This window comes from Anopheles coustani, chromosome 2 (assembly GCF_943734705.1).
Source record: "Anopheles coustani chromosome 2, idAnoCousDA_361_x.2, whole genome shotgun sequence".
NCBI classification, from domain to species: domain Eukaryota; kingdom Metazoa; phylum Arthropoda; class Insecta; order Diptera; family Culicidae; genus Anopheles; species Anopheles coustani.
In genome coordinates this window covers 22,342,860-22,414,948 of record NC_071289.1, presented here as the reverse complement: position 1 = coordinate 22,414,948, position 72,089 = coordinate 22,342,860, and the positions used below count along the sequence as shown (strand labels likewise).

At 45.7% G+C, this 72,089-nt stretch overlaps 3 protein-coding genes across 3 annotated transcripts; all 3 read right to left on the bottom strand.

Moving 5' to 3' along the window:
* Positions 1–44,925: 44,925 nt before the first annotated feature.
* On the bottom strand, positions 44,926–46,689 carry LOC131264095 (probable 4-coumarate--CoA ligase 3). Its single transcript, XM_058266384.1, has 2 exons — positions 46,148–46,689; positions 44,926–46,024 (listed from the first exon to the last, which is right to left on the bottom strand). Exons 1-2 carry the CDS (start codon positions 46,687–46,689, stop codon positions 44,926–44,928), a joined length of 1,641 nt encoding a protein of 546 aa, XP_058122367.1.
* Positions 46,690–47,368: 679 nt separating this feature from the next.
* On the bottom strand, positions 47,369–49,286 carry LOC131265645 (uncharacterized). The gene is made up of 2 exons (XM_058267928.1): positions 48,739–49,286; positions 47,369–48,663 (listed from the first exon to the last, which is right to left on the bottom strand). Exons 1-2 carry the CDS (start codon positions 49,284–49,286, stop codon positions 47,571–47,573), a joined length of 1,641 nt encoding a protein of 546 aa, XP_058123911.1. The 3' UTR covers positions 47,369–47,570.
* Positions 49,287–49,997: 711 nt separating this feature from the next.
* On the bottom strand, positions 49,998–51,714 carry LOC131264094 (uncharacterized). Its single transcript, XM_058266383.1, has 2 exons — positions 51,167–51,714; positions 49,998–51,090 (listed from the first exon to the last, which is right to left on the bottom strand). The coding sequence occupies exons 1-2, from the start codon at positions 51,712–51,714 to the stop codon at positions 49,998–50,000; spliced, it is 1,641 nt and encodes a 546-aa protein (XP_058122366.1).
* Positions 51,715–72,089: the final 20,375 nt, after the last annotated feature.

Sequence of the window (72,089 nt, the reverse complement as noted above, 5' to 3'; positions counted from 1 at the left end):
TCAAATCCCCTTTCGAGAACCATATTCTGCGGTCAAAAACCGACCGATGCACGGTCGGTAGCGTCGTCACCTGCCCGAACGAAAGCAGGAGATATGGTTTGATGATTTTTGATGCGAGGCAAAGAATGCGAAGCGTAGATAATCATTTTCCAAGGGAATAATTCATGCCAATCGGCCAGCCGACCGAAGCAGCAGCGCCCGGAAGATTGCGCTTTTGCCTCGGCGGAGTCCACCGACGTAGCCATTCTTATTCTTCTGCTTGGCTTTACAGTGCTTTTAACTATTCTGCTCTATCCCTTTCCATTGACTATTTGCCCGGGTGTGCGCTTCATCTTTTTTCATCTTTGCTCCGTAATTAGCACCGCTCCAGAGGCACGGAACGGAAGCTGATGTGGCGAGTAGCAAGGGTAGGTGAGAAAAGAATAGAAAAAATGGCTCAAAATGAAGAGAAAAGCGACCGTGGGGGATGAAGCTTGTAATTATTCCACCGAGCAATATGTCGATCGTGTCCGGTGCGCTGGAAGCTAGAGTCGAGTAGTACAGCAGCAAGAATGGCGAGCAAAAACAAAAGAGCTACCATGCAAGAGTAACAAACCATAAGGAGCTTTCTGTCGATGCGCTAAAGTAATGCAAGTGGAGCAAGTACTTTTACCCTACCACAGTCGAGGTTCGGGGGTAAAAACAGCTCGGCTAAAAATAGCATAAGTTATTACCACGCATCGCCGCATCAACGTCCCGAGAGATAGAGAGAGAGTTTTCATCGAAGCATAATTGCTCGAAGAATATCTTCACGATCGCGGACCAATATGGACGTTTATGTTGATGAGAGCAAGTCGTGACTTTTTACCTATAGTTGCTGGGTAGAACTTTTAGAAGAAGACACACCCTCAATAGATTCTATGAAATGATGTAGATCAAAGGATTAAGTACACTTAAATACAGCTTAGTGCTTCATTGACTGTTTTACGATTGTTGATTAAAAACGTAAGGTACCTGGAAAACCTCAATGAACATAGTGCTTAACAAAATAAGATGATCAAGTTCTCTTAAATATTACTGTAATAATAGTTGATCCTAAATCATTTCCATACAAACTGAAATCTGGTCGCAACCTGTTTTGATGTATCTTCTGTTGTTTCTGTTAACATGTTGCTGGTTTTATACTTGCGACGTTTCATACAAAAAGTCACACACCTCTTATAAGCATATTCGTTGATGTTGTATGATTATGATATGAATTTTTTTCTATAAAATCTATTGTCTTCAATCGCAAGTCTAAATATATTTTGTAACATTAAAAACTAAGTTCTGTTGAAACATAAAAAAACACAAATTAAAAGTGATTAACAGGCAAATAAAAGCTGAACGTAAATAAGTATCATAAAGACAGGGAGACAAGCAAAACACAAGCAGAAGAATGAATATCGAATAAGTAGATAAGAGACAATGCGCGGTAGTAGCAGACGAGATGCAAAGATAGAAATCAAACAAAAAATGGAAATGAAAATACTTTAATTTAAATCGCGTAATTAAAGGTTATAAATTTGATTTAAAGTGAAACCCCGTGCTGAAAAAACTAAATTTAAGAAGATAATAAAATCGTTCTGTAAGTCTGTTTGAAAACGAATACAAAGGTACACAATCAGTTAAGCTCTTCGTAAAAATAAGAAGTTTGGCCAGAGACATCGGGGCTTTATATTTCACAGCGAAATTTGTTTCTTTGCATCGAGATGAAGATTTTGCTAATCTCCTTTGGATACCTTTGATTCAATCGAGACAGTACTCTAGGTTCTAGAAAAAGCGTTTTTTGTGGTGGTATGCTTTAGACTGTAATGATGCCACTTGATTGATCCTCTTCTGATCCACAGCTACAAAGTTGTCTCAACTAGCCGCAGTTTAAACCTCTTCACCGTTCCACTTTTATTCCACGCTTATCATTAGCAATTTTACAGCGCAGTGTTGCACGTTCAGCAAACACACGGAAAAAGCCAGAACTCACCCCATTTTCTCCCTGACTTGCCTCACGATCGTTTCGTAATGGTCGCACGTTACATAGTCATAGCGACTACAGGCAGTTGGAGTTTGGCATAGGACTATTTTTTCATTACCACCCACCAAACTTATCCGTTCGGTTTTCCCTTTGGTGAAAGGAAGGAGAGAAGGGAACCAAGCCGGCTTTGATTGGCCAGTTCACGCAGATTACTATTTTTGCAGCCACGAATGGGTCGGTTAATGGTTTCGGGAACTCTTCGCAGAAGAACGGTGGTGGTGGCACGAAGAAGACCGTAGATTTTCTCATCATCGTGATGGCACGGTGGAAAACGCCTGAGCAAACAAACCGACGAGCAAAACAAACAGCATAATATACCTCGGAGTCGGTGGTGTCGGTGAGGTATAAGAATGAAAATGAATCAGATACGAAACGGATCTAGCAGTAATACCGGCTAATGCTATAGGTGAGAAGTGGGTGGATTGGGGGGAGGAGGGATAAATAATCCACCACACAGCCCCCGTTTGGGTCCTGCGGAAGGAAAATCACCGGACCGACGCCCCAGAATTCAGCATGGAAACAATCAGCCCGCGCGCACCCTCAAACGGAGCCCCTCTCGGTGTGGAGAATGTGTTTCGTTGCGTTCGGAAATAAAAATAGACTGGGAATGGCTGGCGTGCTTGGGAAAGGCAAAAAAAAAACAATAAAGAAAACACAACCCACCGAGGAGAGTTTTCTCGGACGCGTGGGATTCCGGCGTCGGATCGGAAGGAAACCAATGGTCGTCCAATGATCCATTCCCATCCATTCCGTTGCCACCCAAATTGCCATACCGGGATCGTAAGGAAGGAAGGGAGAATGGAGGGCTCGTGTGGGGACGATCCTAGAATCGATCCGTAATCCAAAGAAGCCGAACCGGAGCTGAAATGGCCGAGCTTGATTCAGTGATTATTGATCGAGCGTATTGTTTGTGTGTCTTTTTCCTGACTCGCCTATCCCAGGAGGAAAACCATGGAAATGGGAATATTTTCATTCGAATAACGATCCTCAATCATAGGTTACCGTTCGGGACACGTATCACTTTTTATTCCACGTCTACAAGATGCCATTTCCTTCCCAACTTCATACACCCGGAAGAAGGCTATGAGATGGAAACGAGTTAAATGAACGATAAAACTCTAGAAAAGTACTGTTTTTGACAGAATTTTTGATCTTCTGATCACTTCAAGGCACATTATCAGCAGAACTCAAAATCATCAGACACATCTTTGCATCTTCCGGCTGTACCTATACTATTTTACTTATTTACCACCTTCAAAAGTATACAACAATCCGGTATGGTAAAGCTAAAATTGGCCGGCAGATCGAAACAGCAAAGCGATGTGCCACTTTAATCGAAATGGAAGGAAGATAAACTCGAAAAACCAGTTCTGGCGTTCGATTCGAGGTGAAATGGTGGCAGAACAGTACGTGGAGTCATAAGAAAACACGAATTGAAAGGAAGTATGAACGATGATCGAACTTCATTGAGATGATCCATTTATTGCTACCGTTCCTGCTACCGATTCGGGATCGGAAATATGTTTCTTGTTTTTCAATTTCGTGAAAGCCATAACGAAAAGGATCATACATCGACAACCCTAGGGCGATAATGGAAAACTTTCATAGTCAATATCAGTTGCAATTTATGTTTTAAACATACAAACGAAGTTTGTTATATTTCTATTCCTTTCAGCTTCATCTCTTTTCCATTTACTTGAACATAGTTTCTGCCGAAAAGGTTTACAAACTTGTTCAATACTTTTCTTCTCTTCCATTTTCCATCTGCTACCAATAAAGCGCACCACCACCAACACCCCTTTGGCAATATGTTTTATCCGGCAGGCACAATTTGGGCGGGTTTCCGAGCCGCCGTACGGATCGTCGGAAACTCGGCATCCAGGAAGAAATTACCGAACGAAGTGATTACTACCGCCACTCAATAAGACTCCACCGGCGACGACGCATCATCTCATCCCGTCATAACATTATCGCATCCGACCATCCATCCATCCATCGGGGGCTTTTGCGTTTTTCCAACCGCTTTCCTAGCCGCGCGTCTCGAAGCCGGTGCCGAGACCCCGAAATCCTGAGCCGCCCTTCACCCGGGCCTCCCGTTCAATATCTCGCAGTATTTTGCCCGGTAATGATAAATAATTTTCATCCTCTGATAATTAATATTTTACCGGAAGTTTTTTCACTTCTTCTCGCTTGCTTGCCTGTTGCGTTGCGTCTTTGCTTGAATCGGTGCGGGTTTCTGTAACTTCACCGAGATTGGGATAGGTTTTGCCAGTTTTCCGGGCCCCTTTGGGTCAGGAAACACCTTTGAGCCCATTTAGCGCTGGAGGGATGATCGAACGAAAACGGGCTACCGATTGACCAGTTCCGTACCCTTATGTACTATTTACCTTTTTTTCAAAACCAAACATAAATTCACAGCTGGTTTTCTATAGCTTTATGCGAAAGAGAAAAAAAAGTTTATAAATGTTGTTTGAATAACTAAATTCATGAGCTCTTAGAGAATCTTGTTCTCTTGTAAAGTTTAAAACAGTGAAAACATGTTCTCACAATCGCTTCTAAAGGGTAGAGTGTTATTTATTGGTGTTCCGCGGAAAGCACATAGATAATTCCCGCAAGCTACACGGAAGCTACGCTGCGGTATGTTTACGAACACCCAGCCTTATGTTTCGGTGGTTGTTATAATTTAAAGCCTTCCAGTGAACTTTGCTCCAGATTCCGGTGCCTCTGCCTTGACAGCTTGTTGTTTTAATGTTTCAAACATGAACAACGCCGGAGTGCGAACGAACTGGACGAACGGCAACCGACGGGCGTTTTCCTTGAATCTGCACAGATTATGGGAACTTTCCGCTCGCCTGGGAACGCAGGCGTTCTTGAGTGAAATGACAAACCCGCTCGCTCCGTTCCCGTCAACCCCGGAAAATGACCCGGGAGAAAAGCCCGACAGCACGTCAGGCGCTCTGGGAGGATTGCACTGGAAACACGCACCAGACGTGCCGGGCGTGTCTTCTGTCGCACATTAGCAATGAATGCAGGGAATGGTGACTGTGATGCCCAGCCTCGATGACCCCAAACCCCCGACCCTCCGTTGCGTTCGCGTAGCCAAAAGACTGAAGCTAATTAGATTTCTCGAGCGCCCGAGCACTTCCCATGGGAGGCTACCGGTGGTTGAGGTGCGGCAAAGATAAATTTCCTCCAAACACCGCTCAAGAAGTAGTTCCAGAAATGGTACGAAAAAATCTTTCAGCGCCAGCCGCAAAAATAAAGGGAAAAACATGAATCACGCCCAATGAGCATAAAGCCACACAGCCCTACCGGGAGTGGAACTAACCGTCACAGCCAGGAGCATGACAGTGTCCTCCAGTTCGTTGGTCGTATGATTTATCGCTCGTTTGTGGCGTTCGGTGAAAGAGTTTCTCATGGCTCCCGGCTTCTCGGGCTGTCCCCTGCGGCATGCCTGTTGCCAGTTTGAAGCGGCATGACACCTTGCTGGAAACCCTGGCTACCTTTCTAGATGCGGAGTGACACAAGGGTTCGTTTTTGGTGTGTGGTAATGTTTTCGTGTTTTGTCGGGGTTAACTACTCCCGGTTGAACCCATGTAACGGAGGTCAAAGGTTACAGCGCAGCGTGAAAGCTTGTCGAATTGTTTATTATCAAATAGTTCTTTGATGATGTACTCACATAACGCGTGTTAGTGCTTCATTTTTAGGATGAAATTTTGTTAAAAAAAAATAAGTTTCATAATTTTCAAACTGACCATTATAAATCACTTTTAGTAATACTCATTGAAGGATGAAGACCTTTTGCCGAAATAATGGACTGTTATTATCGCAAGCACCGAAAGTACATGCCATTACATTCCGTAATAATGAACGCCCTGAATACACTTACAATAATTCGGCGATAAAACGCATTAAAAATGCAATAAAATACAGTTTCCCTTTAATTTGACCCAAACCGCCGTCAAATCAATCTAAACGGTCGATGAAGAACCATGCGTTTCCCGCGTGTCCGTTGTGTTTTTCCCTTGTTTCCTCCTCCGGGAATCGACACTTTTCAACGCTTTCGGTAATTAAAATTCTTACCCAACATAGCTTAACCTATCCCTTCCGCTGCCAGCTGCCGGGACAGGTTGCCCTCCACCGTCGCAACGGTTCCGGTAGGATGGATGAGAAATTGATCATTACGCCGGCTGAAAAAAAAACGTGGTCCGGCCGGGAACGGAATTAAGGTACGGAATGGTTCCACCACCAATGGCTTCAGCTGTTATTCTTATCTCAAGCCGGCGAGAGGAGCGTTCCGACGATGAATTGGGCTTTAAAGTGGCTGACCCTATGCGAAGCGGCTGATTGAGAAGCATAATCTTTTCCGATGGACATCTTGCGCCCTCGAAAGCCGTTCACCACTTGTGGATTTGAATGATTTACGCTTATTCGGGAGGTTGTGTACAGACCAAACATTGTTCGGTTTAGCCTGAGTGAGGGTGAGAATCGAAAGGGTTTGAGTTTTTCAAACACCTGTTGCGAGATGATCGATACCTTCAGTGGGAGCATATGGGAAATTGTACTGCCAAAACCGTTATCTATCGATCTAGCTACGGATGGTGTTTATAACGATTTACGTATTTTGATTGCTGAGCTATGAAAACATTCCAGGGAAAGTAATTAACCTCATGCAAAATATTAACGGATGTATATAAATGTTAATTAAACATTTTACTAAAAAACAAGTTTGATTAAGAATAACCACGATTAAATAAATACTTTTTTGTACATCGTAATTTTTGTAATTCTATGCGATCGAAATGCTTTTCGTTTACTAAAAAGAAAAAAAAAAGTGTTTACTTTTAACAAGCCTTAATACGTTGCACGTCTGAAAAAGAGCATCTATAGACAAACAACATAAACACCAACCGTAACATAAATACGAAAGACTTCGACGGTGACGAACCCCCCAAGTTCTTCTTTGAGCGAGTTGAACTCATACACGGTTGCATACTGCACGCGTTTTGCTTCGCGTAACAGTTGCTGCAACCGGGCATCCGTTGGAAAAAAACGTTTGCTTCCATGCCCTGGAAAACCACGGTTCGTAGAAAACTCTGGCCCGACAAAATGTCGTTATTCTAATTAACCGGGCTCCGATTAACATCACGAGCGGCGGAGGACGGTGTGTGGCCACCGGCGAAGAGGCCAGCTTTTCCATCCACCATCCATCACCGTTGGCGTAAAAAATCACTCATTCGTCACTACCAAAGTCTTATAAAATCATCCTTCTTTTTCCATTCACCTGCGAGTATGTACCAGTTTGCTTCTTTTACTCAGCCTTCTTCCGCTTCGCTCCGTTCGCTAGTCACCGTTCCGCCATTGTAAGTTTCTCCCGATCTGGTTTTGATGGCTTATAATATTAAATTTTTAATTACACACCATGGAGTCGACACAATCATAACAAAACTTTTCTCCCCCCAACTGCTGCGGATCGTTTCCTTTACCGGTCGCGCAAACGGACAACGAAGAGTTAAAAAAAACGTCACGGAAAAAATAAATACGAAACTCGTGCCTTCAAGCCGCACTAGCGGGCATGATGGTGGCGGTATGCACGCACGCGGAAGGGTGATGAATTTAATTGGAAAAGAGCACCATAAACCACGTCGGGCCATGAAAATACGAAAATCATCGTCCAGCCGACCTGAACGCAGAAATCTGCGCCAAAAGGCGCGACGTTTCGGTGCACGATTCGGGCACGAGTTTCAATGCAAACAGAAGAGGAGTAAAAAAAACCCAACATCCAAAATGGAATCATTTGTTGCTGTTTTTTCTCCCCAGTCGCCGAGAGTGCGGACTCATTTCCATTTTTCCACCTGTTAATCGGTGTTTGTGGCGTTTCGAATTTCCTCGTCCATCCGGCACGCCAATATCGATGGAAAGTGAGGCAAAAGTTTCGATTCAAGCGGGAATTAGCATTCGGATGCCATCGTGCAGTTGTCTTCCCGAGTCCTCAACATTGGCAACTTTGAAGTCAGCTTTAGGAAATCAACTGTGGAAAAATCTTTACATGGATGTTAACGACGCTCGCGCGGTCCTTTTATCCAGATAGTTTGAGAAAGAAATAGAAATCGTATCAAATGGCGAAGTTCGTTGGATGTTAATTCACCTTAGATGTAGGATAGTGATTGCTTTGGTTGGCCATTTTAGGAATGTTATAAAACCAACTATTTATAGAAAATCAGTTTTCCGAAATGATCTATTCGTTAATACCCACCATATCTTGTACTATCATTACTTTCTCCTTGTTTTCAATATTGATCTCATTTTACATTGTTGGTAGCGTAACAAAAATGGTGTGTAACACGATGCACAGTCTCGTTTACTGCTGAACATAACACAACATTTTCCACAGCAAAGCATCATCCATCGTAGGGAAGATGTGTTGTTCTAGTCGACTACGATACTGATACTATACATAACCTTGAAACAAATGGGCTTCGATGTTTCTTTCCATGTTAAAGTTGTTTTACTTATTAATGCATTTCATCAGACAACGCATAAAACACGATAAAAGTTACAACGAATCCTTGTTCATGTTAAGTTAGTGTTTCGAGACCAGTGGGGGATTAGACCAGAAACACTTAACACGCGTGTGTGTAATCAAATACTTTGGTGAATTCTAAATTGGAAATCAAAATAAACGAATATGTATGACTTGTTTTTGTCCAAATAGTCAAAACCAGTTGCACCTGATCAACTATCAATCTTAATCATTAATGACTGTCAAAAAGGTCTGTCGTGATCTCCACGAATCATTACTCTTTTCCAATATATTTCAACTTCCAAATTCGACAATTTTTCCTCTCTTAATTCTTACAATCTCCAACCACTCTCGTCAAAATCAATCACAAGACTGATGGTTCAATCCATTTCGTTTTCCAATGTCTACTTTGTTCCATCTTTTTCAATATGCAGATCCATCTCGGTTCAGTAGTAGGCCATCGCTCTTCCAATTTTCATTGCCAACTATATAGCGAATGATTTCATTTTTAATTTTTTTTCGTTTCCTCGCATTCGAAATTCGCTCGTTTATAATTTCGATTAATTCGTTCACTATTATTATACAATATATTCATCTAGCTCGGCTCAATCCCTACATCCTCCACTACCTCTACTCTTAATCGAAAACGTGATACATAACTGTATCCTGGTATCTATTCGGTATCTTACATTTTCTTCGGGGTCTTGTTTGTAGATTACCGCTGATATGCTCGTTATCTTCTGCAGGGTCAACTGCTTTTCCATTGATCTCTAAGCCGCTTCCTTGGTTTGACTCCTGAACATTCTCTCGATCCGGGGCGCGTTTCACGTCTCTTACATTTCTGGTTATTTTAGCTCCTGATTCGCTTATTATGACCACTTTTGCCCCATCTCTTGTCAATACCGTATATCTCTCGCTGGAAAATGTTGGATCGGTTTTTGTTCTTTGCGGAATAGCAAGCACCACTGTATCTCCGACTGTTATATCGGATTCTCTTGCTCCGCGATGTTTGTCTGCGAATTGTTTACTTATTAGTTTAGAAACGGCATCAGTCTCCTTAATATCTGAACGATCGAGTGGCTCCTTACTCTCCCATAGGCAAGGAAAAGTTCCGCGGAATCGCCATCCGACTAGAAGCTCGAAAGGCGTAACTCCCAGACGCGAATGGTGTTTCTGGGTATTATGAATGTATATATACTCCTCTAATGCGTCTCTCCAATTCCTATCTTCCTCTTTTGCAGCTGCCATTGCTTTAATAATACCTTGATTTTGTCGTTCTACTGCTCCGTTCGATTGTGCGCTCAGAGGAATGGATTTCCGGATTCTTACTCCTTTGTCTTCCCAGTATTCTTTAAACTCCGAGCTCTGGAATGGTGGACCATTGTCACTCTGTATTATAAGAGGCAGGCCCCAAATTGTAAAAACCTTGCAAAGCGCAGCGTTGGTACTTTGGGTATCCGTTTTCCTCATCTCCGAAATATGCAAATAGCGAGAATAAATATCGACGGTTATCAGGAATTCTCCTGATCCGTATCCTTGCAAAGACAAAAAATCTACTTGCAGAATTTCCCATGGCCCGTTTGGCATATGTCTACTGGAAAGCGGGATGGGTGGGTTTCTTTTCGAAATAACGATGCACGTCTCGCAATTATTCACAAAGTTTGCAGCCTCTTTTGACATGTTTGGCCACCAAAAAAATTCTCGAAGGATTCGTTTTGTTGCTCCACAATCGACGTGCCCACGATGTGCCGCTTCCAATGCTGTAGAACGCAGCTTTGATGGTAAAACTATTAAGTCATCCTTGAATACGATGGGATCCAAACTTCTAAGATTCTTTGCTTCCGACTCAAAACGACGCAGACTTTTAGGCCACTTTCCGGACTGGATTCCTGCCCTTACAGCAACTAGTTCTTCGTCTGCTTCGGATGCAATCTGAATTTCCATCCAAGAGATACTCATGTTGCCGCCGTTTAAAGAATATAGCAGGTGCTTTTCGTTGTCTTCGTCAAACTCGTCATCTTCTTGTGATTTGCTAATCAATCTTGACAAAGCATCCGCAACATTTAGGTGACCTGGAACTCTTTTAACATTGAAATGATAAGGAAGTAACCTAAGGGCCCATGCTTCTGCACGTGTCACCGCTCGTCTGCCCATACGATGTGTTCCATTAAATATAAATTCGTTAGCTTCGGAGTCGGTTCGAATAACGAAATATTTGTTCAATAAGTAATAAGTAAATCGTTCTACGCTCCAAACAATTGCCAGCGCCTCCTTCTGCGTTTGAGGATATCTCTGTTCAGAGGGTGTAAGTGTCTTTGATGCGCATGCTATTATCCTTGGGCTACCTTCTTCGTTGAATTGTATTAATACGGCTCCAAGCCCTGTAGGAGATGCATCAACGTATAATTCAGTTTCGTCTTTTAGATCAAAATAGCCGAGTTTGGTTATATAGTTTAGTGCTTCGTTTTTCAAAAATTGAAATTCTCGCTCCTCCTCGTCTGTCCAGTAGAAGTTATTAGAACTGGTGAGCAATCGGAGTTTTTCGGTTTTATCAGCCCGTTTAGGTATGAAGCGTTCTACGAAAGTCATCAGCCCTAAAAAGCTCTTAACCTCCGATAAATTCTCAGGTCTTCGAAAATTCTTGATGGCTCTTTTTTTGTCCTCTTCGATCCTCCAACCGTCACCAGACAAATTAAAACCTAAAAACTTGACGGTTCTAGCTCCGAATACGCATTTTTTCTGGTTTAGTCGGACGTTATGGTCCTTCAATCGTTGAAGTGCTAACTTCAAATGATTATCGTGCTCTTCTTTCGAACCACCAAAAATTAAAATATCATCCAAGTAATTCAATACACCTGGGCATTCTTCCAGGACTACTGTTTGCAACAGTTCTTGAAAAATATCCGGTGAGTTGCAAAGTCCGAAGGGTAATCTTTTAAACCGATATGTTCCCGTTCCGGCGAAAAAATTCGTTAGATGTCTGCAATCCTCGTGAAGTTCAACGTGAAAAAACGCGCTTGTTAAATCTATCGTCGAAAACCACGAAGCGCCGTTCAATTTCGATAATATTGCTTCGAAGGTTGGCATCCTGAATGGGGTTCTGATTATGTTCTTGTTAGGACCTCTTAGGTCTACGACGAGACGAATGTCATTTTTTCCTTTAGGAACAACCAACAACGAAGAACAAAACGATTTCTCCATGTCTTTGGTAACTCGCTCTATGATTCCCGTAGAAAGTAGATCATCTAAACGTTTCTCCGTTTCGAGCTTAAATGCTGGAGGGATACTGGTGAATATGTTTCGAGACGGTGGTAAGCTCTTGTCGTAGTGCAACATTACTGGAGCTATGTTAAATTTGGGAAACTCATGCTCGACAGCGATGGCAAAAATCTCTCCCGGGAGTAAGCGATATTCATCATGATAACCTATCACTGGAATATTCATTCCGAGTTGTAGGACGCTGTACCTTAGTGCTGTATCCCGGCTCAATAGTGCTCGTCCCCCTGGAATGACGTAAAATTTCTCCAGCAATCGTGGTCGATCTTCGGAAATGAATAGTTCGGCCACGAAGGAGGCTTGCACTTGGATCTCTTCCTTTACACCGTACGCTTTCAGCTGTCGGTCCGTACCTTCCTTCAAGTTGAAAATATCATTGTTCTTTAAGCATTCAAATGTATTTCCGTCTACTGTATTGACATCTGCTCCGGAATCTATTAAAAAGCTTACGGAAAAACCTGCTATTTTTCCAACTATAATCTCCTCATTCGTACTGTTGCGGTTAACCATGTTAACTAGGATATTTTCCTTAACTTCCTCCACCGGAGTGTGTAGAGAATTAGTAACTTGTTGGCTCTCCTCCGTGTACACCATTCTAGGTAAAATAGACTGCTTAGTTTCAATCAGTTCCTCCTCTCCTTGGCCAGAATCGTCAGTAACCGCCGCGATTTTTCGTGGCTCCATATTCTGAGACGGGTTATTCCCATCTGTGTCGTTGCGCTTCCGAAAAGATTCTTTGCACGCGCGTTCAATGTGACCGATGACATGACAATTACGGCATCTTTTGTCAATAACCTTACATTGTTCCGGTAAGTGATAATGGCTCAAGCATCGCCAACACGGTTTATGTTGAGTCCCAGGGTAGTGATACGGCATATTCCGGATGGATTGTCTTCTATTCATTCCTCTACCACGCTGTACATCTCCAAATCTTTTACCATAATTTGATTGACTGTAACGATCTCCGAATGCTTCACGGCCAGCGATTTCCTTGTGAAAACCGGTTCTTGATTTTTGTGTAATTGCGGCCACTTCGGCTACAACTCCCCTCTGGGAATGATTTTTAAGGAACATTTCCTCACTAATGGTATCGATTTCACATGCGCGTATCATATCTAAAAGCTGGGTAATAGACCCGTTCTTTCTCAATAGTTTCCTGCCCGCCAATCGCACTTTGATGTTTGAAGCGTGGGCTTGAATGATGTCTACGACCGTTTCTACCAGCTGTTCTCCTTTGTAGTTACATAGTTTTGCAGTACTCACAACTCGTTTTACGTAGGTTAGGTCAGATTCACCGTGTTTTTGGACCATTGTTCGAAGCTTCTGCTTTTGTAGGCAAATGTAGTCGCGAGAATTAAACAAACAATCCAACCTTTCCATTGCATTTGTATACGGAAATAAAATGGGGTCCGAAGATGTATTGGTTGGAGCGTTTTCCAACATCTCGAGGAGTAATTGACCAGCCTTCATCTTGAAGGCATTCAATTTCATATGTTCGTTTGAGATGCCGGCGAATTCCATTGCAGCCCGAAATTGTTCCTTCCATCCATCAAAAGTACTCTTATCTAACTCGTCCTGACCTTCCTTGGGCTTACATTCAACAATTTGCAAAGTAGCGAATGACATAGACATCGTACTAGAGTTAATGCCAAGAGTGTCAAATGACGACTGAAGAATAGTGGATGAACCGCGTGGGGTATCCTTAAACAAATGATCCTCTACTGTTTCTTCAGTCCATGTGGAACCGTTAGTGCTCCTTTGGCGTAATCCTTTTAACTTAGCTTTCAGAACCGCGCTTCGCCTCTTCTCAGCCTTAAGGGCTTTCTTTAAAGTGGATAATCCGAACAAATTCTTGCCTCTGCTACGATAAAATGTATAAACAGATAACGAAAAATAAGTCATAATTTAGAAACGATGTATAACAACTGTATTCCTAGGGTTGTCTCCCATTCAGCAATACATGAGAAATGTGAACTTTTCCTTCCTGAGAATTACCTCAAACATTAATGATCTCACTCAGAAAAGAACGTATATGTCTTGTTGGGAATCTCTCTGCATATTGATTCTTCATCTTAGAACATTTATTTACAAATGTACCTCCTACCCGTACGTATCTCATCCCCTCGGAGAATCTTTTATTTAAAGTTACATACTATTCTTCCTCTCAGGAAATCTCATCTAATCTGTACCGATTCTTTAAAAAAAAATTCTTCAACTCGAAGATAAAAAGTCTTCCACTCGGAGAAGATCTTAGTAACGAATGATTTTTATCTACATAACATACGTACATTTATGTATTATAAACTTGGAGAAGATCCTAGTAACGTACGCCTTTTACTAGGAGAAAAACTTTAAAAACGAATGTGTTCCTTTCTATATCAGAATCTATATTTAACATTGTTATTCTTTCCTCTTTTCTTTTATATACATATACTCAAAAACCAACAACCAAGTAATCGATCCATTCCTCAGGTCTTCCACCTCATTGTATCTGTGCCGTTCCTCTCAGGGAATTTCATCGAGGATTCCACTCAGATAAGAAGCTAGTAAAGGAGGTCTTCCACCTCATTGTATCTGTGCTGTTCCTCTCAGGGAATTTCATCGAGGATTCCACTCGGAGAAGCATTTAGTAAAGGAGGTCTTCCGCCTCATAGTATCTGTGCCGTTCCTCTCAGGGAATTTCATCGAGGATTCCACTCAGATAAGCAGCTAGTAAAGGAGGTCTTCCACCTCATTGTATCTGTGCTGTTCCTCTCAGGGAATTTCATCGAGGATTCCACTCGGAGAAGCATTTAGTAAAGGAGGTCTTCCGCCTCATTGTAACTGTGCCGTTCCTTTCAGAAAACTTCATCGAGGATTCCACTCAGATAAGTACTAAGTAAAGGAGGTCTTCCACCTCATTGTAACTGTGCCGTTCCTCTCAGGGAACTTCGTCGAGGATTCCACTCAGATAAGTACTAAGTAAAGGAGGTCTTTCACCTCATTGCATCTGTGCTGTTCCCTTACAGGGAACTTCATCGAGGATTCCACTCAGAAAAGCACTTTGTAAAGGAGGTCTTCCACCTCATTGCATTTGTGCCGTTCCTCTCAGGGAACTTCATCGAGGATTCCACTCAGACAAACACTTAGAAAAAAATGCCTTCCACTCGGGGAATCTTTTCATTTCCATAGAATTTCCTTAATACTAAGTCTTCCATTATGAGAAAATCTTACGAATTGTGTGACGCTATTTTTACCGCATTCAACCTTTTGGAACCAATTGGCAACCTTCTCAAAATTATCTCAATACCACAATTTAGAAAAATAACTTTAAAAATTCATCATATTTCGTTATAAAAGCCAATTACAACGAATCACAAAAATAGGTAATCTTCTGATTAAGTAGCCATGATTTGCTAACCAAATTAAATCCTGAATTTATTAGTTCCTAAACTACGAACGGGAATCACCATTCTTATTAACCTACTCCATATTCTTTTAAGGCCAATCCGGTGCCATCTTTAGGTCAAACCGAAATTATGAACGTTTGTCATCATTTTTCATGTATATTTCACTATTTTATCTTACCGACTTGCGCCATTGTCGTGATCTCCACGAATCATTACTCTTTTCCAATATATTTCAACTTCCAAATTCGACAATTTTTCCTCTCTTAATTCTTACAATCTCCAACCACTCTCGTCAAAATCAATCACAAGACTGATGGTTCAATCCATTTCGTTTTCCAATGTCTACTTTGTTCCATCTTTTTCAATATGCAGATCCATCTCGGTTCAGTAGTAGGCCATCGCTCTTCCAATTTTCATTGCCAACTATATAGCGAATGATTTCATTTTTAATTTTTTTTCGTTTCCTCGCATTCGAAATTCGCTCGTTTATAATTTCGATTAATTCGTTCACTATTATTATACAATATATTCATCTAGCTCGGCTCAATCCCTACAAGGTCCTTAAGCGAATACCATAAAAGGCGAAAGAAAACTGTCACAGAAATGAACCGTTTGTGAACGCACCTCAAGCTGCGCCGGCTGTTGTGTTGCAGCAGCATGCAGTTGCAAACCACGTGCAAGATGCTCGCAAGCGCAACCACGTGCTCGGGCAAAGGTTGCTCCGTACGGATCCTCGCATCCGGTATCGAATGATCGAGCATCGTGGCCCCCGTTAATGGAATCGGATCGAAAACATCTTTCGACTTTTTTCCCCTCATTATCGGCCGGAACACTGCTATAGCAGCAGACCAGAACGGCCGGCAACTGACGTCAAGCTGAGCCGCGTTGGTATTGTGACTGCGGTCGCAGGTGTAGTGCGGACGCTGCCAGGTGTGCGTGTGCACCACCAAAAGGGACGCGGGTCCTTTTGCTCTCTTTCGATTCGTTTCTTCCTCGCGTTTCGGTGTACGTTCGGTTGCGTTCCCGTCGGCGGCCACCACAGGTGCAATGAACGCATTTTGCCGCTGAGAAACAAACGGTTGCATCGAGAAACACTTTCCAAGGAGGAGGATCGGAATCGGATCCGATCGCTAAGCCGCTCTCTCGAGTGCGTATGCTGCGTGCGGGCGCGTGGTCCTGCTCGAAGTCCGCCGGACTTATAGCACCGCTTACTTTAGCAGGTGAAAATAAAAAAGATCGAGCGTCCCTTCGCCGATCGATCAGCCACACAGCACAACAGCAGGCGAACGAACCCTACGCAGGTAGCAATTATGCAAAGTACTCGGTTCCGCGGATCGCTCTCTCACGCTTCCATGACGCTTCCCTCGCACTCCAGCCCTTGTATCGGTGTATCGCACCATCTCGTTGGACTCGCGCGCGCCGCTAGGGCTTCACGCATCGGATCACGAGATCCAGGCCGAGGGAGAGCTTCTCCAAACGAAGGCAGCGCGAAAGAGAGAACATTGTACGCGGGTCGATTCTCTAGAACCGCGAGTTTGGGACGCTCGTGGAGCCGCTCGCGCCGATATACACTGAGGCCGGGCACACTCTGCGCCGGAGTACGACGAAAGCTTTTGAACAGTGAGGATCGAGTCCTAGTAGGGATCAGTCTTACCGACTTTAGTACCTGTGTGCACAGTGTGAACGATGTGGACTTCTTGGCAGCTTAACCTCTTGAAAACATCTTTTACTTTACACCCATATATGAGCATGTGTCGAAATAAGTGAACGCAGGAAACGTGTGATCGAACAATGTGCGTAAAATACTCGCCACCGTGTTGCAACGCTAAAATGATGATCTGTCAAACACACACTCGAGAACGCTTCAACAAAAAGATCAGTAGCCGCTACTTCCTAGAAAGTGTCCGGTATTAGTTCAGCGGTTGTTTGCCAGCTCAGACAGAGTGTACGTTTGAGTTGAACGCGATTTTGCCCCGCTGGCTCTCTCCCCAACTGTCATCCCGCATCCCGTGTACTGCTGTGTCATTCTAATGGCAGCGCGTTGAAGCGGATGCAAGTGTGTTTGTCACTTAAAGCGAGCACAAATAAGATGGGAAAAATAAGTAGCAGGACCTAAACGAAATGAGGTGAAACTCGACTCGCGAACTGCGCCACACTGGTGCTGTTAACCTGACGCTCGACGGAACCCGACGATGACGATGATGGCACCGCGTGCAGCTGTTTGCTCAACCAACACCGCCGCCACAACTGGCCACCGCCACCGAAAGGTAATTATACTTTTTCGCAGCAAATGCACCTTCTAACCTCCATCACCCGCGGGGCGCCGTTAGAATGTTGTGCCAGGAAGTGGACCGATGTGCGACGGCCAAAGCCGTCGAGCCATTTCCTCCGATGGCGGGACGTTGCAGGGAGCAATTTCGACACATCGGCGCTCGTGTAGAGGACGTCATTGGGCGCGCCATTTTGCAAGGCCCGTCGCACGTAAAAACAAGCTTTTGTAAAGGTACTAACGTGAGAATCGACCGTCTGAAACCGGTTCAGACCAATGCGTGTGTTAGGCGGGGAAGCGAAAAATTAGAGAACGAGGCATACGAACATACAGCGTGCGTATTGAGTCATTTTGCCCGGAATTATAAGGTTATTGATCGTGTTATCAATGTTTTTTCGAAGAACAAACAATCTTGTAAATGATACTGAAAATCAAACAAACGAACGCATGTTTTCTAACTGCAAAAAAAAAACGAAAAAACGAAAACTAACAGGATTAACTTCACTCAAATTACTAAAACGAAACTAACCAATGCTTACTAAAATCATGGCTACTTTTAATAACTAAAAATCCATGATCATGCATGAACGACAAAGAAGAAGAAAACTAAAACTAACCAGGAACAGAAAAAAGTGATCTAGAAAATACGAAAATCACCTCAAACTCAACGAAACGGAAACGTGCCGCAAAAACAATCCGGCCCCACAATCTTACGTTTGGTCAAAAGCCAAGCGTGACCAGGTAGCTAATGTTTGTTAGTGCAATGACACTATCGCCATTTTGCGATCGACGTGATAGGGCACACGCGTTCTTCCCTTCCTGGCACGTGTTTTTTGGCTGCCATTTTGCGGGGGAATCACATCCGCTATCGATAAGACTAGGAAAATTAACATGCATGTGTCTGTGTGTCTACTCACTTACTACCCCCGTGTGTGTTACTACTCACTAGCATGTTTACTTACTCACGCCAATAACTAATATAACTAAATAAGCCATAATGAAGTTAATCAAACCGATCGATTAATGTTAAGTAAGCGTATTTTGCATGACACACAATTACAAACGAAACAGCAAGGGATAAAAAAACGTGGAGAGGACACTAACGTAAGAAGTAAAAAATCCATATCGTTACTATTAATCATGTTAGAGAAAAAGGGTTTTGAGCCTCTCGAAATTATCTCGGTATCGTCAAAAGGGTGTGAACAGAGCGCGCGAATATTGATCGACGATATTTGTCATGCGCGGCAGTTGGGGTGAGCTCAGCTTCTCCATCGTTTTTCACGCAACCGGATCGACACAAAAGCTTTGTCAAACCAAACATCCATTGTTCGATCGGGTGGAAAGTATTCCGTTTTGTGTGGCGGACAAGCAGGCAGGCAGCCAGCACATGTATTATCTTGAACCGGTTTCAGGGATTTTTGGCACGGCACTTTAAAGGCGAAAATCTCAGGCGTCCGATCGCCTTCGCGAGCTCTTGTTGCGGGTGTGGATCATCTTTCCGTTCCCAACGAATGGTTGTTGACCGTATAAGCACGCGGTGCTGTCTATGGAATCGTGAGTCATTTGTTTGCCGAGCGAAGAAAAAGATAAATTGAGTGTGTGTGTGTGTAGAACTTCCACAAGTTCATTCCGAGAGGGAATAGTAAACGACAGCAAAACTTCTCATTACTGCAATCTGCTCCAGGCTGAATTATTTAAATCAATTAAAAACCCGAACAGAAAGTAAGGTTAATTAACTCCAAGTTTTACGTTTTGCGCATGGAAGCCCGAGCTAATCATTTAATCCCGTCGTCGTTTACCGAACAAAAACATTTACGTTGCACCGTGCGAGTTTTCTGAACCCCCTTCTTCGCTCCATTTGCTGTCGAATGGCATTATTCACTTCTGCTGGGCAAAGCAAAAGCGCAGGTAATTTGCCAATCATTCAAAATTAGTCCTCAACGCTACTGACGGATACTGGTCGCCTTCGTGGAGTGAAGGGAAGTAGGACGATAATCGAAAGACCCCCGGCCGGGCGATGAAATCACTCATCAGCAGTATCTGGTCCTTTTTCTTTACACGTCGGTGCTGTTTTCCCTTTAATTGTCGGCAACCGTAATCCGTGTGCTGATTGGAGCTTTACTTTTGCTTCGTGCTTTGGGAAACCGCACTGATTGTCCTGCGGATGGACAACAGAGGGGGGGATCGACTTTCCCAAGCTAATAAATTATTTGATTGTGATCATTTGGGAAGGAGCTTTAGAAGGTAGATGACTTTATCAAAAAGCTCGTACATATCAGCGCAGAGTGATCTTATTTTGTCTCCACCAATTGTAAAGCAACTGACAAGTTTGCGAAGTGCACTTATTTGAAAATTTTTTTATCGTTTATGCTCTTCCTCGATCGCCGAATCATTATAAACCTCTCATCTTTCATTCCGCGGAAACTGAAAGCTCATCGTTGGACGTGTAATCTGAACCCAATTTTTACCATCGTATTTTACAGCCCTAAAACCGTCAACCACCGCAAGCTTTCCAATTCGGTTGAGCCGTAAGATGGTGTGCCTTTTCTTTTTACTCAGTGAAGAAGCATCCCGTGTTTGGTCGCCCGACGCAACCGTGGGATCTTTCGATTCTTTCATGTTGATGAAGAGCGAATGATAAACCCTTCTCGGCAGGACCGTGGGTTGTGGTAGCATGGGAAAAATCACCGATCGAACCATCTCAATTCCCCAGCAACAATCGGTCGGCACGCAAATGTTGTTGTTGTTGTTGGTGTATCACACGTTTATGACCTCACTGGGGATGGGAAGACCTCTTGGAATCCCTTTCGAGTAAGCGAGTAAAAGAAAACCAGAAGCGATAACCATCGTGTGGCATTTAAGTGTTAGTTTCCGATTTACGACCAAACGTCGAGGGTAATGTAATCGGTCAAACGAGATCCTTCCTTTCCATCATAAAAGGCTCACATATTGTAGCGTTTGTACGTAAATGCTTAAGGATGACTTCATTCGTCCACTAGCATGACCAGTAATATGTACCCAAATTCGTTATGACTAAGAATATTATGAGGCATCCATTTAAAAATGGATTCCTGCTCAAAGCATGAACATGCCGTTGAAAGACCGCGCTTGTTGGCGTCTTTATAAGCATCCTGCTGTTTCCCTCCGAACCGATCGTCATCCGGCTTCGTTGAATGACCAGGTGATCCTCAGGTGGTCGCCATCGCCAACGGGCTGCGCCGGTCCCTTTAATTAGTCTCCTCTTCCGCTGTGCGCTTCATCGGGGCTGATTCCGTTGTCCTTTCGAAACGGTGAAGTAAAAACGCCCAACAAAAGATCGTCAGCCAGTTTGAGACTGTTTTGCGCGGGGATGGTTCATCTGTCGCTCTCAAGCCTGGGACTTGAGGAGAGAAAAAAATGCCCTTTATGGGTTGCAGGTTACACGAGGAAGCGAACGAAAGAAACCATAGAAAAGTTACGCTGAAAGCTGCACGACGGGATAGTGTTGGTGAGGGGAATAAATAAAATAAAACAACCGAAAAGGACAAAAACGAAACACCCGGGCCACCACGATCGGCCGCAACAGGTCCGGCGTAACCGAGGCATAATTATAAGCATCCTTCCGCTAGCGGGAAAAAGACAAGTTCTTCAAGGTCCTTAGCAAAGGTAGCGTGGTCGGAATGCCGCCGCTGGCAAAAGTGAGTTGTTTTTCCACTCCTTTTACATCCTACCGGTGTGACGGCCTCTGTTGCGACGTCCTTTTCATGAGTCCTTCTGATCGTGAAGGATAAAACGCTCATAAGAAAACCCTTCCTTTTCCCCCCGATCGACCGTCCGTGGTCTCTTCGGTGGATGACACTCGACTCGAGCGGTAGATTCAAACGGTGCAAAGAATTAGCGTCAAACGGCAGTTTGATGGTCCCCGTCGGTTTGCCTTCTTACCTTTCGGGGGAAAGTGAAAAGAATGCAGTCACAAAATGGAGAGGCCATTCGGACAACCTGCACCCGGCAACAGGCACGCCACCTGTTGCTTCTGCGCGACGAAGTACTCGTCCCTTTTGCGTCATCCGGTTGGTTGCGCAACCGAGTTAAAGTTTCCGTCAGGCAGCGCAACATGTGGTCAGTTCGTTTGTGGAGACGAGCAAAAAGATTCGCTGCCCTAATGTTCGAAAAAGATTTTTTTGTATTTAAATTGACAACTGTTTTATTTTACTAAAAACATATTACGTTAAAAGCGGAGGACAAAAATAAAATCGCGGAAGCAAATCACATTAAGTTGATTACTAAAGCAATTTTTTTCTTAAATTAAAAATTGCTTTTAAACTCATCGTTTGGCACATTTTGATTTTTTCTTTGTTTTATACAAAGAGTTCTACTTGAAACATCTCATAACAGCAAAGATGGACACATATTTTATCCACACGCTCTGTGTCAAGTGTAGGAGTTTATGACAAGAATCAATCAAGGGTTGGTGTTAGTTTGAAGATAGTTTTTGCCACCCGCAAACGTTCAGCGAACATTCAAACAAACCCTTCCCTAAAGTTGGTAAACATGTCGTCATTGGCTGTAAAAAGGGTGTGATGGTATTTGCCAAGTGAATATACTAAAGCATCGTTAAGTAGAATTTTCTCTTGTAGCAACAGTGTACAATCTGGGTGTTTTATTTGGAGAAACGTATGTCAAACTATGAAGGAGGGTAAAAATCTCTGAATAATTTATTTAAAATGTTATTCAATGTCCCTAGAAGGAATCTTCGAAACCGTTTTAAATGAAACACTATGGTTAGCTCACGTAAAAGGAAAACGACAATCAATAAACGCTGGACAAGTCTTTGATGAACCGTTGTGCCCCTTTCGGCATCGTACAAACGGACCCTCAAAACTTCAACCTTTCGACCCACACCAGGCCATTAAATCGTCTGTCGAATAGTTTGTGTGTTTTTTTGTTGTTATTGTTTAGTTCTCGTCATTCAGTTGAATGCATAAAACCAACATTGCGCACGCAAAACAACACACCCAGGTCGGTAGTGGGGAAAATCTCTTAATCACCGTAGGGAAGAAGAAATAGTCATCGTCACGTTTATCCACCGTGCCTTTCTCTTCCCGAGAAGGTGGATGGATGTAAGCTGTAGAGCAACCAAGAAGTGTCTTCGGCGGTCCGAGGCTGACGTATCATAACATAGGCGTTGGTACCAAGGTCCGCTGGCCAAGTTCGCACCGACTGTTTCTCATGATGAGGAGATCTTTCCGTTTTCAACCCTGAGAACTCTCCAATAGATCCGTGGCGCACGGAGAAATGCGATGCTCCGAAGAAGACCTACAACAGTCCACGTTTGTGAGGTCATGTGCGCAAAGGAATGAGAAGTTTCCTCCTTTGACGCTACAGGTGAGTTCCGCAGTGTGGGAAAAAGTCCAGAAATCAATTTACCAGACTCTCCAAACGGGGTCGAAAGGAGCCAGCGTTGAGCCAACGCGGCCACCATTAATAAGCAATAATCACCGTCGCACCGTGTCGGTCTCGATGGCAGTCCGATCCTATGCACACCACTCTGGAACCACTCCAACTGCTTTGGCACACCATCCACAAAGACAAATGGGCTTTCCTCCAATGGTCCGAGCGACCGAGAGCAACATTTTAGGCTTGATCCGGATGACACCGGATGACGAATGGTTCGGACAAGGCCGACGACAGCAGCCAGAGCATGGCACACAGCACGGTTGAGGTAGGACGCGCAGGATCGTGCACTTCACATTGACACCTCTCTCTCCATCGGGTATCTGTGGGGCAAGCGACTGTTGACGGTCGAAGTTCATCTGTTTCGTACTCCAATGGAACTCTTCCAAGATTCCAAGTATTTGTCCATCCTCCAAAGGTCCAAAGTATACATTCGATGAAAAAAAACCACGTCGATTGGACGCTCCACCGGCATGCACAGTTTGATGAGATTTGATGATTGATTGTTGAGAACTTACTCATTCTCTGCGCCCATCGTCGGTATGGCATTGGGTCCCGGAAATACGTGGCCTTCTTTTTCGTTTGTGTTTGTTCCCCATGGCTGCGGTCGGGCGTGCGATCGAATCGTCATGAGGCTCGACCTGGGACTGGCACTGAGTTGTCTCAACCCTGTTGGCCTTGGACGAATGTCTGAGGTGCGAGGGAGCCAAACGCCGCTCCCATCGCGTGCCTCCGTCGTGTTCAACCAATCTGATGACCGCAGCTCAACGCTGGCCGGCTGTAAAGTTGACGGGGCGATGCTCAAATTAAGGTGACGGGAAAATGGAGTGATAAAACGGGTGAAACAGCAAAAGGCACTGGCAGGAAACCTTCTTCCAGCGTTTGCTGAGGGAGGCTGAGGTCTTTCGGCAGTGGTTAAGATTGCCGGATTGCCGGAGAAGACGAACCGGTTTCGGACAGAAGTTGATGCTCGTTCACCGCGTCGATCGACTTCGATTGAACGATGGCTGGTGCGAGAGTTGAAAGGCGATCCGTACACATCCGTTGCCTGCCCAGCCTGAATTGAATGGTATCGTCGTGTCGGTGGGAAGTTCGTGTGATCTTTTTTCCAGATCTTGGCTTCGGCCTCTTCGGGGAGCGACGCAATGATGGCTTCGGCCCGCGCCGAATCGATGGCCACAGGAAATGGTACATTATGAAATCGATTTCGAATTCTTCAAGGCTCGCTCAGATGACGTACGGGTCGGCGATGCCGAGCCCACTAGGATCTGTGATCTCCTCACCGAGGTTCGTGAAGACAGCGAAGAAGGGCGACCGGTTCAAAGGTAGCTGAGCTTGTAAAATCTTTCGTCAGAGAATGGGAGGATCTCGCCAATGCTCGACGCTAGCAATGAGATAGCTGCTTTTTATAGCTTGCCCACAATGTACCGACCTAGTGGCCCACCTCCATCCCCCGTGTCACCTCCACCCGATGTTTCCTAGCCCTAGACTGCTGATTATACCAATTATCCACGGGCCATACAACGGGAGCCGTAGCTTCACAGATAATTAGTAATTACCCTACCGAACTGATCTTTTTCCTGAAGTACGTTTTTGCCACGGGAAGTCAGCGGCCTCGCCTAGTCTCCCGTTAAAGGCTCCGAACCGAAACGGACTATTTCGGGGCAGAGAGAGAGTGGTCGAGAGATCCTCAAGTCGGATCGATTTGTGCTACCGGCAGCACAGAGCATGAAATTACTCAACGATGTCGATCGCTCGGATCTTTATTCTGGCGAATGGTATAAATGTTGAAATCATGTTCTGTAGATCTAGCAAAGATGAACACTTCTTTTTATCTCTTTGAGATACAGCAGTACAGATTTGTAGCTTGGTCTGATGTGGATGAAAGAGGTAGTGGTTTCCAGGAGGAAGGTAAAAACCAAAACCCAAAATCAAAGTCACAAACAGTTCTAACGAACTGCCAACCACGCTGAACTCGTGCAGAAAGGAACGAAAGTAAGAAATCGACAATTTCCAATCGCACAGCAACACATTGACGATCTGTAATTACGGAGATCCTTTGCTACGGTTCACGATCTTTGCGACACAAGCTCGCCAACGGGATGACTCTACATTTTCCCTTCCAGCCGTTTTAAATTCGTTTCGTCCGGTTGCGAATATGTTCGAGAGCAAGGATGATACGCGCCTGGTACAACTTCTTTTCCACTATTCGCACCAAACGCGCGGATACTTTGCAAATAATTCCCCAGCACAAATATCAGCCACCATCGCTTTGCTGCTTAACTCTCGACAAAGCCCACGCGGGTTTGTTAGACGAAGTCTTGTGCATGTCGCAGGCAGGTAGCTCGCCATTGAATGGACCAAATCAAGCACTACCATGTAATCATTTTTCTACCGTGTACCGGCGAGTTCCCACCCAATGGGTCTAAGGTTTGCAATAAATAGGCTACACAGCGTTCCTCATTTGCTCGTACGAAGAACGCCGCCTGGAAGACACTCCTAGCTGGACACACGGGAGCGCACAACGATTGTTCGCGGGAAAAAGTCAAGCCTTTCTCACGGCTGTCGAAAATGTCGAACGAAAGTAGAGCCTTTCTACGCTCACGCGGGCGCGTGAGATGATTGTGTAGAGTGTTCAACATGTACACGCTCCGGATGGAGGGTCTAAGGTAGAGTCGGCGAAGGTACTAGCCTAACGCTTACCTTTCCAGGAGCAGCCGTCTTTATGAGGATCAAATTTGTTTTAAATTCTGTGGTGTTGCACACACTTTCTCAAATTTCTTTCGAATGACTAAAGGCAAAAATTTTCATGAAATATGTTATAGTCATTTTGTCGAAATATACAGCCTTTTTTTTTAAGCTCGGACATTGCTATTTGAAACGAATCGATCACTCAATTACGGCTGTCTACTGTATGAGTAATAGCTTTTAATGTGAAAGACCACGATGGTACCGATCCAAAGCAGGCCGGTGTAACCACACGACCAAGTTGGCGTCAATGTTTATTCTCTTCAGAACGCTAACTCAATATAAGATTTATTAAACTTCTCATCCGTTTACAAACACTTCCAGACTTCTCCGCGTCTTATTCCCACCAATGTCTTCCAGTTCTCACAACGGCTAAAGTGTTGGCTCAAATGTCAGTGAACTTTGGTCGCCGCCAATGTTGCACTTCTATTCCGGCTTTAGTCTTTTTTTGTTGTTGTTTTAGTTTTGCTAACGTTTGCGAAAAGCCGCTCACCGGCCGGGTTTTTGCCTTCAGATTTGCTTATTTACTATTATCGGCGACCGTTCACCTTGCGTCAGGTGCGAGGAAATTTAACACCTCACCGGTTTGAGAACACGTTTCGCGAACACCGGAGAGGTTCGGAACGAAACACTTGACCAGGAATTCCATGCACGGTAGTAAGAAAGGAAAAGAATGAACCGAGGGCTCTCTTAACAACAATCTTAATTTGAATCGGACTCAATAATTTGCAAAACACATTATTTACAACATTTTATTTTATCTATCCCGAGGATTGGTATATCACAGTTATAAATGGACGCATAGTTTGCACAGCACCGATTGTTCTGGCGTTGCTTTGCGACTTCCAACCAGTTATCAAATCATATTCATGCCGTCGTTTCGATTAAGCTTCAGGCCCATTCGAGGCTCGCCTATGGACAAAGGGAAAACATCAAAGAACTGTATCGGAACAGCAAAGCAAACACCCCAAGTCTGCTAAACTAAACCCCATCATCGAATGGCGATCGTAAACAGAAGAGCTTAGCAAGCAACAAACCCGCCACCAACAACTTGAGGCCGAACAATAAAAAAAAAACCCAGGCCGCGAAGAGAAGCGCAAACTGTGCTGTTTGGAAATTGCCGGTTCGCGATCGCGAGGAGAGAACATATTTCACAAGTCATTCACATCGTGACCCGTGGTCGATACCCGGTTCGGAACGGAACGGCCGACGGGAGGAGTGATAGACCGCCGAGTCGTCCGACCCCTTTCCCCCGTAGTGGTCGATGCCGAACAGGGCCTGTGTGTGCCTTGTGACCTGCGATCGTAGGCAGGGCTCGTTGTTCGAGGATTGAACTGAAATGTCACGCCGAAGAAGTGAAAGGCCAATTGAGGTAGACCGTTTTTCCGTAACTCCTGCCAATGGGCCTTTGTAGCCTAAAGGTCTGTGATTAGAAGCATTTAAAGACAAATTTATTTCCATCCGAGCCGATGGCTGATCTTTTGCTGCTCGACAGATCGAGGACTCGCCCCGCGGACGAGGCGCTTCACGAAAGAGAATGCATCGCGAACCATTTGTCTTCAAACGGGATTTAAAGGAATCGCTGTCCCTTCAAACGGTGGTCATTTATAATGTTTTATTTCGTGAGCCTCAATATAACGCTCGGGCTTCGCATGGGGGATCGGTTACATGACCCAGAATAAAAATCTGGTTGTCCATTTTAAACATCCTCTTTGGAGCTGGAGACCGGTCGACGCATGAACTCCCGGACGGAAACATTTCCGCCAAACCTCGTCCAACATCCTGAGTCCCAGCGCGGGCGCTATTTATTGCTCCGCGGCCTGTGAGCCTGAAATTATTTATTTGTTCCACGACTCACGACACCGTCGTAGTCGATCCCGGCGCTGGTACAGCATACTGTAAGCTTGAACATTTCTTCCCATCTTTGTCTACTTCTCAGGGCAGATGAAAGCATGATGAAAGTCGTAAATATATTGCGCTGGAGGAAGCGTGCGTGCGGTGAGTGCGGCTTGTCCCGTTCGCCACCGGATACCACCGATCATCACGGGCAGCAGCGTTTCCTTCGGCAGAGAAGTGCGAGATTCGATGCTCGAATCGGCTACGATCAGCTACGAGAACGAAATCACGTATTCGCACCGTTTAGATTCGGCCCCAAAAGGGAAAAGGTTGGCGTATCCTGCCGCTTGGACGCGTCTCTTTAATCAAACAGAACCCTACACACCACCCTACGCCACGCAGAGAATGATTGCACCGGGGCATTTCACTTTAGGGATACGGTGTCGAGGTCGAGAAGTGAAAACAAAACTACCAAGATTTGCCTTTGGATTGGTCGCTGCTGGTATGCCCGCTTCGACATGCTCTGGCGCACGTTTGCGCGGTTCAAGATCGTGCCCCGGTCCAGTTGTCTGGGGTATGTCTTCTTCGGGCAGAGCGCTTCCGCACGGCAATTATCGATCGCGACGTGGAAAGATGACGATGAAGATGGCGGACGGCTGAGGCGTTCGTAGCTTCGCTGGGCCGGTGAGTAGCGCGAACCTTCTTGTCACGTTCTGCCCGGACTGCTTTATGCTGGCGGAAGAAGTGTTCCCTCTATCCCGGCACGATCTGGAGCATCACTAGGCCAAGTGTCGCCGCTGCATTAGCGCTTAGGACAGCTTCCCACGGCTCGCGACGTCCGGGAAGTGGCTGTGAATCAACGGCGTTTGGTCGAGATTTGCCTACGCCTGCTCGACTCTAAAGGGGGTTTGTGCGCTGCCATGGACAGCCAACCTTCCAACGGGATAGTTTAGTTGCGGCAGAAATGGCACGATCGTTGAAGGGCGCGCTCAAATTCGCGTGAAATGCTACAGGACCCCGTATTTTTCTCGCAGAAGGAGACATTTCTTCTTCACTGGTTGACGTTTAGCAAAACGATGCCACGCCGGGCACAAGCCTTGACGTGTCCAGATCTCTTGCAGCAGATCAAACGAACGCTGTGTGACAGTGAAGAAACGAACTAATTCCTTCCACGTAGCATGAAGTCATGGGAAAATAACGTATAATGACCTCCTCTCGCGTCTATGATGATGTGATCACCGGGATCCCTATGGGTTCCCGTTGCTCGGAAACCAGTCAAAACAAATTCTGTCTCGGCTGTCAAACGGAATTGCTGCTGCCGCTAATAATCCGTCCTCTTCCCCCTTTGCCATACCCTGCGCTTTAGAGCAAATCAAGTAAAGACCCAAATCACCTCACACCCCTACACCATCTGGACAGGAAATCGCTTCGGGAAATGAGCGATCTATCATTCGATCGAATTATTCATCGATAAATCTCCCGATGCCTGCCCGGTTGGGATAATCGGTCGTTCGTGGTGGTTCACATCCCTTTTTCTAAGCGATCGCCGGTGGTCCCGAGCTGTTTGTCTGGCCGCGGTGGCACACTCAAAGCCGGAAGAAAAGATCCAACCGAAGACTGTCCGGGCCGAAGGGTGGGATACCCGTGTTGGTATGTTGTGATGGCATGTTGTCCCATTCAGCCGAACTAATCCAATGACATGCCCCTTTCATCATGTTGAAGCCGGTCGGCGTTTCATCCATTCGATTTAGTTCCTCGGGCATTCTGACGTTCGGAAGTTTTGTACAACAAACATTCAGGTGATTAAGTTTGTTCTACTATTTCCTGGACGCGCGATCGCCCTCCGGGTGATGCTCATTAACGATGGGTATGTTCGCTCAAGCCTGATGTTTCTTTTTCAAATACCTGTTGATTTGGTCGTAAAATGATCAACCGCGCAGAAGAGGAAAAGGAAATTCTATACAAAATGGTAATGGTCAACCCAGCCGAACGTGTGGGAATCTTTGATCCGTGCGCAACGTCAATAGAAAGAGTAAATTAATTAATTATTAATGAACGTTGGTGTGAGTTGAAACGCGATTAAATCCCAGTAGTAGGTAGAATCGTAATGATTCAAGGAGATTATATACTTTACAAACCTGCCTTTAGAGGTTTCGAAAGAGACTGCCAGGAAATACTAACAAATATTATTTTCTTACATGAAACCTTGAACCTCTCCGGGGAACCTTTAGAAACCTTGCAAATCGATTGAAGTACTGGCAATTGATATTAATTACCTACCCTAGCTATTACGCAGGGTAATAGTGTGTTGAAGATAGAACCCTGGTACGGAAAAAACGGAGCCCATACGGTCCGCCCAACGCCTTCCGCAACCGGAAGGTACCGGGTTTGCAAACGGCCGTGTAGAGTCAAAGTTCGCGAAACCCGCTAAAGCACCTTCGCCCGGGCCAAAGTGCCATGTCACGAATTTAAACTCAACCGGTAACCTCGACCGAGCTCAAATCAATCCGTGTTGCACCCCTCGCCCACAAACACATCGGTTCGTACACCGTACGGTTTCTTATTTTTCCTTGTATGGAAAGAATTTCCTGGAAGCGCAATGCGAAACACTATACCAAGGGGGTATGGCCGGTTCTTCTTTTAAACCTATCAGAACGAGGATGCTACTATCTTCGAAACAGGCTTGGAGAATGTCAAACTGCCGTTCGTAAAGCTCAACGAGTTCGAGGTTAAAAAGAGTCAAAGACCATGGAGAAACAGCCAGACAGTGATAAACAGCACGAGCGGCTATGCTCATAGCACTTGTGCTTCCACTCACATCTTTCTCCACCCGAACGGGGCCATCCGTTCCCGAATGATTGAAAGCACTCATATCCTCCCGTTTCCCAGAGGAGAGGAGCCTGTTCGGTCAAGAAACCGAAGGAATCGTAAATTAGCGCACTAATCCGTGACGAGATAAAAATCTCCATCCGAACTCGCAAACTAGGGATATCCCGGACGCGCGACTTCAGACTTCAGAATTCTGTTCTTAGCCGAGAATTCGGGGAACCACGTCTGAGGCTTTCGAGCCCGGGATTAAGTTAGCCCTCGTCTCGACAGTTAACCTTTCGGTATCAGCATGTGGTGGTGGGTGTACGGAAAACGGGTCCCATTTGAAAGCCCTCGCCCACTAGGGGGTCCTCGTACGGGGGCTCACTGTGTAAGATACGCGCGTGCCGGTCCCTTTCGGTAGGGCAACCTTTTCTTCCTTCACCACGCCGATGTTTTCGGTTAAATTAGCATAATATATCTATTTTCTTCAGCCACACCTGGTCGAGCGGCCTGAAGAAGAGATATATGCGCATGCGCTCCGCCGGTGAGTGAGCTTCAGTTTCTTGGCGGCAAGCAGTTTAGCGGAGAGCACCCATAAAACAGACACCGGGGTGCGCTCGTTTAGTTAGCAGCTGAATGAAAAGTGTTGTTGCCGATTGACTTTTTATCACCTTCTTCAACAACCCTGACTGTGTGACTGACTGACTGCTGCTGGGAAAAAGGGAGGTGTCGCTGCGGGATCGTTTGTAGATCGGATTACACCATCACCTCGGTTCGTTTTGGAAGCTATCTCCAGACTCGGGGTACGGGTGTAAATATCGGTGGCCACTTTCAACGCTTTCAGCTCAACGCCAAATGCTCTGTTATGGAACTTGCTTTCCGTTTGTAGGCTATCCCCGTGGGAAGTCTCGGTATTTAGTTCAATCTGTACGATGGCCATGAGAGCTTGCTGTCTTCATAAAGCAATCCCTTGTGAAGCTTAGAAGGAACACAAAAGTTCGTTGAATTTATCTTTAGTTGATGGTATGAATTTTATTTTCTAAAACAGTTGTAGATCAACGCATATATTCTCATCGGTAAATGTTAATTTCTATCCAACTATTTCTGGAGATAAAACAAACCCTTCAGAGCTTACGTAACCCGATCCGCCTCCACGTTGTGCTCATTTGCTTGGAACATGGGCCCGCTGAAATAGACGAGTATTTGGGTGCGTGTATGTGACTATACGCACACGTAATTTGCACCCGATGGGCCACCTCCTAGCCGTGTGGGGCACACACGCAATTTGTGTTTCGTTAGCAAAACAAAGTTGGGACCCCGTTGGCAATTATGAAGACGATAATAAAAAAAACAGCAAACGGGGTGTCCGGCTTGCGTTCCAGGTAGCGCGGTGAGCTGTGCGGGGGTAAATTTCGATGACGTGACATTTTTCTGGTAAAGTGTGCGTATATTTGCTTTCCGCAAAATAGGTCCAAACATCATCTGACCGCTCGCGGTGAGCCACGCGGTGCTTACGACTAGCCCACGTTTGCTTCCACGGAAAACGTGACCATGTAGCAAGCATTTTATTTTTTTATTTTTCAACACAACGCAACTCTTAGTCTTTCGCTTCTACTTTTCTCACCCGTTTCAAGTCTCTTCTTGGTGGAGAAGTTGAAATTTCGTGTAGGCATTTGTCACCCGAGCGCGCAACGACGTTCGAATGGCGGGAATAACTTTCAGTGTCTTCACACCGCCCAACACGGCGAGTGCCAAATGTAGTCGAAAAATGTGTGCGCCGCTACTCCGCACAAAACCATCACTACGCTCGAAGTGTCTTTAATGATGAAATCTGCTCGGTTAAGAGCAACCAGTTTTTGAGGGTGGAAGGGAGGAGGAGGCCAAATTGGCCATTTAAAAGCTTCCAGCGGAACTTCCCTTAACTTACTGGTGAAGTAAAGTTATGACAGACTGCGAAAGCACACACAGCGAGCGGCTCGTACATCGAGACGGACATTCTTGAGCGCAGATCGTTTTATTTTTCCTGCCGAAGTTCGGGACGCTCCGCTCTTCCGTAACGGTCGTGGCTTCGAAACGTAACGTACGCGGATGCTTGCAGCAGCAGCGGCAGCAGCAGTTGAACCGGTTTTTTGTTCGAAGATGGCTTCAAACTGGTACTAGGTAGCATGGTTTCTGTGTGTGTGGTTGAGCTGTTGCTTCTTTGGCCGTTCGGTTTTGGCAAATGGAGGCAAACCCGCTGCCGGCGGGTTGTGAAGAGGCAAAGGATAAAAAGCTTAAACATCGCTTGACGAAGGCAAAAGTTGACAAACGGCATCTGCCCGGTGGAGATCTGCTGGTATGTTGTAGTTGCTGGCTTCGGTAACCCCAACCCCCAACGCCACACATGCTCAGGCCCGCTGGTGGCTTTCCGTTTGCGATGTCACCTCAAGTTTATGTTTAATTGTTCAAAAAATTACAAGCGCACTTTTCCGCGTCGAAGTTCGCCGGATTCGCTTTCTCTGTCGCGTACGTTGTGCTCGCCGGTTATTTATGTTTTTTCTCGCCAATACAAACCTTTTGCCGCATCGGAAGGTTGTTTGCTTTCTACTCTTGCTGCTCATTTTCATATTCGCGCCGGTTGGGTACGAATTTTCATGTCGTTTGCTTCGTTTGCTTCTCATCCTCTTCCTATCGCATCCGTGGTAAGGGATGTTATTTTCCCTTTTTTCCTTTAAGACGCCTGCTAAACAATAACGCCACTGGGCCACTTACTTATCGCCGGTGGAGCGCGAAAGGAAGGATTAAAGGAAATGATAAGCATACAAAACGGCAGGGCGGCCAAGGTGTGGGTAAAGTATATGGGGGGAAGGAAGAGCGGGCTCATTCGCAGCCCTATCGGCAGCAGTTTAAGTGTCACCAATCGACAGTTGAACATGACCATGTTAAATAAAGGTTTCGCGATCGGTAGGACGTCGAGTAAAAAAAAAAGGAAAAGCTCGCACGACGCGATGTCGATACAAGAGCGCGAGGCAGCCCTTTTGCCTGAGAGCGCCCTTCGTGTACGAGATGTGTACAAGATTGTGGCTACCGATGGAGGACCGAGGCAAGAAGGGCTCAAACAGGTTTACTAAATGACTGCATGGGCGGTGAAACCAACGTGGGGAAATTCAGATGAATTTATTTCTCGATCTGTCAAGATTAGCCACCGCAAGACGCGCAGCAATTGTTGAAAGATTTCATCGTTTCAGCGAGGCGAACCGAAGAGGATTTATAATTATCTCGAGGAAAGGTCATTAAGGTGTTTGTTAATCCTAGTTGATGTATCATTTGTCAATTGAAAATACCCTCGAAGAGAAGATAATTCACAAAACTACTGACCAGTGATGTGACTTATAAAATGGATCGCTTTCTGCTTGGCTTTCCTTGTGAAAGCCACTGCAACAATCCGCTCGATTACGACTGGCATCGTAATCGATCGCACCGCTAGCTGCTAATTATCGATACATTTCTAATCCAATTATCAACCTACACGATCACGTTCGCCAGCACAACGGCTCCTAGTAGCGCATTGCGATCGTATCGTACCTCCTGGCACCGCATTCGAACGTCTGTCAACTGTCCGGTTCGTGCTCGGTGTCATCGTTGAAGTCACTCCAGTTGCCAGACCGATGACAAACCCATTTACACCCTTTCCGGGAGCGCGCATGGTGTGGCCAGAAAGCGAATGAACGATCAAATGCCAGCTGTTTTTCGATTTGTACACCCCGTTCGATGAGTTTTCCCGGGGAGAAAAACGGAAAGCGCACAGGAAATGAGTAGGAACAGCGATGGCGGAAGGAACAGAGAAATAAAGCTACGACAGAAAGGTGGAATGGTTTGTATATATGAAATAACGCGACTGTTATAAATCGATCTCTTACACCAAAAAAAAAACCATGACACGGAATATAAAGAGAAAGGGAGAGGGCGAGAGAGGGGCCAACGCGATCGGTTCACAAATACCAGCTCACGAGGGAGCCCAAACGTCGCGGGAACACGTTTAAACAGGTTGCGTCTGATGCGCGAGGTTCGTCGCTTAGTCACGATCGAGGTCGCTCTTTGAGAGGACGTGCTTCTTGTGTGTTCCAGTGTACCGTTGAGCTATGGTTGGAGTCAGGCCTCTAGCGAAAAACGTCGTTCAATTTATGTGCTAGTAATTATTACCCGTAAACTGATCTATAAGCATTTGATTCGTGCTCTTTACTTGTAACGGAAGTTTTAAATCGAAAATAATTACTTGATTAAAATCAGTTTTCAGTTTGTAGGGAGTTTATGCACCCAGAAGTGTTCGTCGCGTCATGCTTAGCGTATTCGGTCGGACAAGAACTAAATTTTAGTGTGGAACGTAATAGTGCAACACCTTTGTCTGATCCGGGAAGCGTTCCCTGCTTCTACTGCCAATTGAGCCTTTCCACAGTGTTCCGTGATGTGACGGTGACGATTGCCTATCTCATTGCCCGTTGCATGAGTCATCTTTTCTAGTGCTGTGGGCAATTTTAAAATTAAACGATTCGAAACTACCATAGACAACGTTCTTTTCCATCATGTTCAGAAAAACCACCTGCGTACAATAATGCCTTATGATGGTATACAGTCTTGTTTTTTCTGCGGGCTACGTTGTTGTATATGAACAAGATAAGCAGTTCGAAGTTTAAAACAGATGCTGGTGCAGGTGTTGTTGAACATTGTGTTTCCTTGCCTCCATGTTCTTTTACTAGTTGCTATTATGCAAATGTCAATGCTCAACACTTTTCTGGTGTGCTGTGGAATGGAATATCCAATGAACTGAGCAGTCAAAACTGCACGCGAAAGTAAAGTTATCAATCATGCATATTTATAAAGCAACAAAACGGTCAATAATCCACGCCACACCAAAGTGTTTGTGATGATGCCATGTTTTGCTCCTCCGTTAGTCATCGAACCTTCAAAAGGAAAGTACAAATGTTTCACATATTGTATGTTACCAAAAAGTTTTCTGACCCGGCCCGGTTCGTCGCTTGCCATCCCACACGCGCGCATTGAAGTCTTTCGTGTCGTGCACGGCAACAGAGAGCGAAGCAACGCGCTCGCAGCGATTGGCTAGCAGTACGGTTTATTTTACCGTCGTTGTTCTTCGTTTTGCGCAAGGCCAACCTCGATGGTTACATCGCGGTGAGCTCTTTTTGCCCTGTTTCGGAAGGGAGTGAATGAATTAAATAATTAATAAATCCACCCCGAAGAGAAAGGATGATGAAACCAACAGCGACAATGATGAGAATGATGATGATGATGGCGGTGATAGCCACCCTCCTGACGATGACGGACGGCTTGCGTGGAGTGCTGTTAGATCGATGGGAAAGATTTATCTTCACACGTACACACACTCACATACACGGCGGCAGGAAGACACATTGTTGCTTCCGCGGTCCGGGGGAAAAAAAAGATCGAGAGATTGATTAATTAAGGGTGAATGGGAGCAGTCCCGGGCGGGTGGTGCGGACCGGCGAACAAGAGTGAGAATTTTCAGAAACGGCCAACCAACCTGGGCTCTATAAGTTTGGACGATGTGGCTTGCAAGTGAACCTGAACTTAAAACATGTTACAACCAGTAAGTTCTGTTACTTTTTCATGCGAGACACACGGATGGGGGCTGCCGGGAGGAAAGGAGGACCCGGGGCAGAGCGAAGAGGGGGTAAGAGAATTGTTTGCTACAGTTCGTGTGTGAGTAAACACGGCACAAAACAGGAAGGGAAGCGCTTAACACCGGGAAGAGCAGTAAAAAACTGAAAAAAGGAGCAAAAAGGGAACAACGCCAGTAAAAAATGAAAAGAGTAAAAATAAGCCTAACGCCGGAATAGTAGTCCCGGAGAAATGATCGTTACGCTCGGCTGAGCCGGCGGTGGTGCGCGCAAGGTGCGCAAAGGTGATGGCGGCGGGACCACGGTTACGCACCGCTGGAGCAGCCAACGCTTCAGCACCACGACGGATCGCATCACGGATCGAAGAACACCGCGACCACACGGTCGCACACACACACACACACGCTACAGCCACACGGGGCACCCGAGCAGGTATGTTAGAAGGGGTCGAGAGTGCGGCGGTGAAGGAAGCAAAGGAAAGGGAGGAAAAAAACAGGAAAATAAAACAACAATAAACAACAAGCGCAAGTCAATCCGTCCAGCGCGCTCCATCCGTGTGTCCGCCGTTCGTCAATCCGTCCGTGCGTCAGTCAAGTCAGTCGCGGTGTTGATGCCAAACAGGTCGCACGGCGTCGGTCCGGATCCGGTTCCTACCGCGGAGCAGTGTGGATAACCCCTTGGAGCTGTTTTGCCCGAGGTGTTGGTTCTTGTGTCGTTCCTTTTCAGCGCAACATAAACAAAAAACTAAATTCCTCAAGAAGAGATGCAGAGCACAAGTGTGAACGAGCAAAGGTAAATTGAAGTATAGATACAATATTTAAAATCTCTTTATTTTGAGTTGTTCTACAGAGAACCTGCACTTTGGAAATAACAGTAAGCAGTACTTGCAATCGAAAAGACCTAATGAGTTCCTGAGCGAAAGATGATTTTTCCCACCGTGGAGCTTTTCCACTCCAGAAGAAGAAAAGATGCTCTTTTTCCAGACACTAATTTCCACCCGGCCCGCCCGGGTCGAGCTCCGTGTTTCTCTTCCGGATCAACCGACAAGCCCCGGACCGCGACGCCTAAACCTTGGATCGTGGGCCGATCTTTCACTTCACCGCTGCAGTGAAGATTCTTCCTTTCTCGCGCATTCTTTTCGCTCCGTCCTTTCAAACCCTCGCTCATTTCTCTTTCCGCTCGAGCATCTTTTCGCTCCGTCATGGCCCGGAGTCCTTCCCTCCTGGCTGGTTTCTTGGCTCCCTTTTCTTTCTCCATTCTTTCGAACCTTCTTCTCTACTGCTTCTCTCACCTTCTTTCTCTCTTCCATCAGGCACCCCGGAGCAGGCCGTCTCTTTCCGTCCGCCGTATTACCCTTCCTTATTTTTTTTCCTTTCCCCTCGGATCAGGCAGCGAACCGTGGCATCGAGCAGCATAACGGAAAGCGCAGCATAGCACCACCGATCACCACGCACCGAGGGGCCAGTTCTCAGGCTTCCCGGTCGCGCCCGGACAGGTTCTTCCGTCAGTTGCTTCATGCGCTCGCACCGAGCCACACACACATCGATCGGCCGCTCCCGGAGCGGATCTCCACGTGACGGACGACGGCGGCTGCTGAAGGCACCCGGCATCGCATCGGCGGTTCGGCGAACATAATTATCCACTGTTCGGTTTAGGGTTGTTTTTTTTTTGTTTTACACCCCCTGCTACATGTAATGGCACTGGAAGAATTCACGGGATTTTTTTCAACATTCCCGTGTTCTCACAGTGGCATACCCAGTACAGGGAAGCTCGACGGATTTCGGCAAGTGATCGTTCGTCAGTGAAGTTCGAGTTGAAGTGAAAAAGGGAAAAGTGAATCGCAGTGAGTTGAAAAGTGTTTCTTTTATTCGGTGGACAAATAGTGAAGATTCAGTGCTTAGAAGAAAAAGTGTGATATTTCGTAACTATCGAATTTTGAAAACAACGTTAAAAGTGAATCCATATGAACTCCATACTTTTGTAAATTTTCGTTTTCTCTTTCTAAATAGAAGCAAATGTTCACAAAATATGATTTCCCAATCGATGCTTTCTGTTAAAACGCGCTCCACCCTTCGGTATCTTCTAGTCTATTCCATTTCACAATGTAACATTTCCTTCATTTTTGCACCATAGTTTTGTTGATTGGAAACACACAGTTGCCAGTTGTTTTTTCCCGTTACGCCATTAGGCACGTGTTTTATGGTTTGGAAAAGGCATTTCGCAAATTAACGTCACTCAAAATATGACGCTGTCGTGTACACCTTGTTCGGCTGTAAAAAGCTATCATCTTCACCTGCTCGGTACGGTTGCGCTAGCTATCGTGAGATCGCGTGAGCGGGCGCTTTTCCCGTGTCCGTGTACGGACGCTTTCGGCCATGTGCCGCTCGCGCCAGTGAAACGTGAGTAATTTGATAATAATAGCTTCGAACAGGCGGCCACACAACCGACAACAGCCAGTTCGCGCACATACGAGCAGTGATAATATTTAGAGAAACGAAATGGCAACCGGGAGGTAGAAAAAACAACCCTTAACTCACGCACATCTCCGCGACACGAAGGGGGAGGGGGGTGCGCAAGCAGTACGTAGGCAGGGAAAAATTGAAATAATTGTCTAATTCTATTGTTGTCGAGCTACGACCGGCCGATCAACCCTGCCAAGGTCAGCGTCATCATAGGTCCGATGCGACGACAAACATCTAAGGGCAGCAACCGGCGAGTTGACAACCTGCGCAAGGTTTTCAATTGCACCACAGATCTTTGATTTGAAACGCTAGACGATCGAAAAACGTTTCCGAAGGAAAACAAGGGAGGTAACAAATAAATTATAGGATGTTACTAATAACGAAGAGTTTGCCCCCGAGGAGACAATATTTTGTCTCAAACGCTTCCTTTTAATATTAAAATTAGAAAGATATATGATATGATGCCGGATTCCATCTTCGTTGACCCTTGTTGAACTCGTCCGCCTCGGGGCATCATCCAGGCTTCAATTATTTCGGGCAAAACGCGACCGCCAACCCCTCCCGACCCGACCCGGACCGATCCCCGCAGGGGAGTTTTTCAAAAACCGCGCGACTTAGAACATTCAATTCCGCGCCAAGGATCGCAAACAGTAGCCCGAGCTGTTCGGTGCCCCCGGAAAGAGGGCCCTCGGTGTTCGATTATTTCCCGAATGATGGACCCTGCATCTTCCCTCCGATAGTTGGGCCTTTTTGTTTCGCTCCCCTCAAGTCCGCCGGCCGTTCCTTTTTCATAATGTTGATAATGATGATTAACGGTTGGCTGTGGCGAATCTGACGCCTAACGTCGCGTTTCGGGCCGGATCAAAGCCCGGGGCTGATGGAGAAGGGGAAACAAAAGCAAAAAAACAAGAGTGTGCAAACTCTCGGTGCGCCAAATATGAACGCATAAACTCCGGCAGCAGCGAAACAACATATTGGTTGGGGATTTTTTTATCTTTCTTTCTTTCTCCATCTCGAGCAGTTGGTCTACGAAACCTGTTTGATGATCTTCTTGCGGGATGTGCTATGTACGGGTAGTTATCATTTGTGAAACGGTAGAAAATACGTTTGAGTTCTTCTATTATACCGTTTCTTCTAGTCGGGGATCACAAAGATCTACCGAAGATAATGATTTGACGAGTAATTTATCAGAGCCGAGAGAAGATGTGATTTAGAGATTTTATAGAAGATTATTTGAAATCATTGAAAAAGGTTTCTTTGAGTTGAACGAAGTATACGTATTCTATGTTACGTTTAGTGTATCGATCGTAAAAAGTCTCTTCTATTAATTGGAAAAGCATAAAGGAAAATACGTTGCGCTAAACTTAGGCCATTCTAAAGTTCCCATTCTCAATCTCAAGCAGTGGTTGGAATCGGCAGCCTCGCCCGATGACACACCAACACCAGCGTTTACCCTCAGAAACTCGTCCGGAAAGTGATGTAATTCGTGGCCCCATAAATTCATCACAGAATCTCCGAAAACAAACAAGAAAGAAGATCCACCCTAAAGTGTTGCGGGCAATTGGCAGCTTCGGCGAGTGAGGTCGAGCTCGAGGGGTTGGATAGGGGGGGATAAGAGTTCTATACCAGGTTGACTGCCCGTGGGTTGACTGACCTCTGCGCTCTCTTCCGTCGTCATTTCTTCTCATCCCCGGGGGAGCGCGCGCGCGTACCGGCAGCCAACAAAAGGCAACCGGGCGCGCAATAATGGCGCAGGTTCGGTGGAATTGTATCATGTTCTATGCTGGAAATGAGATACATATACATAAAATGGGAATTTTTAATGTGCTCTTGCCCTCCCACCCGAGTGCCACCCCTTCCGTGCACGGATTCGGATGGTCTATTTGAGCTGCGCCGGAATAATTCGGTTTTGTTTTACCTTATTTTGCGAGCATTTTTTTTTGGACTTGGCTTTTACGAGTGGCTTTTGTGTTCGGCCGCCTCCCAGGATATGCCAGGGCCAAGGGGTTGGAGCGGCGCGAAATAAGGGATCATAAAACGGCGCACGAGAGAAAGAAAGCGTACGCGACGGGAACGCTGGAATGATGCTAACAAGTACTGGCCGAATGGAAGTTTCGGTTACTGTTTGTGTGTGCCTTGTAGCATGTGGTTTACTGTAAGCCTGGGCCAAGATTGTTATTGCATTTTTTAAAGCATCGAACAACAGTTAACTGCACCATACATATATTGAAAAATAACATTAAAATTGTAGAAAATATCAGTACTAATACGGCCAGTATAACACGGTCACTGCCATTGCTATCATTTCTGATAACCAGCTGTCATTAGTTCTAAAAAGTTTTTGCCGAATAAATAAGTAAAATTGCTACTTTAGTAATTACAATCACCAGCTTTTGGAAAGCTTAGTCTTTGCTTGGTTTTCGAAAATGGCTAAAAAAATATTATAGGCAAATGTTTTTTATCAAAAATGGTTGTACTAAAAATGTGCTAAAACGGTTGGCAGGCAACGTATTGAAAACATCCTAATAATTCTTTTCAACATAAATAAATAAATATATAGAAAAAACAAAAGAATCCATAATTTGAACATCCAGGAAATCGATTGTAAAATTCTTACCTCGTATGAATCATTTCATGCATACGTTCAATATTTAATGGAGTACTAGAACAATCCTCGTACCATGACTCTCTTTATGCTTTCACAAGAAAAATTGCAGTCCAAATATTTCGGCTGCTCGATCATGCATTCAACATATTTAAAAAAGACCCTCCAGTCAAAGAGATATTTGTAGCATGAGTTAAAGCATAGCAAACCCTAAGCAAAACTTTGCGCTACCTCCTGGCGATTTTAAACAGCCGCGTGGCTTTCGACACGCAGACTCACGCTTGGTCCTTTGTTAATCTTCGTTGTATTAGCCTGTGTATGTTGTATTGAGATGATTCGTCCCCAAAACCGTTGCGATCGTGGAAAATGTGTCGGGCGTCAGAACGGCACGAGCTTGGCGCATTGCTGACCCTGGTATTTATTGTACGATTGTTGTATGCACAGATTCCGGTTCGCATCGACCAGCCAGTACCGTACCGAGCGTCTTCTTTACTGTGCCAACTTTCTTTCGCTTCCCGCCTGAGGCCTCCAAAGGGACCGTACGGTTCAAGACGCTTTGGATCCCGCCAAGGTACGCTGTGGTATCGGATCTGGATGGCTGGAAGTTTTATGTTCGCAATGCTCGTTCGTACAGCAATAAATGTTGGAAACAAAAATGCGAACGAGAGTGGGAGTGACAACTCTAACCAGACAGCCTTCAAAAGTGATTGTACCGTTCCGTTGGTGAACAATACAAAGGAGAAGATAACCCTGATGGTTCAGTAGGGCAATCAATTATCGTTGATCATGAACTATCTCCCTTGATATGATTTTTTTTTTTAAGTTTATGTGCAGTTGCAATTGCAGAAAGAAACAGTCTAATGTTCCAGAGAGGTTCAATCAATAGATGATCTATAAAAATTAAGTTCCAAAAACAAAGTTTTCACAGAAACGCGATATGAAAATTGAGACATTTCATGGGTTTGTATTGTATGACTTGACTGAGGAATATTGCTATTGTATAATTTTTATCTATGTTTCGTGATTTTGAACGTCTGGACCACTCGCCAGTGTTGTGCTATTTCTATTGTTAATTTTAACTTTTCCATTCTCCAACACAGACCTCCCAGTGGGTTTGAATTAGATCCACAGCCGACAGGTCGGTACGCTGACGATGGTGAAGAAATTTGTCGCAATTACAGTCAACATTCCTCCGTTCGCTCAGAATGCTCTGCTTCTCTCAGACCGACCTTCCGCCGGTCCGCCCCTCCCTTCAGCTTGTCGTGGGAATTTTCACAGTCATTGCCAATTGTCACGACGTTCCGTCCGGGAGGAAAAGCTACGATCATTCGTTCGTACACCTTCCCGGTAAGTAAAATCCGAGGGGGAAGACCCGCTCGATCATCCTACCGAGGCGGTCAGTTCCGTTTCACCCACTCCATTATATTTAAATGCGTTCCGGGAACCGCGAGGCGATTGTTCGCGGCCGCACGACTCGCGACGTAACGCTACGCAACCGATGCGTCGGCAACCTCAGACTTTCCCGAGAAGAAAAAAGATAAGATATACTAGTCAAAATCAAAGGTTAAAAAATGGGCTACAGTGGGCCGTTTGTTGGGGAAAGCGTAGCTATTTCTGTTGCTTTAGTTTTTTTTGTGAAAGTTCATATCACAAGTATAAGTATCAAAGAGAAGGTAAATCAACGTTTTGCAGATGTAAATGCAATAAATTGGAATATTGGGATAACACTCAAAAGAGCTTACATGTCGAACATGATTATCGACAAAAACCGGTATTGTGCTCGGATCAGTTCTTTTTGTGAAACTCTACAGGTTCAATATCTCACAGTGTTGCAGATCATCTGAATCATTTTCGCAACCTCAATTGGAGACCTGTTCGAATCTACTGGAAAGATCAGTTCCTTCTCTGAGCTAGACAACCCGCGCTAGAAGGGCTCTAGAAGTTCCAGATACCTTTAGCCCGCGTCTAGATGAGATTTGCCCAGAGGTTAATTACAAACCCCCACCCTCCTCCCTCCCATCCCATAAGGCAGGTGGTGGAAGGGAGCCAATTTACAAATCCTGCGCAAGGGGCTTGCGAATCGATCGATTCGCGTAAAATCCACTCCACTCCACGCACCATCGCCATCACTCAGGATCGATTACGAGTAGCTTTCGGTGCGTTTTCTTCCCCCTACTACCACCTTCTTCATTAATCACAGCATCCGCAAAGGCGCACAAGGCTCGTGGGCCACTAGAGAAGGAGAGAGGTGGTGAGAGAGGGAGCGCGAAGGACCATTGCCTTCCGAGATTGACCACGATGGCGATTTTGTGTACGCGCATCCGCTCCGCGGGAACATCTGTTTCAATTTCACGGAAGTAATTAGGTTCTGTTGTGTTGTTACGCGTACACCGCGTCCGCCGCACCGTTCTACCGGATCCGGCCGGAGTTCTGAGAGCTGGAGAATCGTAATGATCATACCGGTCTAGCCGATTTTAGTCTAGTCCGCAACCGCTAGAACCTAGCCCTGCGGTCGATGACTACTTGCGGATGCGGGAAGCTCGAACGTGCGCGATCATGGTGCGCTTCGAGTGTGGTAATAATCCGCCGACAGACCGGTCCGATCGACTCCATCCGCCGAAAGGGAGGTTTTTTTTTGCCTCCAAAATTGACGCACTCCGCTTGCGCTGGAGTCTGGAGCGCACTCGGAAACGCTATGGGAAATCGTGGAATGTGGTGGGTATTGGCGAGGAGCAAATCTATCATTCGTTTCGTGTTCGAGCGGATGTGCGGGCATTCAAGATCATCGGTGCGTCAGAGGTGTTATTGTCAGGGTTTCTCAAACTGTCGTTTTTTGAAGGCTTCAATGATGATGATGAGTCCCACCTCTTACCCCAACACAGGTTTGAGAATGGCGGAGTTATCATAAGATATTTGTAAGCAATATCCAAGGCAAATCACGAAGTGGTGGGATCAAAGTGACCCTTCACGAAAAAGACCAGTCAGCTCTCTTTTCCTTGCGTACAGCGGTTAGCACAACTTCCATAAGACAGGAGTCGTGGAACCGCTCTCCGGAGTGCACGGCCAAAAAATGCTCTCTCCTATTCGTGTAGCCGGTATCTCCCTTATCCAACATATGGAGGGGAGATACCACTTTCCAGGATTGGCAAATTAAGCAAACCTTATCCGCGAAACAGTTGGTCACGTCGAAAATATCATCAATGGATGAATTCGAGGCGCCTGCCACGTGATTGCACAAGAGCGACTGATGCAGTTCCTACAGAAAGATCAACTTCAAATTTCCACTTTTACGCGCGCGTGTCTCAAAGATATGTTGTTCCATTTTTTTTTTATTTACATTTAAATTTGCAAAACAAAAATCTCATCATCATCATCTGTGAGATCGTGATGACAAGTGCGATGCTTACAAACATTAAATTTTCACAATAGACAACTACGAGACATTGCACATTCTACTGGGTGCTACTTAACAACCTGCTTAACGTACACGGCACACAAGCGCTTGAACTCGCGAACGTTTGCAGCCTCGGCAATCTCTCTAGGCATGCTGTTATACCATTGTATACCTTTACAAAACAAAGAATTTCTGGCAAATACTGTTGAAAAGTTTCAATCAAATTCAAATCAATTGAAAAGAGAAGTTCTCAAAGAATATCAAATTTCTAATACATTTTATTTAGTGTTGTAGAATCATCCAGGGCACTTAATCATTGAATATAATTTTGTAAACAAATAATACAGTACAGATTGAGGAATGCTGCACCAACGCTGGTCCACCTCCTTAATTTAAGTCTAACGTGTTGTTGGTTTCTGGTCACATATTTAACTTTTTTGAACTCCCAACTGTCCACCATTAAGACATCAGATAAATGATGAAAACTCCAAAATCACTGCTTTGAAGACGCGCCATTCGGAGGCATGATCTCATATAACATCTCCACCACCTTACGGCGCAAGATTTTGCCAGTTTGCGTTTTGGGTAGTGACTCCACGAAGTAAACGCCTCCACGTAGACGCTTAAAGTCCGATACCTGGCTATCGATGATTCGGTTAACTTCCACCGCGTCGAGTGTGCTTCCTTCCGAACGCACGATTACCGCCGTCGGTAGTTCCGTCGTTCGATCCGCATCTTCCGGAATGCCCACGACGCACGCTTCTCGCACTCCCTCGATCTGGCCCAAGATGGCTTCCAGCTCGCTTGGTGTCACGTGGAATCCACGGTACTTGAAGATATCCTTCTGCCGATCGATGATGTACAGGTAACCTTCCTCGTCGAAGTATCCGATATCGCCGGTGCGGAAAAATCCGCTCCCGTCGAACGCATTCCGGGTGGCTTCCTCATTCTTGTAGTACCCCACGAAGGTGGATTCGGTATTCTTTAGCAGTATCTCACCCCGCTTACCGACGCCCAGATAATTTCCTTCCTCATCGACGATCCTGACACTCACGTTCGCCGTCGGAGTGCCCACAGAACCGGGCTTCCGTTTGCCTAAATCACACGAAGCCCAACCTATCTCTGTCAAACCGACCGAATTGTACGTTCGCCCGTTCGGAAGCAGCCGTTCGAATCGATCACGCAGCGCATCCGACACGTAGCTTCCTCCGACCGCTAGGAACACCAGGCTAGAGAAGTCAACTTTCTGTACACGCTCGTGGCCTAAGATTTGATTGGCGTACGACGGAGGCATGAAGACGAAGTTAGCCCGGTACTTCTCCACCGCCTCGAAGAACTTTTCCTCGCTGAATAGACGTCGTGTGATAAGACGTGTAGAGGAACTCGAGAATGTGGTCAGTACCATAACCATGCCAGTAGCCCAGTACAACGGGCTAAAGTTGAAGATGGTCATTGGCTTCGCGAGTGGGTTGCTGCCGATGATGCCGATGATTTGTTCGTGTGTTAAACACACCCCCTTGGGAGGGCCTGTGGTGCCGGAGGAGGACATGATGATCGCTAGATTTTCTCGCGAATCTCCCAAATTCGGAGCGCTTCAAAGAAGATAAGAATGAAATTTCATTAATGCCACGACTTCAACACAGATTCAGTGACCGTCGCGTTATCAGGTGGCATTGTGTATGTATCATGGTACAAGCCCCTTGTTTGTTACATACACAAACTGCTCCTCACGCCCGGTCGCTTTCAACAGGTCCTCCGCATGCTGCACGTCATCCCTGGCACTCTCGAACACATAAATTGGTGGATTCCCTTGGACAGCTTTGCGCGAGGCAGCATGCACAACGTCCACATTTCCGTCGTCACAGAATATCACCCTCGGTTGGGTCATACGCAACATGTGCGCAATGTCATTTTCGGCGAAAGCCGGCGCGAGTGGATTCCACGTTACTCCGATTGTCATCAGTGCGCATGCCAGAGGGGCCACATTTTCACTGTTGGCGTTTACCAGCGTCACAATATCACCCTGCTGAAGACCACAAACCTCCACCAGGTTCTGCGCCAACCGGATCATTCTCGTCCGGAACTCGCCACAACTCATCCTGAACCCCGTATCCATATCGATCTGGATTATCCGGTCGGGTGATCGTCGCAAAATATCGTTCATCACTTGCCCTACACTCGCCTTCGGATTGAAGATCGGTACCACCTTTGGACCGTACCAGGTACGGGTCGATTCATCGTACGTACACAGCGCCATACTAAGCGAGCACTCTCGGGACAATACCAACTCGGTTGAAATGCAATTCAAGACTGACGTACACTGTACAGCAGCTTCCCCTACGGGTTCCTCGTACGACGACCTTTGTATCTCTACCGGGTCGGCCTGTTATCAAACCAGTTTACGCATCAAAAACGAAGTGGGCAATCTTCCACTCAGCGCCATTAAATCTCTCCAGTTAGTATCAGCGGCGAAGAAGTGATACTCACGAGTCATAGTGATAAGAAACAATCTGTTTCTCTTTCCGTCGCGCTCACTCCAAGGGTAAAAACGAGTCGCGTCATTCATCCGAATTTTCTTGTCATTCATCTGAAGCAAAACAGCTTGGACAAGCGCTTCAAACATCATGATACTGTCAACGAGTTATGATCTTTGATATAGGTCCACCCGCAGAGCACTTACGACTTGTTGACGTGCGGTACAAATGGAAAGTGGAATGAGACGGACGGGAATCCAATCCCTTACTCCTTCACTCTGTGATTGTGTGGACCGATTTCTCTCGATTCCGAGCACTTGCCATCTGATGGCCAGAAACCGGTTAGTACGATGTGTACCGATCCTTCCCTGCTCTTGAACCGGTTTCTTGCCTCGTAATCGGCTCAAGTACCTAACAAATAGATTTAAACACCAAACATAGTTGTTTTGAAGGAAGGTAACAGAATAATTTTATTCAAAATATTTCAACACTTTCTATGTCTGACTACTTCTTTGTGAGGATTATTCGCTCGAACAACGAATTCGACAACTTTTCTTCGCATAAGTTTACCACATCCGGGATGAAGGAGCTCGTTTTACATCTATCCACTTCATCGGACTCCTTGAAGTTCAATCGTTTGCGTTATTTAAAACATCTTGTTTGATTATTTCTTATTATTTCTCTGTTTGATGATTTCAGCAACCTCTCGGCGCAATACTTTGCCACTACCAGTTTTTGGTAACTCTTTTATAAAATGGACGCCTCCTCGGAGTCGTTTAAAGTCCGAAACCTGGCTATCGACTATATTGTTCACTGTCGGTGCGTCAAGGTCACTACCAGGAGTTTTCACGATAAACGCTGCCGGTAGATCTGTCACCCGATCCGCATCTGGAACGCCTACTACTGAAACCTCTTGTACTCCTTCGATCTTGCAAATGAGCATCTCGAGCTCGGATGGTGTTACATGGAAATTTTTATATTTGAAGATATCCTTTAGACGATCAACCAAATACAAAGTACCATTTTCATCGATGTAACCGAAGTCGCCAGTGCGTATGAAGCCTTCGACGTCACAAGCGTTCGCTGTTGCCGATACATTCCCGTAGTATCCGAGGAAAGGATATTCTGGCTTCAGCAAAAATTCACCACGTTCACCGGCACCTAATCTATTTCCGAGCTCGTCAACGACTCGAGCTCGCAGACCCGAGAACAGCATCCCAATGGCATTAGGTATTCGTTCACCGAAGTCGGTAGCAACGACTCCACATTCCGACGATCCGAATCCGTTCACCGAGCGACCGTTTGGAAGCAGCGCATCGACTCGATCTCGTAGATCCTCTGAAACCATACTTCCGCCAATCAACCACAATTTGATAGATCGTAGATCGATTGCTCTTATCCGTGGGTGGCACAAAATCGCGTTCGCATAGGCTGGAGCAGTAAGGACGAATTCAGCATGATACCTTTCAGCTGCTTCGAAGAACTGTTCCTCATTAAAACCGTTGCGTGTAAAAAGCCGCACATCGCCGTTCATCAAAACATTCACTAGCCACTTGAGGCCAGTTATCCAGTAGATGGCACTGAAGTTGAAGTAAACTCTCTGTACTGGAGAGTTTTTCGGATGGTGAAGAGTGAAAAATACTTCGAACTTCATTAAAGTGGCATGCGATAGCTTGACACCCTTGGGAGCACCTGAAGTACCAGAGGAACAAAGGATCACAGCTATAGTATTTCTACTGTCACCGAGATACCGTGGCCTAAATCATAAAAAAATGCACAAACAAATATGTGGTTAATATTGATGACCTTACTTTACCGAATTTTAACCTTACATAAATTGTTCCTCCTGTCCCGTTTCCTTCAACAGCTCCTCTGCGTGCTGAACGTCGTCTCTCTTGTCCTCGAACACATATATCGGTGGAGTTTTTCCTTGGAACACTCGCCTTACTGCAGACCGAACTATATCGAAGTTGTTCGCATCACAGAACACCAACTTCGGTTTCGTTGTTCCCAACATATGTGCCATATCGTCTTCGTTGAAGTTCGGAGAAAGTGCATTGAATGGAGCACCGATCGATAGCAGAGCACACACAAGAGGTCCTAGATTTTCGCTGTTCGCATTCGCCAACACAACTACGTCACCCTTGCCTACTCTCATTGCAGTGAGGTTTTGAGCGAACCTAATCATCCTGCTCTTGAACTCCGCGTACGTCATTGACCGGCCGGTATCCATGTCGATCTGTACCAGACGATCCGAAGATCGGTTTAGCACTTCAAATATCACCTGCCCGATACTGGCTTCGGGATTGAACACCGTCTTCACTGTTGGACCTTCCCATGTTCGGGAGACAGCATCGTACGATGGTTGATAGTTGGACATGACTCTTGCCACCGTGTACTTCTAGATGACTACCATACCTGAGCTAAAACCTAGGATTCAATAGCGCTTCAAATACTCTTCAATTGTTATCTTATCATACCCTTTCGCGAAGATATATATTTTTCTGATACCAATAAGACGCTATTTGACAAATGAGTGCTGTTTTATCTCTGAATAGAAAGGGCTTTTCACTGTACTGATGAATCTTTGGTCCGTAGTTATCAATTCATTGTGCAGTTATAATTTTACTTAGTAGCGTATTTTATCATTCATCTCAGCAAGGTAAGCTTTTTATAATTATTCAGTTAAGAACCGGTTTCTTTCCTCGTTATCGGTCAAAGTACTCAACAAAAAGATTTGTATAGCACACATAGTTGTTTGGTCATTATAGCAGGTTTATTTTTCTTAATAATGTTCAACTCTTTCTGCTTGCAGTCACTTTTTGTGAGGATCCCGTTTGATCGATGACTTCGACAACCGTTAATCGCATGTTATTTGTTCATGCACCTTTATGAAACTCTTTAAACACACTTTCTCTGAATCTCTTAGCTTCTGAAGCGTTTACGTTAGCTTAAGCCAGTAGATCCATATCTACTGATAATATTACATTTACTTTTTTGAAATCTTGAAACTGCAGATCAGACAATAATATTCTAATTTATGTCAATGAAATCTATACCACTCTGTGGAACAACCTTTCAAAACCAATGATTAGTTATTATTATTTCTCTGTTTGATGATTTCTGCAACCTCTCTGCGCAATACTTTGCCACTACCAGTTTTTGGTAACTCTTTTATAAAATGGACGCCTCCTCGGAGTCGTTTAAAGTCCGAAACCTGGTTATTGATGATAGCTTGTACTGTCGGTGCGTCAAGGTCACTACCAGGAGTTTTCACGATAAGCGCTGCCGGTAGATCTGTCAACTGATCTGCATCTGGAACGCCTACTACTGAAACCTCTTGTACTCCTTCGATCTTGCAAATGAGCATCTCGAGCTCGGATGGTGTTACATGGAAATTTTTATATTTAAAGATATCCTTTAGACGATCAACCAAATACAAAGTACCATTTTCATCGATATAACCGATGTCACCAGTGCGGAAGTAGCCATCCTGATCACAGGCATTCGCTGTTGCCAGTTCGTTTCCGTAGTATCCGAGGAAAGGATATTCCGGTTTCAGTAAAAATTCACCACGTTCACCGACACCTAATCTGTTTCCGAGCTCGTCGACAACTCGAATTCGTATCCCTGCGTACAGCGTCCCTATAGCATTAGGTATTCGTGCACCGAAGTCTGTAGCAACGACTCCACATTCCGACGATCCGAATGCGTTTACTGAGCGACCATTTGGAAGCAGCGCGTCAGCTCTATCTCGTAGATCCTCCGGAACCATACTTCCTCCGATCAACCAAAATTTGATAGATCGTAGATCGCTTGATCTTATCCGCGGGTGGCACATAATTGCATTCGCATACGCTGGAGGTGTGAAAATAAAAGCAGCATGATACCTTTCTGCTGCCTCAAAGAACTGTTCCTCATTGAAACCGTTGCGTGTAATGAGCCGCACATCACCATTGATCAAAACATTCACTAGCCACAATACACCGGTTACCCAGTAGATGGCACTGAAGTTGAAGTAAACTCTCTGTTCGGAAGAGTCTTTCGGATGGTGAAGTGTGAAAAATAATTCGAACTTCATCAAACTGGCATGCGATAGCTTGACACCCTTGTGTGCACCTGAAGTACCCGAAGAACAAAGGATTGCAGCGAGAGTTTTTCGGCTATCACCCAAATAATATGGCCTGAAAAAAAATAAAACATGAACATACAGTTAGTATCGATTAGAAAATCAAATCGCATCATTCACTTAAGTCTTACATATATTTATCCTCCTGTCCCGTTTCCTTCAACAGCTCCTCTGCGTGCTGAACGTCGTCTCTCTTGTCCTCGAACACATATATCGGTGGAGTTTTTCCTTGGAACACTCGCATTACTGCAGACCGAACTATATCGAAGTTGTTCGCATCACAGAACACCAACTTCGGTTTCGTTGTTCCCAACATATGTGCCATATCGTCTTCGTTGAAGTTCGGAGAAAGTGCATTGAATGGAGCACCGATCGATAGCAGAGCACACACAAGAGGTCCTAGATTTTCGCTGTTCGCATTCGCCAACACAACTACGTCACCCTTGCCTACTCTCATTGCAGTGAGGTTTTGAGCGAACCTAATCATCCTGCTCTTGAACTCCGCGTACGTCATTGACCGGCCGGTATCCATGTCGATCTGTACCAGACGATCCGAAGATCGGTTTAGCACTTCAAATATCACCTGCCCGATGCTGGCTTCGGGATTGAACACCGGCTTGACTGTTGGACCTTCCCATGTTCGGGAGACAGCATCGTACGATGGTTGATAGTTGGACATGACTCTCCTAGGCCACCGTGTGCTTCTAGATGACTGCCATATCAGAACTACAACCTAGGTATAAATAGCGCTTCAAATTCTCAATTGTTATCTTATCATACCCTTCCGCAAAGGTATATATTTTCTTACACCGATATGGTACGATTTGATAAGTGGGAGAAAATGTATCTGCGAATTGCAAGTTCATCATACTTTACTACAGAATCAGCACTGTTGTCAGAAGCTATCTGTTCTTTGTGTTGTATAAGGTTTACTTCCTTGCCTAGTTTAATTCGTATCACAACTTGATAAGCTGTGTATAACTACCTGTGTTTAATTCACCCTGATATGGAACATTATGAATCACGATCACCTGCTACTAGATGTACAGTTTGGTGCATATATTGTTTCACCATAATTTCTACATTACACTCCAATTATCGTCTTAAGCCAGTAAACTAAATTTTGCTGTTTTTACATATTTCTAGAATATCTGAATATCTTCATTCCGTCAACGGTCAAGATTTTGAAGAATAAAACAGGTCATCATTAATTTCAATTATTTCTAATTAAACTGGTACTCGAGGCGGTGGAACGATCAACTGCCGGCGATTGTCTAATGTGCCAACCGGTAGCACCCGGGTTGATGGGTTTGCTTGATGGCCCAACTAGCCGTCCGTACTGCTCGAAAGCGCGCGCAAAGTGCCTCCACTCGGTCAGGTAATTTCTGGCGAAATGATTAATTGCCCATCTCCCTTCAGGGAACTACCGACGATGTTCCTCACATCGACAAAACACGGGAGACCCCGACGGTCGGAGGCTGTTGCAGGCACTCCCAACGAATGAAGATTCTAACGGGGTTCTCTAACGGACACTGGACTTCCAAGGAATGAACCGAAACATAAAACTTATAACAACATAATCCATTTCACCATAAAAAAAATCCTCGTTCTACCTACAGATGGTTCAGCGTTCAGAAATATGTACGCGTTTTTGGTCGCTTATTGGCCTTCAGGGGTTTGCTAATTTTTCCCTCAAACGAAAAGGTCAAGCAGTTCGACGCCCTGTCAAGATGTTTTCTCTAAATAGGACTATTACGATCACCTGCAGAGTATAACGTGCATCTTTTCTTTGCCTCTAAGCAATGTTTACAATCTATTGGAGCCTTAGGAAGGAGGAGGAAGGATTCCTATGTCGAGGAATATGGACATGTTTGTAATAACATCCATCGTTTTTTTAGTCACATTGGGTCATCTGTCCGTAAAATTACAGTCACTGAAGCATGTTCCGATGAAGTATTCCCTAACAAAATCTGGAACTTTCTAACGTCGCATCAGCTTTCTAATTCCCAATTACATCACAGTCGCTCCCGACGTGTTGTGTCTATCATTACTCAAACGGTTTACCCCGTTCGCTCGCTCCCTGGCGGGATGGAGCTGAAATGGTGTTCCCTCCGCACGATTATGATGAGTTTTGCCTGGAAGCGTTTGCCCGTTTTCTCGCCTCTTGCTGCTACAATTTATTTAACACCTTATCGGAAGAAATGATGATTGATTACCATCAACAGTGCTAGCGAGTCGGTGCGGCGTCGCGGGGATATACAAAAGAAGGAATGAAAGTAATACACGCGTTCGTTTTCCAGTTCGTTGCGGGATCTTGCATTCCCCATTCCGGCCCGGGCCATTCTTTCGGATTATTCATCTCGGAAGCCGCGGTCAAACGTTCGTTCTGACACGAAACATGCCGCTCGAAGGCGCCCAGCAATGCGCGAGCGTCCACTCCAGCGGCGCTTTTCGGTCCCGGACCGGGGGGGGGGGGGAAAGTTGCTCCCGGTCACTTTACCGCTCGTAAGTTCACCAAGAAGAATGAAAAATTGGAGCACATGTATTACATCTCACTCACATGCGACAGCACAATGGTGTGCGAGAATGGTCCGACAGTGGGGGTCATATAAGTAAGTTAATTTTCTTCTTGTGACCTGTTATAAAGAGAAAAGGTAGTTGCTATGTCGACATCTAACGTATTTAAAGTTTTATTCTACATGTGGCGTGTCGTCTCTTCCATACAATATCTTCTTTTCTTTTCACAGTTCTCTGTTTATAGAAAACGTCATTTTACGATACTTTGCTACCACATGTTCCTTTTTCATATTTACCAGTACGATGTACTTCATGTTTTACATCATTGTAGGCAGCGTGATATGGAACTCCCCGGTACTTCTAAAACTTACGGCGAAAATCCCTATTCATTTCCTCGATTAAATCGTTCACGCGCATGTTGTTTGATGTTGCTGCCATGCTAAACCACGGTTGCGTCAACGTATCCAACCGGATCGTGCCCGTGCGCACTGCACCGGTGCGATCTAACAGGACCTCCTGCCAATTCGCTGACGGCGTCTCCCGGTTCGTGCCTACCATTTGCCTCGCTGACCAGGCGCTGCAGGGTTTCCACCCCGGTTTTCCCAACCCTATTCAAGCGTCCGGTGCAGCACCCTTTTCAAATCCTTTTCCACAGTGGAGCACGAAATTGGCGGCACGACTCGGGCTCCGTCGTGGTTTGATTGATTAATCTCGCACCGTTCAGAGGGCACACAGGCTGCAAGGGCTGGAAAATGCGAGGTCGTGCGAGCAGAAGAGCTGACCCAAAGACGGGACGGGAAAAGCTTCACGAAACCGCGGACCATAGCGACCCGCGAGAAATTGGAGGTTAATTATTATTCTAATTTCGATGATTCGATTTGCGCTCTGCGCAAGCGTCCATTTATCATCGGTCCGCGGGGGAAAACGGCAAGCAAACTAATCGAAAGTCAGCGAGACTATGAGTGGAGAAACGGGAATGAATGGAATTATTTTATTCAATTCAGTAGCCTAAATTCGCCCAAAGATTTATCTACTGGATGACGATCCAATATCCCTAAGTCTTTCACGGAAGACTATCTATTCTGGGGATCGAATGGATTCGTATCTGGTTTAATTTAATTGCAAATATCTTAATTGGTTAGATTTTATGTGTTACAGTTGCATATGTGGGATTTTGTTTCCCATAAATTTTATTCCTGTAAGAGATTATATCAATTTCTAATATACATAATGTATACCTTACTAAAGCTGTACAATGATTTTAATTAACAAAATTTGCCTTTAACCTGATTGATGATTAAAGAAGTCATAGGAAGGAATGTGTTATGTTCTTGCCTTGATATCGAATATCGTTCGAAAACACATGATCGTGGATAAGAATGTGCCCAATCCTGAAATGTGTTAAAGCCGTTTAGCATTTTAAATGGAAACGGAAATTATCTGGATTGAACGAATTTAAGTTTGGCCATTTGCGAACGAAGGAAATGCTCACAGTTGGACTAACAAACGCTTTCTTTACAACTTCCGCCAACACCTTCAGCGTGACGTCCTTGATCTGATCAATCCCTCCAGAAACACCTTCCCCGAACGCTTGCGTAGCTTTGGCACAATAAAACGAAACTTTGACGGTTACGATCGACTCCGATAATTGATTGGACGGTTTAACGAGCCCGAGGAACGAGCTCTCGCTTTCGATGTCCTAATCCATTTACATCTGTGGTGGATAATCGTGGGAATATCGGACACTTCATTGGCACTATTAATCCAGTTCGGCCGCACGGTGTCCGGCGAGGAATTTCTTCCGGCTCTCGTTTCGGCGTTGTTCTTATCGCCCAGCATCAGCAGGGACGCAGCACAAACTAACCGAAACCAACCGCGACGAACCGAGTGCGTATTGGTGCTGTGGCGTTTCCTTTATCTAATTAAACCGATAGCCATCTGCCACGGGGCGAGTGAATGGGTGTTCACTTGAAAGCACCATGAAACGGCACGATGTTGATGTCCTTTCTGCCGTCGACTGTGGCGATTGGAATGTCAAGCGCCGCTCGGCGACTGTCACTGTGGTGCTTGGGCTTTGGTGCTATAAAATTAATCAAAACGTGCGCGCGCGTGGTTACGGTACATTAAATTTTCGGGTTCAGGTCGTCGAACGGTGCTGCCGGTTGGACTGATTGGGTGAACGGGTTTTCGTTTCCAAAAAAAAAAAGAAGCCCGGAGCTAAAGACTCTGTAGGCATCAATCTGGTGCCATGTATCTTCACGCGCGTCCTAGGACGCCGGTGCCATCTGTTCACTGGACACTTTGGTGCCGGAGGAATCTCAACTCATCATCAGGCTCATCATCATCATGGTCGTAGTCGTCGTCGTCGTCGTCGTCGTCGTGGGGCAAGTGTTTGGAATTCCCACAGACCCACGGGCCATCAACAGCGCGCCACGGAGATTATCCGCCTTCGATGGAATGTTTTTGGCTGCTCCAAACCCTCTCTGAAGCAGCGCAACACTCCGTCTCCCTTGCTCGAAGTGCTAAAGTGCTAATCAATGTGTCCGTGTTCGGTGTGCAAGCAGTAACAAACTTCGGCAGCAACGGCAGCAACAGATGAGCAGCCGGCAGTGATTTCAACGGTCAAGAGCAATCCCCTCGTTGCGTTATTATTCCGTACTCAAGCGTACTCGCAATGCGGTACTTGGCAGTTGTGTGCTTCGGTTATTGTTGTTTCGTAGGTTTTCTTTCTTCCGAACTAGGCAACTTGTTTTCCCAAACATTCCGAACGCATTTTGAACGCACTAAATGCTCCGAGCGAAGCGCCATCGAGTGAGTGAAGAATTTCATGTTTATATTTCTCGAGAAGCGAAACGCACATAACATTCTTGAAACACACAGTTTTGTTTGCCTGTGTTCTCATTTATATTATACACCATTAAATTTGCTTTATGGTAAAGTGACCAATTTCCATCCATGATGAACTTCTTCCACCTACAAATTTAGCAAACAACACTAATTCCTTGCAACTGTTGTCTGCGCAGCCAATCCAAGCTCTAATCTCTGCCATCACCCTCCGACCGTACCACCCGTGAGGAGGTTGGCAAATCGATCGGGAGACCACTTAACTCCCACAAACAGTTAGTTTGCATCAATACCACCGCCACCGCCACCACCACCACCACCATCCCGTTCAATTGCCCAATGAATGTTCCACCGAACGGCCGAACAAGTGATCCTCCTCGGTGATGGTCCTTCTTCAAATCAGCTTTCGCTGCCTAATTCATCGCACCATAAACCAAACCAGTGCACCAAACACGGGGAGGCAAGCAAGCTGGCAAAGATAGAAACCGGCAACTTCGCGCCAGATGGGAAGCGTACAGGTGAAATTATTATTATCTCGCCACGGCAGATGGATGGATGGTGCGGATGAGCAAGTCGACGTCGCCGTCGGTTGGACCACGAACCCGTGGGATCGACGGGAGCAAACGGAGCGATCCATTAGACGGTGCGTTAGATGGCGTCGGAGATTCGTAATAATGCCTGGGACTGGGGAGATGGGGATTGAGGTTGGAGCCCTAGGCGACCGTAAAGTCTCGGCCCCGGCTGAAGAGGTCCCTCGGGAAACTCGTTTTGCATTCCACGAAATCATCGGCAGCACCGGCTGCACCGGACCGTTGCATCGGAGCCGTCCCGTAAGCGATCCTCATTAACCAGGCAAACGATCGGGCAACCAGCGGGAGGGGTGGACCGTAATAATTTAGATCTCAACAGCCGGGGCTAGTGCTACTCGCGTGAACCAGATTTCCGCTGTTCCCGCGCAACCGGAGCTAAATGTCCAAACGCGTCCAATGTGTCAGCTCGAACGCTGATATTATTTCAAATCATTCGTTAACGGCCCGGTCCGGGGAGCGTTGATTAAATAATAAAATTACCTTTAGCTTCGTGGAATTACCCTCACAAGCGATATTTAACGCCTCTAACTATCCCCGTTGGTGCCCCGGTTGTTGTCGCGGTCGAAAGAAAAGTATTAATTAAGATATCATAACGACGATGGCTTCACGAGCGCCACACTAGCACCAGACGCGGCGTTCGATGTGTCAGCGTCAGCGGGACTGTTGATTCAATGTTCGAACCCGTAACCGGTCCAATCAAACACGAATAAAAATTAGCTTATCGTGATCAATCGTTGTCGCCATCGGTTTTCCCATTTGTCCCCTCGGTTCGATGGTAAGGGGCAGAATTTATGTCCGAGAAAGATTTCTATCACTTTCCCAGGATGTGTTAGTCGCGGGGACGATTCTGGCTGCCCGTTTGATTGCTCTATTCATTTTCGAACTTCTCCTGCGATGGCCGCTTCTTTGTCATGATATTTAACACCCCTAAGCGGTCCCTTGCATCTCCACGCGAGAAGCAAAAGCTTAAGCATCAACTGAGTCGAATGTAGGCACGAAAAAAAGATGTTGGTTTATTTTCCCCCCTCACAAGGCACAGCGGGGAAAGTCCCAGTAGAATATGGGCTCGCCGTTGGCTGATTGAATCGATCAATTTTCAATTAATCTCGATGGCTGGATATGATGCAACTCCAACACCCTCCCGATGGTGGCGCGTGCGGTGGGATTTTCTTCGGCGCCATTATGGGTCAGACATCAGCGATGAATAATTATGAGGCGGACGAGCGCGCCCTGAGGCTTTCGGTGGTATTGGATGCTGCCGTTGTAGATGAATTCACATGCGCGAGCTTTGAAACGTTCCATAAGTCACCGTGATTTCGACTAACAACTCGATTGAGCCGCAAGATCGGGCTTAGGAAACCCATTTGTTTTGCTTTTTCCTCCATAAATTAAAGCGACCACCAAGATGAGCAAAATAACTGACCGTTCATTGACACCAGCCGCTACGGGTCAGCACGGTGGTAGTTTTTTTTAGTCATGTTTATGCTTGACGTTTTTCACATATCACCGTGAACCCCCACAGAACAAGTTCTGAGTTCGGGCGCTAATTCGTATAGCGAATATCAAGTTCATTACGAGAATGCAGTGGAGTCCATAAAACGTGGCTGAAAAGGATTATGGAGAAACAATGGGTTGTTTTGAGTGGTATGGCTTCTAACGGATCATAAATGAATAATCATTTTCGATTAATGTGACCACAAAAGAACGTCATAAAATTTATACTTTTTTCTATATAGCAGCAAATTAAATATAAGTTAGTTTCATGATATTTTCTAAAAACATAAATAAATTCAAAAATGCACACATTAACTTTCAAACTGTATTGTAGCTAGTTACTTAAATTAGTGTAATTTAACTAACAAAATACAATATTTTTTACAAAGAAAACTGTTGGCAAACCGACTTGCAAGCCAGTACACAAAACGAGTACCTTCGAACAGCCAGAAAACATCCGAGCTTTCCTTTTAGGTCCATTATATGCCAGCGTACTTGCTGGAAAAAATCGTTACAATCGAAAGACTTCAACTGCACGTGCGCACCACAGGCGACGAACCCATCCTCCATTCTAGTGGATGCGGTGAGGAAATGGAAAGTGCGGCATCTTCATTTGGATATCCCTGACGGGACGGGACGACCAAAAGCATCCCTCGGGAGGGGTGGGAAGGGATCAAGGGCAAGATCACCAGCGCACCAGTCACCAGGTTCATCATCATCCTGATCATCGTCGTTGTCGTCGTCGACGCCGCGCGGTCATCTTCTTGTTGAACCGTAAAACCAGTTGAACAAGAATTTCTTTCCCCGCACTCTTCCCTCGGGCCACCATGGGCACGATTTCTCCTCCGCTTCCTGGCATTTGTACCACGAAAAAAAAAACACACACACACACACACTGGACAGATTTTCGGTCGACGAACGGGTTAGCGAGTTCACCGGAGAGATTGTTGTTTCGGGATGGAAAACTGGACAGGATTGTCTGTAGCCAATGGACGCCAATGTGATGATGCGATGTTGAACCATCCATCCTTTGTTCTCATCCTTCGGCTGGGAGCCCGATGCAGGGATTGAGAAGTTCCCGGTGCGATGCAAAGACGGTTTAATTTATTAACATTTTGATCAACGCGTGATTTGACTGCATTTGGAGCAGGTAGTTCAATTGGGTTGGTGAAGGCAAACTAAATTACTCTTTGAAATTGCGGTGGAAGGAAGCAATTTGTAGAATGGATGGTAAAGTTTAGTAAAAAAACAGAAAAATGCCTACAAGTTTACAGATTTGTAAAACAGGTTTTATTGAAGGTATCGAAACTGATTCCACCCGAAATTTTCAAAGTTCTTAGTACAAATGATAAATAAATTCTTGTATTCAACCGAGAAAGAGAACTTTCTGAGAAAGGCACCCGTTCCACCTCGATTGTTTCTTACTTTTCACAAGGTTGGTTTTCGTTTCTTTTACCACAACGAAAAAACAACCAAAACTATCTTGGGATTGTGTGCCTTTCATGTTATTTATCCCCATCGAATCGCAGGTTCCCTCACGACCCGGTCGATTCCTTCCATTTAAAAACTCCCACGGACCATTTAGACAACTCGAACGAAACTCATCGTTATCAGCTTCTGTGGAAAAATAAAAAAAAATGTGGGCTCCAGATACGGCACTTGCGATGCCCGTTAAACCCGGACCGCGAGTAGCAAAACAAGGGCAAACCTTCCGGAATGCGTACTCGACCATTTCGTTCCGGTCACCCACAATTTCCCACCGGAATTCTGCGCCCATCCGAATGCGGGGCCACACAAAAAAAAAAGTTCATCATTTTCGATTGTTAATCAAAACCGGGAGCCTTCCACCGTGGGCCGCATCCTGTCGGGAACGTGGAAAAAACAACCAACCAGCTAGGGAAAAGAAAGAATGGACTCCAATCCCAAACGAAAACCCAATCGATCGTCTCGATCGAAATGAGATGAGGTGTGGAATTAAACAAAAAAAGGGAAAAGCTAAACGGTCCGTGTGTCTATTTAGTTTCGAGCAGGCGTTAAATCGCTTCTCGATTGATTTGAGCCTCGTTGCGGGGCTTGCTGGGAAGGAATCATTCGTTTCATCCGAATAAAAGACAATCTTTTACGCACCCTCTCTGGGGCGCTGGGTGGTGATGCTTGGCGGGCTTGGACCCGGAGGCTCATTAACAAGTTCCAAACACAACTGCTTCACCGCTGAAACATACTCCACTGTGAGTATCGTAACAAATATTTGCTCAAAACTTCAATCCATCTCCATCGCTTCGGTGGTCGGTGTATGCACTTTTCTGCTCGAACGCGAACGGAGAAGAAAGATTCGCTTTCGCTGCCTTTACCGCTTTGTATCGTTCTCAAATAGCAGGCAGTTGTACGTATGCACGCGGACTACGCTGGCGATCGATCGTTGATGGAGTGGATGGAAACGTGTACCGACAGCAACACCGTGTGTTTCGCGCTGGATCGAATTATGCAGGCGAATCGTGTCAAACGAGAACTGACAGATCAGCGATTCCCTGGTGGGAAGTATTTTCCTCTCCTTTCTTGGCTATTGCGTTCCGATTGGGATCTGGTTGGTCTCCTGGGGCTCGTTAAAAATCTCGATATGCCATATAAAACATTTAACTCAAGATAAATTTTTGGCACTGTGATATAATAATTGTTTTATGAAGTAACTGTAACATGATCATACAATTACAAAAACCGATAAGACAGAAAAAAATTAAATTTCACACTTTCCGACCGGGGTTCCATCCAAACGTGATTGAAAGTGATGTTCTTCAATCAATAACCATTTGTCTACGCATGCGCCACACGTCGCGACGGATATGGCCCGTGTAACCGTTTTCACGGACATTTCTTGTGCAATTTTCCTCACCGCCAATGCATACTACACTCACACGTGCGATTTCGCATCAAGATAAGAAGATGGCGACGACGGCTGAGTGCCCGCTTTAAAAGGGGTACAATTTAAGGGCAGGAAAGAAACGACGCCTCAAACAACCAATAATAAATGAATAATTTACCATCATCGCTTCTGCCGACAGCTGGCGCCAGGCATCCCGAATATTCATTCGCATTCGTGGCGTTTGGCCGGCTGAAGATGGGTTTTGTTCGGTTTTTGTGGTTCGGCGTAGCGAAATCTGCTCACAGAAAAGTCCCGTAATTTCTCCGACCGCGGGCTGCATGCGTTTCCTTTCCTGGCGGAGGTGAAAAGTAAGTTGTTAGCCGCCAGGAGGCTCGCCCTCAAGGCTCGCCAGTGCCAGTGCCCTAGTACGGCAGTATGGCATTTTAGTTGGCGCGCATTGCGCGCTGGTGGGGAGACATCCCCTAACCTGGCACGTTGGTTGCTGGAGTTACAGCGCGAAAGCAGCGAAAAAATCGAAAGCTAAAGCCCGCTGCCAATCATAAATGGTCGTTGCGACGGACGGATACGACTCCGTCCAACTAACGACATACCGAGCGTTTCGTCTTCGTCGAGGCGAAGGGTTTTTTTTCTTGCGCTTTTGTTGTGTGTTATAAATGGTGAAACGTTCGACTGCGACTTGCCCGGTGCGACATTCTATGTGCACATGCACTTGTCGTTTGTCACCGCGTGGGGCAGTTTTCTCTCCGTCATGGTGTACCATTAATTTACCGCCACTCGCACGGCTCCTCTGGCGGAGGAATGGAAATGGCACAGCCTAGGCCGAGAAAACTTCCACGCGAAAGGGAGAGTTTCACTCCTTCGAGCTTCCTTTCCCTCGTTTGTACTGTCTCGCTGTGCGGAAGGCGAGTCAATAAAAATCATGTCAAATTATTGATATTCATCCGACATATTTGCCATGCCATGGTATCTTTTTTTTTCTTCCTTAACTTTTTTATGCTCGAGTCCTAGACGCTGCCATGCATCGGAAAGGAATTTATCTATTCACCAAACGTGCTACTCCCCTAATGACGGGTTTTGCTACCGAATGCACCGCCCGCTCGAAGGTCCACACCACAAAGGGCTCCCGGGTCCGGTGGCACACATTTTTCCGTCCAACACAAAACGCCCTACGTCCGATCAGCCGATCGATTCCGTGACGGATCGATTCGAATACTTTGTCGCCGGTTCGCAAAAAAAAAATGGCATAACAAAATAAAAATGAGCAGTTTACTGTGGAATTTCTCATTAGTGACAAAGTGCCGGATTGATCCTTTCTGCATTGCCCCCGGTACGGTCGAAATCGAATGGCGATTTCCCATTTGCTTTCGCGTGCTTTGCCAACTGGCACGTCCCTCAAAAGCTGAAGGAAATTTACCATTTACGTCCGTTAATCAACCGCGTGCGCGCGCGTACTTTTATGACAACCCCAAGGAGCAGCCAGCGGCGGTAAACTGCAGTTGCACATTGTCAGTTGCATATCGCTGCTACCTGCTTGCTTGGAAAACGGGAGTTTCCTTCGCCCCCGTTGCAGCCAAACCTAATGTCCGTGCGGTTCGCAAATCACAGAGAAATGAAAGTAGAAACCGAAGTAGGTAACTTCGGTTCCGATTCGGATCGAATTGCCTGCGCTAGGATGGAGATAGGAAGGAAAGTTGGAGTGCTCATTAAAATCGAAATGCTAAATTTACATTCATAAGCTACTCTCAGTCGTACGGATGGTAAGTCCTTTATTGAATGCAATGCTGAATTATCATTTGACCCGAATCATATTTTTTATGAGCGAATTACTAAAGGTTCGCGGTACATTAGAGAAATCGAATTAGAGTTTTATATTTTGGAAGCAGTAAGTATTCTTCCAATATATTTTGATGGCATATTTAAAGGCAATTAATTTCACAGAGTAGCACATATTTTTAGCATAAAAATATTTCATAAGTGCTGAAAAATGGTTGAATGATTTCCAAGTAAACTGCTATAGTTAAGCTATGCGAAACTGATCAAACTAAACTTCACAGGATCACAGATTCCAGACTTACAGGATGACAGATTCCAGATTCAATTTCATTTTAAATGCATAAAATTTAAATATTTCATAGAATTTTCAGAAGCTTGAGTTATCATAGGGTTCTTCATGTACAGAGTAATGAGGCAAATAATTGTGCAGAATTTAGAGAAAACAATAGTTATGCTTAACAAGGTTTATTCATTAAAATAACAGTCTAGTTGCGTAGCAGGGTAAATTATATATAAGGTAATTTTGTATAGAAAACTATTGTTTAGGACAGTATGGAACAGTTCAGCCAAAAGAGCAGAAATCATTCGCAACTTTTAACTCTGTAACTTTAATTTGTAAAAATGAGCCCAATATGTTCGAAAAATAATATAATTTATTGGATTAAAAGTAAGCACAAGTAGTAATATCATACAAGTACAAGCGAGTTTCAAAATGTTTACATCATATGCTGTTGTTTTTAAAAATGTATGATTGTACAGCATTCCGACGATTTTTCTCATTCTGATAAGAGACGGGCCAGGATGAATATGATAAATTACTACATACGTCCCATAACTCCTCAGCATTGAAAATTTCTTGAGTGTGCAAATGAGCGTGAAAGAAAAACAAAAACATATTGGATCCTTCTACCCTGTTTTTTGCGATCATATTTTGCTATTTTTACCGAGTACACTTTACGACCGCTATTTCTTGGGGCCCTTTCATCAACATCATCGTAGGGTGGCAGACAAAAAACCCTCCTTCGTAGCACAGGTAGTGCAGGTGTGCATAGGACGGTGGTGCAGAATTGGTTCTACCGTGGTCGACTGGAATTAGCCAACCGACTCCAGCACGGGGCTACCGGTGCATAGCTGCGCGAGTGGTGAAAAACTTGCTCCAACCACAAAGAACCATCCCAGCCCCTCTCCGGGGGATTTTTTTCTGCCACGGCCGGTCATATTTTTCTCTCTGCAAAACATTACACCCAAACTCACACTTTCATCCTTCCCGGCCCGTCCACGCAGATGGCATGCAGATGCACTCGGTCAGAGACCTCCCCGCAGCAGAAAAGCTCCGGCGATGCAAACACTCCGACCGACGCCGGCCACTCGGCTCCGTCTGCTCGCTGGGCTGTGGCAAACAATTTCCATGCATGCCTGCGTTCTGGCCAAGGTCTACCGCGAGCCGTCCCTCCCCTATCCCCGGCAGTGTCTGCCAAGACGTGCTCAATTGGCAGCTAAATGGCAGGCGAAATGTATGCAGAAGCCCATTATCGTCCGTCGCCGGTGTGGCAAACTGGCGAGGAAAACTGCGTGAAGAATGGGAAGAAAACTGCCAGGCGGCGGGGAAAGTTCAGCTGCTGCAAAGGGATTGCAAGGTGCGGGGGGATGCGATAGGCAAATGGGAAGTGCCGATGATGGCCATGATTACCGGCATAATGAGCTGGCAAGAAGAAAGTGCACGAGCTGATATGGATCTTTCCGGTAGATTTGATAATAAATCAGTGAAAAGTTTCAGCAAGTTGTCCGTTTTCAACAAGAAGGTTTGAAGGTACATAATGAGAGCGCTAAATAAGCGAAGAAAATGTTGTTTTAATTACCTTATATGAACATGGGAGCTTTTATGGGTTTCTGTTCTGTGCTTGATAACTACCTTTTTCATTTTTTTTTATTCGTATGATAAACAATGTTTAATGCAATTCAACAGCCATCTTCACCGTACAAGTTTTGCAGTTAAAAATTCCAAATGTATTCTAAAATCGTTTACAATGTTTTCAAACGGTATTTTGTTGCAAATTAATAACTTACTCCTGAACCGCCTGGCACATTACAGAATATGTTTGCCATAACGACAACCGTGACGCCTTCCCGGGTGGCATTAACAACAACAACAAAAAAAAAAGGTCCCAAACCCCCTCCCGGGCATCAGAACGGCATCTTGCGGCCGTTGGTTTTTTAAACTGCAACGGGCTGCAACATCAGCATAATGAAGTACTTTTGTTCGCTCGCGCTGGAATTTCCTCCAGCCGTTTTGCCAGATGTTTGCGGCTAATGTCCGCTCGGTCGGCGCGACACTCGGGCCTAGGATTCGAGTCCAATGCACCCTGTTCCCGGTGGGAGATCCATCAACTCCTCGGCGCACTCAAACTCCACGGTCGGAACCGTTTAACGCAATAGCACAGCAAAACCTCTCCCCCCCTTTGGCAGCCCCAGGGAGAAGATTAACAGGAAATTGAATTCGAATTGGTGTGGCTATGCGGTGCGGTTTGCTGAAAGTGGGCTGTATAAAACGCCACCACCGCCTGAAGCGGATGGAGAAGTACCGAAAAAAAAGGTACGTTCGATGAACAGAGCGAAGAAAAAAATCTCGAACACCCGAGCAATCGTACGCGATCGTAGAAACTTAACTCTTCTTGTCCACTTTAGGGTAAAAGCGTGTTAAATTACAGCCGAGGCCACGGATAGTTCGAGCTTCCTCTACGACAGGGGTAACGGATGAACGATTGAGAACTGGAAGGAAAAAAGAAGCACAAAACTTAAACCCCCGGACAGCTACGAACTGCAAATGGAGAGAGTCTACCAAAGTTGTGATGCGCCAAGAATGTACCTCTCGCCGCCCTTTCCGAGATGGAATATAAACACTTCATCAGCAGACATACATAAACGGACCGCTTGGCGACACCTGCATCGGGGGAAAATTCGTAGTTGATGGCACCATCAAGCTCCCTTCGGGCAACGCTAGACACTGCATTCATTTAACCACCGGTGATTGTGGGTGACGTGAACAAAAAAAGAGCCAACAGTGTCTTTAACGCCACCAACATCATCATTACCCGACTCGGGGCGCGCGGATGTAAAAAACAGATTCCGCCCTACGCCGATGCGCAATGCGTTAAAATTCATGTTTAAATGATGAACGTCTCTCGTCGCTTTCCATTAAAACTGATTCATGCCGTTACTGGCCGCTTATCATCTTCACTCTCGGGCTCTTTCGGTTTGCAAGACTTTTTCTTTCGTGCCCGGTTGATGAGAATGAAATACTCCCTGTTCGCTGGAAACCCGACGCGGGACGGCTCGTTTTCAATTTTAAATTCCACTCCACGATGCCTGAAAGGTACCACGGGATGGTAACTGAAAATAAATCATTCATCGTAGGCAAAGCAAGTGCCTCCGCAGGACGGGAAAGGAAAACGATCTACAAATTTAACGCATAAAAACTGATAGGATTTCTCATCTCTCCTCCTGAATGCGGCTCATTTGGTCCTGGATGCCAGGCAGCAACATTCTTAGCCACACTCGTTCGGTTCGATTCAGCGATCGGTTACGAATCGGTTTTCTTTGCTTTACCGCCGCGTTCCTCTGGTGTGTCTTCTTTCCACCCTGCTGTATGGGCAGGACATGAAGCCGGATATATTTAACATGCTTGCCTCCGTTGCGCCGCCTCAAATGCCTGCAACCTCCAGCGAGAAGATCTTCAATGGTCGGACATCGACGTACGAAAGCCTCCATTCGCCATCGGGAGTATGAAAATGGGCTTCCGTTTGGGTTTCGAGGGGATTCGAAATTAATTCGTTCTCATTCGGCAGAACCCTTTTGCTGGGAGGCTGTAAGCCTTGCCCGTTCCCCAACACGATGCCAGGTTCGGAGGTTGCAAACAGATAACGAAAAAAAATTAAAGAAAAATCCCAGCTTCATTCAAGTGTTCCGCTTTTTATTTTAACTTTATTTTCCTACTTACCCCTTCGCTCGAAAAGAGGGTAACTGTTAATCGGGCGAAGATAATCGAACGACAGCGCAGCGACGCTTCTGTTGGCTTGCAATGTGTTTGTATGCGTGTGTGTCTATGCAAAAAGGAAAACGGAAACGGTTGACCTCCCGGGCCCGCTAACGGGAGCCACCTAATTTGGTTGCCCCTTTGGTCGGCACAAAGAAAAGCGGAGGCCCCGCAGCATAAGAAAGAAAAATAAGCCTGCGTACGCAAACAAACCGCGAGCAAGAAATGAATGAACCACCGAAACACATTAACGTTCGGTCGCCCCGGATATGATTTAACGCGATTTGCTCGACGACTGTGCGCACCGTTTCGAGCGCTCGATCGATCGATCATAATATCTAATCGATCAGTCACACGATTGAAAAGTCGGGTGAAAAACCACCGATGGTGAAAAACATCAGCCACCAGCCAGCAAGGCGAACGTGCTCCCGTATGCAGTTAAACCCATCAATCCGGGCCACGTTGCTGCCCGCCCGAGTTGGTAATGATATTCAACCGGGCGGTCATGGTAATTATTTTTCCAGCCCCCCTCCCGAACTTCCAATGTGCTCCAGTTTTCCCGCATGGTAATGCTGTGGCCTTAAAATCAATCCACTGCTCGGCACCGAAACGAGTGAAAGAGGCTCGCAAGGGGGTGGTTAATTTACGATCGTTCCCGATTTTGCTCAAAATTATTTCCTATTTTCTTCAACCGTCTCGCGCAAAACAAACGTGAAAGACTTCACTGCACGCACAGGCAGCGAACCTGAACGTGCTTTTACGGCAGGCGGGGAGTGCTCGAAACGGAATGGAAGATATGAGTAACGAGGCCATCCGATGCACATCGAAGCAGGTTGATGGTACAATTTTATCGTTATCGAGCGATTTGGGAGATAACAATCGCATGATTGGGGGAAATTAATTTGCCCAAAGGCTGGGCGTGAAAATCTATTTCGGCGCACGGAATGGCAGAACGGCATGGCAACATGCAAAACACTACCGATCGTGCGAGGTCTTCTTGTTTATCCTCGCGTGTTGTGAGTGTGAAGCAAAGGATAAAACAAATGAGAATTCTATTTTTAGGACTTCTTTTCAGCCAACCAACGAACGGCAGTTTCCAGCGTAATTGCGACCACTCATAATCGCTCGATGGGAAAGCAAGGGTGGTAGGGGTGAAAAAGGTGCCTCAAACCTAAAACCTCCTTCTCTGCTCGTACTAACTTGGCCGAGCAGGGACCGCAGCGAACGAAGCCACCGTTCCATTCGAAACCTTAATTATATCAATATCAATTAAAACAACATTCAATTCGGTAGCCGCGAACCATCCTTCGTTCGTTTATAATAACATTTATTTTCCTATCCTTTCCGACCGGGGGAAAGGGAGGAAGAAGGAAGGAACGGCTTACGGCATCCCATCGGAACCTCGAAGGTCAGCCAAAGTAAGACCAGTGCGGACGCTAAGGCGCGGATGCTGCAGCCGCGAGGCTTTTCCTTTTCCATTCTCCCTACTTCGCTTTAACTTCAGGTTTCTTCTCGTTGTCCTCTCGAACGCTTCGATCGGCATTCGATTTGGGGTTGAATATCACGTCATTCACGGCTGGCGTACCGGGCGTTACTCGCTGGCCGGTTTCTTCTTATCGCCGGGATCGGTTTGCCCAAGCCCCTAAAAACACGTGTAAACTATTCGTAAAACCCGATTTCCCGGTGATGGTGGTGGTGCTCGATCGAACTCGGACGATCATGATGATGATGAGGATGATGATGATGATGATTGGTAGGTTTTTGATCATCAGCAACGATTCCACACCAGCAGTTATCGCCACGTGTGTGATTGTTTTGAGCAGTTGAGTTTGAAGCTAATGGTTTCTATTTTGCTTACGATCTAGAGATATGGAAAGAAAAAGGGATGTAAATACTATGGAATCAGTTAAATATATTTCTATGCAATGGAATTGTAATGAGTTTTGCAAAGGTTTTTAATTCAGGGATGTTTGAACGGTTTTTTCTGTGGAATGAAAACAAAGTCGACACAGGTTTACAAAATTACTCCCATTTTCCATTTGAATCAGATGTCCGTGGTTTTTAGCTGCATAGCAGAAGGCCCAAAAACAAAACTGGCACAACGTTTCATTCCTTTCCAGCACCCTGAACGCGCCGGTTAATCAAAAACTGCTGGCACATTCACAAAAATTGTCCGCAAAAATGGCACCACCATAAAGCGACGACGGGATTCTCAACGGCACGCTTGGGTGAGTTTTTCCCGTGGACACCGAAAGGGGCGGTTCACCATCACCACACTCGAAGTCCGTATCGAAATGCCAGGCCTTTGCACACAGCCACACATCGGGAGCAGGCAGATGAGAGAGAGAAAAAAAACCAGGAATATTATAAAACAATCCTCCAACCAACGGCAAGAGACAATGAGCCGGATCCAAGGGTTCACACAATTCACAATCTGATTTCCGAGGCACAAAACCTCCGCAGTGCCATTTCCCCCCCTGTCCCTCACCATCGTCCACGACGTCCGGCAGGCACACGGGTGGTCACGGGAAGCCAGCAGTACCACCCCCCAGGGGGAAGGCCCCCGAAGAACGGGGCGGAATTCTTCAGCTGAAGGCAGTCCGGTCGTGAAGGTACTCCATTCCATTCGCAGGGAGGTGAACCAGAATAACTAAACAGAAAAAATATATATATGAGAACTCCCATCGGAAGATAACAGCCATGGGTCGACCTGGAGGATCGCCTCCAGTTGTTAACCTCACCGACCGCACCAATTTCCGCCCAGGACGGTGACATTCTGCCCCGCGGGAAGGGAAAGTGTTGCCATCGAGTCCATTCTCCCCCACCCCGTTCGCACGTTCTAGGACGTTTCTCACAGGAAAGCAGAAGATTCTCACTGGATCAGGGTTTGCATTTTATGTTCTTCTTTCTCTCGCTCTGCCCGAGTTTATCCCTATGCCTTTTTTCTTTCGCCACCATGAGACATTTGGCTTCCGCCCAGCGACAAACGGGAAGCGGGATCAGCTCTCGAGCTGAGGTTATTTGTTTTATTTCTCCTACCATATCCGGGCAGCGACCGAAAACGAAAGAAAAAGAAAACAGCCCCCCTTTTGACAAAAGACCCCCATTCCCGGAACCATAATCGAAAGCGCGCCCATTTCGAAGCTTTTACACTTTTATCAAAACCAGCCCGCGTCTTCCTCCGGATGTGTAATTAACTTTTCTGACAAGCGAAAATCGAACCACCGAATCGATCCTGCTTCCGAAGGCCGATCAATCACGGCGACCATCTTCTCTCCGGGCTCACCCTTTTTCCGTTACATACAGAAAACACAAAAGGAAACGTTTCGGAAAATCGTTACAGCCCAATCCGTCCACCTACTAACCTACAGGAGAAGTTTCTCCTTCGCTTCCCCGCAGTTGTGACCATCGGTGAAGGGCTGCGGTCACTTTGAAGTTACCGTCCGGGGAGGAATTTCCCCGCAGAACAAGGATGATCCCGTCTGGTCCGTCGGCCAAAGTGGAGGTGGGTAAGGAGGGAGGATTATTTCTGTTAATTGAAAAATCATTAGTCGTCCGATGCTGCGCTCCGCTTCCCAGGAAAGGAAAAGAATGATCTGCCAAATCATAACCACAAATTTCTCTGCCCCGAAAAGGGTATCCGATCACCACCCGCTCCTCTTCCGGCTTCACCAACACTTCGATGAATGGCAATGGCCAACCGACATCGACATACCCCACCGGGGTAGGTTCCAGTATATGTTATTTTTATTTGTTTTCCCGACGTCTCTTCGCCTGGGATTTTTTTTGGGGGGCGAACGAACGAAAATGAAATTTCATTCATAAAAACGGCCCTCACCCTCGAAGCTTACACACACACACACTACAAACAAGTGGACATTTTGCTATCGATCATTAACGGCGACCTTTGGTTGGGGTGTGCGATTCCCACCACCACTATCGCCGACGGTCTTCATTGGGAAAAAAAGATGGAAAAGAGAACGGACCCTGGACGACCCGGTCGCGGTTGCGTGGTTCGTGGTTTGGAAGTTGAGCGGTTGAGCGACCGGAAGTTGTTTCTTGGTAATTAAGAACGATAATCTGAGCCGCTCGGAATGGACCCAAACGGATCCATTTGAGGCCGGGAGTCAAATAAAACAAAATCAAATTCTGTAGAAATAAAAAGATAGATTAAGATTGCATTAGAAAGGCAAAAAGATAGAGCAAATACCTCAATTCAACGTTATATAAAATATTTATTTTTAATTATAAAAGAAGGCAAATTTTCTTCAACACCTCAAACGCACTGATATTACTTTAAATAGCACAGTTGCACAGTTCAATCCCATTTAAGCTTGCAAGACACATGCGGTCTGAACTGAAGTCATGATTTCCATTTTCCTACCACGATGTTTATGTGCTTCGCCATTTTTCCCCTTCGGTTGAAAACACCACACTGCTCGGGCTCTGCAGCAGCAGGTGAACAAACAACGCCGACGTCCGTGCGTGAAGCCTTTAACTTCAACTCAGTCGGTTTATGAGCCCGCGGCCGGTCAACCAACTCCCCAGGCCGGGACCGAACGCCAAACTGCGCGAGCGCCAGTCCCCGGAACAGGGGACCAATGAAGTAATATGCGGGCGGGAAGGCGTCAGGGTGGTTAGTAAAGGGGGAAGCAAAAATCTCCCAACCGGAACGGAAGCACCGACGCGGCACCAAAAAATACATATCCGTCGCCGTCAGCGTTTCCATTGTCGGTTCAAGGTTTTTCCTGCCTGTTGCGAAGCCTTCCCTCCTCGCGGGGAACATTCCGTTGCTGCTGCAACCTGTCGCCCGTGTCTGCTGAGAAGCACTTGCAGGTGTGTGTGTGTGTGGCTGTGTAGGATGGAATAGTGTGCCAATTTCACGTCGAGAACTGGCAGAAGAACCTAGAACCTTTTTGTGA

Coding starts and splice junctions, on each gene's coding strand:
- LOC131264095 (XM_058266384.1), bottom strand. CDS start 46,689: ATGGCGCTGTGTACGTACGATGAATCGACCCGTACCTGGTACGGTCCA. Junction 46,025..46,147: donor GGGCGTGAGGAGCAGTTTGT/GTATGTAACAAA, acceptor TCTTCTTTGAAG/CGCTCCGAATTTGGGAGATT.
- LOC131265645 (XM_058267928.1), bottom strand. CDS start 49,286: ATGTCCAACTATCAACCATCGTACGATGCTGTCTCCCGAACATGGGAA. Junction 48,664..48,738: donor GGACAGGAGGAACAATTTAT/GTAAGGTTAAAA, acceptor TTTATGATTTAG/GCCACGGTATCTCGGTGACA.
- LOC131264094 (XM_058266383.1), bottom strand. CDS start 51,714: ATGTCCAACTATCAACCATCGTACGATGCTGTCTCCCGAACATGGGAA. Junction 51,091..51,166: donor GGACAGGAGGATAAATATAT/GTAAGACTTAAG, acceptor ATTTTTTTTCAG/GCCATATTATTTGGGTGATA.